The 72,089-nt window shown below is 48.6% G+C and overlaps 1 protein-coding gene and 2 long non-coding RNA genes across 3 annotated transcripts; all 3 read left to right on the top strand.

Annotated features, from left to right (window-relative positions):
- The first annotated feature begins 28,764 nt into the window (after nucleotides 1-28,764).
- LOC122368979 (skin secretory protein xP2-like) lies at nucleotides 28,765-29,721 on the top strand. Its single transcript, XM_043343324.1, has one exon. The coding sequence runs from the start codon at nucleotides 28,765-28,767 to the stop codon at nucleotides 29,719-29,721; it is 957 nt and encodes a 318-aa protein (XP_043199259.1).
- A 17,270-nt stretch (nucleotides 29,722-46,991) lies between these two features.
- On the top strand, nucleotides 46,992-54,711 carry LOC122368981. The gene is made up of 3 exons (XR_006254332.1): nucleotides 46,992-47,109; nucleotides 52,887-53,016; nucleotides 53,699-54,711. It is a non-coding gene; the product is annotated as an uncharacterized LOC122368981 (long non-coding RNA).
- A 44-nt stretch (nucleotides 54,712-54,755) lies between these two features.
- On the top strand, nucleotides 54,756-56,213 carry LOC122368983. The gene is made up of 2 exons (XR_006254333.1): nucleotides 54,756-54,795; nucleotides 55,506-56,213. It is a non-coding gene; the product is annotated as an uncharacterized LOC122368983 (long non-coding RNA).
- Nucleotides 56,214-72,089: the final 15,876 nt, after the last annotated feature.

The following is a 72,089-nucleotide window of genomic DNA, read 5'->3' on the forward strand; positions in this document are numbered from 1 at the left end:
TGGAAATGTGCTATAACGTTACATGGGTATCACTGGTTTAGTGAGTGGGCTGCAAACCGTTCAACAGTAGAGTCTGATAATGCTCGTGCTCTGGTTAATTTTGCTGCAGATAGGAGCGCTCACGTCATGGCCGTAAATTCACAGCACATGCCAGCCAGGAAGGCTCAGAAATTACAAAAATTATCGGCAAAAGAGTTTCGCGCGGTGCCTTCGGTTCTCTTTGCGTGTAGGGGTCTGCCGCTGATGCTGCTAGAAAATGTAGCACCCAGCTTCGGGCTATTTAACGGGTCTCAGGTAGAGTTTGTGGGTCCCCTATATCTAGAAGATGATTTGCTCGTGACTATTAGCCGTCGCGACTTTGCGGAAAAAGTACGAGTTGAAGGTGTGACACTTGTGGAGCCTATCGACACGCCCCATTCAGATAGGGAAAACGTTCATCAGGTGCCGGTGGGAAGCGTCATCGTTAAAGTAAATGGCAATGATGTAGAGGGTAACTGTCTGGATGAACTAGTGGCCACCGCGGACCCTGTTAAGCTAGTTTTGCGCACACCAAAGTGTGCGCCTCATTTGCCCGAGTTTATTGTCGTTCGTGTTCCTGGCTATACCGCCAACGGTGGTCAAAACGTTCTAGGCATAGAAGACGCAGATGATCTTGTTCCCATCCGTGCAGTGAAACGCGGCCGCGCATCTCGCAAAAAGGGCAGCGCTGTTTCTGAAGGTAACTGTTCTGAATTTCGCGTAGGTTTTCCGCTCGAGGGGGGCAGCGCGTTTACCGGCTTTAAAGGTCAGGGTGCCACTTTGTCTCGGGTAGAAGTTAAAGTAAAGGAATGGGTGGGCAATCCGGGCTTTTGGACTGTCGTAGTTTCGCGCGTTAAACATCCAAAGCACATGTACATTCCTGAGACAGAATGGCCTACCGCGCAGGAAATAAATGTTCAGCGTCTTAATGATGACGTCATTGAAGCAGAAATTTTTGAGCGCCAAATGCGCATTAATGCCGCCAAAACGTGGCGTCTTTACGTAGAGATAGAGGGCGGAGCTGAATGGTCACGGGAGCAAAATTTGATTGCAGATTACGTACACAGGGCGTGGAGACAGCATCATGTTCAGGACGTAGGTGAAATTGTTTTGCAATGTCTCGCTGCTTCCGGCAGACATGTAGAAATGGTGGAAGTCGTAGCGGTTATAAACAAAATGTTAGCTACAGAAGAAAGCCTGATACTCGCCAGGCCCATCTATTTGACTCAGTCCAAACACAGACAGCTAGAGATGAGTGTTCCCAAGCGTAAGCGGTCTTCAACCGGGGCTAAAAGGTCAGCGTCCACTTCAGTTAATCGCGGACGACCCGCCAAGAGGGGTCGCAAAACTGGTAGGCCTGCACAGTAATGTTATCTGTTCATCGGATAGAAGATGACCGACACTTGGTCACGCGCGTGTCAATGGGCTCCACAAGCAGGTTACGTTACGTGTTTGGAAACAGAATATCACAGACTTGGGTCGGTGTTGAATCCGCGGTCTGGGAGGCCCAGGCCAACCGGTATTTCTTTCTTCCTGCCATTAGCCCTTTCTACCCTAGGAGTTTCAGGAGTTTCTTCCCTTAACACACCCATCAGCAGTGCACAACTGCACATTTTTTACGCTGGTCCGTTGCCATTAATAACGCTCATGGTGTATGCACCAGCTGGTCAATACGCGTCACTGGTAGGAAGCTAGAAAAAAGTGGTGCTAGGTCGCTAGGCGTTCATTCTATTATACTTAGGTAGGAGGATGTGAAGAGCCTTAAAACAAGTACATAGGTGAAAAAGGCTGCACTGTCCCCGCTCATTGTTCTTCTCCCATAGCAGTCTCCAAGGTGTGAGCTTACGGAACCTTGCCCAGGCGTGGGAGATGCGTTAGGTGGCGCTACGTGCGTTAGATGTGACATGCAGCTGGCTAGCCGAGCAGCTTGGTCCGCCGAGTGTGTCAGGTGATGCTTGTGCTGGCATGTCAACGGAAATAGGTAGGCGGTTAGTGGGGAGGTGACTAAACTCTGCCTGGAGACTGCTATCCCCCACCCTGTCGCCTTAATTAACCAATGAGGGGGTTTACTGAACCTTAGGTAGGCTAAAAACGAAACGACATGAAGCAATCTATTCCAATTCCAACACTCAGAGATTGCATTTGTGCTTGCATGTCATTTTCCATTAAAAACAAAAAAAAACAAAAAAAAACTTTCCGTGCTTGCATGTCTTGCATGTGTGCTTGCGTGTACGATTGCATGTGTGCTTCCGGCAGGGCTGCGGAGTCGGAGTCGGAGTCGGTCGGAGTCGACAGATCTGCCCTGAGTCGAGTCGGAGTCTGAGTCGATTTTGGAAACCGGATCTGGAGTCGGAGTTGGAGTCACCGAAAATCAATCGACTCCGCTGTCCTGGCAGTGCTGCGGAGTCGGAGTCGGGAGTTGGAGTCGGTCGGAGTCGACAGTTCTGCGCGGAGTTGGAGTCGGGGTTGGAGTTGGTTTTTGAAAGTCGGAGTCAGAGTCGCCGAAAATCCATCGACTCCGCAGCCCTGGTGCTTCGCAGGGCTGCGGAGTCGGAGTCGGAGTCGACAGATCTGCCCGGAGTCGAGTCGGAGTCGGAATCGATTTTGGAAACCGGATCTGGAGTCGGAGTTGGAGTCACCGAAAATCAATCGACTCCGCTGTCCTGGCAGTGCTGCGGAGTCGGAGTCGGGAGTTGGAGTCGGTCGGAGTCGACAGTTCTGCGCGGAGTCGGGGTCGGAGTTGGTTTTTGAAAGTCGGAGTTGGAGTCAGGGTCGCCGAAAATCCATCGACTCCGCAGCCCTGAGTCACATGCCATTTTCCACAAAAAAAAAACTTTCCGTGCTTGCATGCCACCCTCAAAAAAAAAAAAACTTACGTGCTTGCATGACTTGCTTGTGTGCTCGCATGGTCTATTTGAGAATGCATGTACCTCATTTCTTCTTTAGTTAAATTTGTTGGTAATGGCAGGTTTTGGGACGTCAATATCTTGGACTTTGGGCAAAAATGTATAGTTAAACCAGTTCCATTTCTTTTGAAAGCTAATCCTAATTACGTCAAGAAACGTACAATGACCAGCTGCATCAGGCTGTTATCTCCGTTCGGCTTTTGATCCCCCAATATAAACGTGTCAGTAATATAATAAGTTTTATCCCAGTTCCACGAACGTATTATGCAAACTAAGTGTAATTACGTCAAGAAAGGTACAAAAGCGAGTTGCATCAGATTCCTAGCTCCGTTTGGGTTCTGATCCCCGATATAACTGTTTTTAGTGGCTGCAATGTCTAAATCTGAAACTTCAAAGAAGCGTTCTAATGACCTATCTCATTGGCATCTATTCAGCAAACTTTTCGCCAAATTTGAAGTAGTCACTATCTAATTGAGTAATATTCTTTTAAAAGTTTTTCTTGGGGTAAATGACGTCCAATTTTAAATTGAAGCTATAGACGCATTCATCAACTATTCGCAAAAAAAGCAATGTATGTTACGTAAGGCTAGGTGGTGCTGACTCGTCCTGAGTAGCTGACCCATTATTAGTTTTGATGTTGAACAATAAGGTAAACCATTCATAATGAATGGAGTGGTTTGCATTGCCACAGGCAAAATTTATGGGGGCGGACAGTGGGAATATCGGCTATGGCTGCCAATGCCATCGGCAGGGTAAATAATATTCACCTGCTACAGCAGATCTGTGTTTGCCGATATGCCACACTGTGGGATGCCTCCTCGTGGCGCCCCCGGAGAGATGGTTGCCTGACGTCGAATGAAGTTCACCTAGTTCGCTGCATAATTACTTTTTTGGTTTCTATTTTGTCTGTTTGAAAAGTGGTTATAAGATCAATGCAGAACGTCTCACACGAGCATAAATGTACGACTTGTATTGCGCTGTATAATGAGACTTCTTGACGCTTGATAATTGTTGATACCCAGCACGTTTCTAGCAGCTAACTGTTGTTAAAAATAACTTTCGCACGCAACCATCTCACTAAACGTATCCCGCTATCTCAAGCTATTCTTAGTGTTTGTTGTATTCATTACTACACGAAAATAGCATACAGGATATACCTATCTCCAAAATTATGCCAAGTGCCAGGACACATCGTTGCCGGGCAATACAATCAGACATTTTTATACGGCTAGCACATGGTATGGGTCAGATATGGGGCGATTGAAAAGCACGTGCCACGTGGAAACGTGTTTGATGGGGGAAGTTGGGAACCTCGTGGAAAATCCGAGGATGCGCTTTGATCGAGGGTGGCTGCTTAAACGGCAGAAATGAATGCACCACACTTGCCGCACGGCGCCATATTTGTCTTAATAGGTAAGTGTTTGCGTTTTGCGGACGGCGTGTTTTTTGCGGCGGTGTTTGCGTTTTTTTCGATGTTTGCGTTTGGTGGCGGGCGGGCGTTTTCCCGTTTTTATGTGGTGTTTGCGTTTCGCGGCGGGCGGCCGTTTTTGCGGCGTTTTGCGGTTGGCGGCGGGCGGGCGTTTTTTGCGGTGTTTGTGTTCGGCGGCGGGCGGCGGTTTGAGGCGGGCGGCGTTTTGCGGCTGCCGGCGGGCGGCTGTGTTTTGCGGCGTATTGCGGTTTGCGGCGGGCGGCCGTTTTTTGCAGCGTTTTGCGGTTGCCGGCGGGCGGCCGTTTTTTGCAGCGTTTTGCGGCTGCCGGCGGGCGGCCGTTTTTTGCAGCGTTTTGCGGTTGCCGGCGGGCGGCCGTTTTTTTGCGGCGTTTTGCGTTTAGCGGCGGGCGGCCGTTTTTTTTGCGGCGTTTTGCGGTTGGCAGCGGGCGTTTTTTTTGCGGCGGCGGTGTTTGCGTTTTTTTTTTGCGGCGGACGGGCGTTTTTTGGCGTGCGATGCGGGCGGTTTGATTTTTTTGCGGCGTTTTTTGAGTTTTTTCTGCGGTTTTCGGCGGGCGGGCGATTTTTTGTTTTTTTGCGGCGTTTGCGTTTTGGGCGTGCGTTTTGCGCGGTTTGCGGTGTTTGCGTTTTGCGGCGGGCGGGCGGTTTTTCACAATTAAAGTCCCAACCTTCGGATCCGCAGTGCTGTTCGATAAGCGCTGCCCGGGCCTAGGAAGAACGATGACTGATAGGATGTGGTGCGATGTGGTTGGAGTGTGTGGTTCCTGTGATTTCGCAGGGTCCTTCCTGTTCTTTGTGAGCGGGTGTCCGGTATGATTGATTTGATGTAGTTGGGAGTTTTTTTTTGTATGTGGCTATTGAGTGTATGATATAGTGTTATTTTGTGCATTTTCTTCTTGTTTTTAACTTGTTCCATCCTAGGTCTTTTAACAATTTGTTAGTTGGTGTTCTAAATAAAGTGCCAGTCACAAGCCGAGTCGCTCTGTTTTGTAAAACTTCAAGTCTCTGTGTGTCCTGGAGCGTAATATGTCCGTCATAAACAGTGTCGTAAAAGTCAAAATGTGGTCTCGTGTATGTTTTGTAAATTTGATCTAAAATTTCTCGGGGGATGTATGGAGCAATGGAGTACAATGGGCTCATGGTTCTGTTTACCTTTTTGCAAATTTCGTTAATGTGCTGATGAAACCGCAAGTCCTTTGAAAATGTCATTCCCAGATGAGCGTGGTTTTCGTGAATGGGTATTATGTCGTCCCCAAATGTAAGAGCAGGTGGTGTGTTTTGTGGGCTGCGTGAAAATGTCTGTTGTATTGTTTTGCTTATGTTAAAAGTAATCGCCCATTCTTTACCGTATTTTTGTATTTCATTGAGATCATTTTGTAATGACGTCTGTGTTGTGTTCAAATTTTGTTTGTATGGGATGCATAAAGCGATACGTCGTCTGCGAAAAATAAAATGTCGTTTTGTGTTCTATTGAGGTAAATGAGGGCTATAAGAGGACCCAAAACCGAACCCTGTGGGCATCCGGCGTTGATAATTTCTGTTTTTGAAAAGGTATCGCCGATCTGAACTCGCTGTCGTCTATCAGACAAGTAAGATTTTAGCCAGTCGTAAAGTGAGTCAGTGATGCCAAATTCATGTCTACCTTTGTACAAAAGTCCCTCGTGCCAAATTTTGTCAAAGTATTTTGAAATGTCCAGGTAAATAGCAGTAAAATCGCTTTCTGAGTCCAATGCTTTGTATAAATTATGTGTCAAGTATAATAATTGTTGTTTTGCGTTATGGCCTCGCCGATACCCACTTTGTTTATCTGCCAAGAGGTTATGGTGGGAAAGATGTGCATATATGTGTTTGTGGACTATTTTTTCAAAAACTTTGGACAACGAAGAAAGAAGACTTATGGGGCGGTAGTTTGTGGGCTCAGATGGGGAGCCTTTGTTCTTAAATATTGGTTTGATGTTGGCTTCTTTGAATTTGGAAGGGTAAATGCCTAGCGCTAGTGATTTGTTGAATAGTTTCGACAAAGGGGATGCAATTAAGATGGCAGTTAATTTTAAAAGTTTCACGGGGATGTTGTCTGGGCCGGTAGATTTGTTGGCGTCTAGGGAATTTAGAATTTGCAGAACTTCTCTTTCAGATGTGGTAATTTTGTCCAGAGTGGGTACCGGCGAAGTGTCTGTTCTTCGAATAGCTGTCTGTAAGAGTGTCCCACGTTTCGTCAGTTTTGGTTGCAATAATCTTATTAACAATGCTCAGCACAACGTTCAAATACCTGGAATTATCGATATGCTATTTTATCTTGTTTAATTATTATTGATTAATTGCGCGTTGTATGATTCACTTTTGTTTTCCCGCCTGTAACCATTGGCAACCACGCACATTACTTTTTATGTCACGAATTTTATTTGCCTTGAAAATTGAGGTTGCTTTTGTTGTTAGTTTTTGAGTTGTCTGGCTATAATAGTATATGTCCGAGAACTTGCGGTGATCATAACTCTTACAATATATAATTTCTCATCATCAACAATTATTTTACCGACCCTTGCCTGCCACAATTGGTGACCCCGACCGGTTGGCATCTCTTCCCGCGGACGTGGTAGCTAGGGTCGATCCTTCTGTGATTGCTGGTCAGAACTTTTCTAACCTAAAATGTGTCGTGGTAGAGATGTTTGAGAAAACTAAGCCCGAACTCTTCGAAAAACTCATCTCCAAAAATGTCATGACCGGACGTCCTTCAGAGTTTTTGGGAGAGCTGAGGGAGATTGCTTCGAAGGTAGGAGTCGGAGATGACCTGGTCAGGCACAAATTCATTCAGTCTCTTCCTTCTGCCATGAGCACGGTCCTGGCTACTCAACGAGACCTTACCCCGTCACAGATGGGGAAGCTAGCCGACGAGCTCGTTCCTCTCGTTCAAAAGCAGAGGAGCCGCTCACCCGGTAGAATCTCACGGCAGTTCACGTTCCCCTCAAAGAGGCATCTCAACGGCTGCTAGGGGTCAACGACCCCGATCAGCTGATCGACGCGGCCAGGGAAGGGGTCTCGAGCCATACCATGACGGACAGCCACTTAAAGTGTGCCGGGCTCACATCTTTTACGGTCCCCATGCCCGCACGTGCCGCCCCTGGTGTACGTGGCCTGGTAAAAGTGTGAGGGGCAGGACGCCAGTTAGATATAGGGACTCTACCCCAGCGGCCGAACAATCAGAACCGGGAAACTGCCACGGCAGGCTGTAAATGCTGCGCAGGGTCTGCCACTACTCAAGGTCGCAGCCAATGTCGGGTCAACTAAGTTATCATTTCTTGTTGACACTGGCGCCGGCATTTCACTTCTACCACGCGACTTGGTAACTCGTAAGCATCTTTCTCCTTCAGCCGTACATGTATCGACTGCCACAGGACAGCCCCTTCGAATTTACGGTGAAATCCTTATCGATGTTGAAATACCCTCCTTGCGTCGAACTTTCCCTTGGACGTTCGTTGTCACTGATGTGACAGATCCTATCCTTGGGAACGATTTTCTCGCGACTGTGGGTCACAAACACTGACAGATTCAGTAACTTCGATTCGCTGCTCGGTCCTGACAGCGTCCAGCACGAGCGCGACTCTGATCGCAAATGATCTATCGCATTTAGCGGCGCCGGCCCAGGCGCTCTTTCACAAGTATCCCGCCGTCCTCAATCCGCAGAAGGCTGCTGATTTGCAGCAGACGCCTATTCATACCATGCACACTATAGACACGGGTAGTGTTCCGCCGACCCTTTCCAGTCCGCGTCCACTGCCTCCTGATAAACTGAAAGCAGCCAAGAAATATTTTTCAACACTTCTACAGGCTGGCATTATCCGGCCCTCCTACTCACCGTGGTCTTCTCCCTTGCACATGGTGCCGAAGAACAGTCCCGAACACTGGCGTGTGACAGGCGATTACCGAGCTCTTAATTCTTTGACGAAACCTGACAGGTACCCGTTACCACACATTCAGACCTTCTCCTCTAACCTACACGGTAAGGGCAGATTTTCAAAGATAGATTTGCTCCGCGCGTATCATCAAATACCCATGAACCAGGACGACATTCAGAAAACCGCCGTGACAACTCCCTTCGGCAAATATGAGTGGCTCTATATGCTGATGGGTCTCCGCAATAACGGCGCGAGTTTCCAGAGATTCATGGATAGTCTGTTTAGAGATTTAGATTGTGTTTTCAACTACTTGGACGATATCCTTGTCTTCTCACCTGACGACGAAACCCACCAGCGAGATCTCGATGCAGTATTCAAGATACTCCACGAGCATCAACTGAGGGTGTCGCTGGACAAATGCTTATTTTTCCAGACGGAGATCGATTTCCTGGGTCATCGATCACCGCTCAGGGAGTCCAGCCAGCCCCACACAAGGTGTCAGCAGTCGCTGAATTCGTGCAGCCGACTGATTCGAACGGACTTCGTCGATTCCTGGACATGATCGGTTTTTATCGGCGGATGATACCTCACTTTGCCGAGCTTGTGTTCCCGCTGACGGAACTTATCAGACTTCATCCAAAAAACAAGCAACTTCCATGGGGAGATAAAGAAGCAGAGGTATTTGATAACGCAAAGACAGCGCTAGCAAATGTTAAAGCATCCGTTACCAGTCGGCCAGCCATATCATTTAGTTACCGACGCATCTCTAGTAGCGGTGGGAGCTGCTCTTCATCAGGTGGTTGATGGCCAGCCAGTACCAGTAGCATTCTTTTCCAAGAAGCTGAACAGCGCCCAACAGAAATACTCCACATACGATAGGGAATTGCTAGCAGCCTACCTGGCGACCTTACATTTCAAAAACATCATCGACGGGCGACATGTAATCTTATTCACAGATCATAAGCCACTGACCACCGCTTTTCATAGTCAGAAACCAGCAAAGTCTGACAGACAGCAGCGCCACTGGTGCGTGATCACTGAATATGTTGCTGAAGTAGAATACGTCACAGGGGTGGACAATGTGGTAGCCGATTGTTTGTCTCGTCCAGTAAACGCTATTCGAGTCGATACGCATGACCTGACCTCTCTCGCCGAACAGCAAACGGCTGACCCCGAAGCAGCTGATTTCAGGCATCGGCTTAGAGGCATTTCCGCTCGGCGATGGTCGAGAGATTTGGTGTGACTGCTCGACCGCTCATCCCAGGCCTTTTGTGCCGCGCGCGTCCCGTCGTGCCGTATTCGACAAACTGCATGGCAGGGGGCAGGGGGCGTCGAAGTCTAGTTCCTACCAACCTGGCACTCCCATGCCTACGTCACCACGAGGACGCCCGAGGGCATTTACATGTTGAAGATAGGGAAAATGGCATAGTTTAGAGCCGCCTGAAGGGTAACCTTGAGATAGATGATAATGTAAATGTGTGCTAATATGATCATCAACATGTCATTTATCCAAATCCAGGGCCAATTAATCGATAACTTGTCACGTTTTCCAGTGGTGATGCGCTAACTTTCGTGGTTCTTGCAGCCAATAAGGGTGTTTCATAGTGCTATTCAGCCGCATTATCGACTTTAATGCCATAAACCGCAACGGAACATACGATTTGCAGCTCCCTGGCGTTATAGCTGCCAGTAGGGCTCCGGAGTCGGAGTCATGAAGTCGGTCGGAGTTGACAGTTCTGACCTCAGTCGTCGAGTCGGAGTCAGAGTCGATTTTAAAAGCTGGAGTCTGAGTCAGTCACCGAAATTTGATCCCCTCCGCAGACCTTTCAGGGTTCTGTAGTCGGAGTTGTAGTCGGTCGGAGTCGACAGTTGTGACCAGAGTCAGAGTCATAGTCGATTTTGAAAGCCAGAGTCGGAGTCGGAGTCACCAAAAATTCATTGCCTCCGCAGACCTGCTATAGGGCTGTGGAGTCGGAGTCGGTCAGAGCCGACATTTGAAATCAAAGTCAGAGTTGATTTTTGAAAGTCTGAGAGTCGGAGTCATCAAGAAACCCATCGACGATCCGCAGTACCATGCAACGTAAGGGCGCTCCCGATCGATGCCCTGAATTGCTATGAATTGAATGCATAGATGACAATTAATTAGGTACCTTCTATTAATAATTCATCCCTGCCACACTTACCTACTTTCAGTAGAAAAAGACGCATTATTTGTTTGTTTATTGTTTGTTTGTTTATTTATTGACAAATATTTTTTAGCAGTTACGGATACAGACACAAAACACACGATAGCACCTCGCTGGTGCAAATCATTGCTAGATAGAGATTGAAATGGGTTGCCATTGAAGAACCTACTGATTTTCCTGGTGGCTCTCGTTTTCAAGTAACTATTGGTCTTGTAAGGTCTCTTGATTGCTCACCGTCTGACGTCTTCGGCCAAGGTTATCTGAAAGCTGATCAAACGTTTCCATGGCTGCTCTTGATTGCATGGCGCTTGCTGGTTCTGGGTTCTTAATTTGTGGTTCTTGCGTCTGATCCTGTCGCTTCATGTTCCATCACATCATATTATGGAACAGACACTTCTATCTTTCATTTCACTATCAGTCGACTTGCATTTACCCCTGTGGCCTGCTCGCCCTTTTATTTCCGCGCTAAAATCTACCAATTATTGAAAAAGCCTCGGATAAAAAAGCAAGAAAAGTATGTCAAGTTAAATAATTGAGACGGTCCTAGAAAACCAGAAAAAAATCAAAAAGCCTGTCCACCTCACGTCCCTCACTTCATAACAAGCAGCAAAACATGCGAAAGAGTCCTTAGCAACGCCCTAGCAACGCATTTGTCTGAAGTGCGCAATATGTGTCACATCTGGAAAATTTAGTAGCTATTCTCGCCGCTAGATGGCAGGCGCGCACCAATGTCGCGACTGGTAATGGCGCACGCGGGGAGTTTCCAATCCATATATAGTTATCCATGGTTTAACGATTCAAGTCGGTACTTGAGTTATTCACGATACATGAGCCGAAGATTCATTGCTCTGTCATCTTCACAGCATGCATTAATTTGCATTTGTTCATGTCTACTTTGCTCAATTGAGCTTGGTATCATGCCCATATAAGGAAAATTGGCCGCGCTGAAATGTCAGAAATATGTTGCACCAGCCTCAGCTCGGGTGGAGTGGGGGTAGCGCCCGGTGGGGCAGGGTAACCTTTGACCGGTCGCACGGCCGAGCAGCTGGGGAATTCATTCCACGATAGATCGTACCAGGCCCGTCACCCTCATCTCTCAGATTTTAATGAAAATCGGTCCTAGGGGTAATCATAGGCCTCAAAGACGCACGCCTAACAAAATATCAGACTTCTCAGATCAAAACTTTTTGAGTTATATTGCATTACATTTTTTTAACTTCGGTTTGTAACGGTGAGTTTGATGGCCTATAACTCAAAAACGGGTTAAACAACCAACAAACAGTAAACAACAATAAGCTTGCGATCAATCAAAAATTAATATTACTATTTAAAAATTCAAAAGAAAAAATTTCATTGTTGAGCAAAAACCTTAATCTTTTTTCATTTGCCTGTAATGACTTTTGGGACCAAAATTTTTCACATTTTTATTTTTCAAAATAAACTTCATGTCATTGCAAATCGACATGCAAAAAATTAGAAAGGTGTTCTTTCTATAAGTTCCTCATTTTCCCGCAAACAAAATGGGTTTCGGAGGGGTTGATACGACCCTAGCACGCCGTTTCGCTTCTAATAGAGCTAGAGCCTCGCGGAAAAAACGAGCGTGTGTGCCGTTACAAGTCACAGCAATTGGTACCCGATTTTAAGGTCTCAGGTTAGCCGGTAGCGTCTGAGGTCAGGTCAAGTGACTGAAGTTACGGGTTCGGTTTCTAGTAAATAACTTCGCAAAAATGGCCGCAGAGCCGCGATTTTGGCATCATTGTGTTCGCCTAGCTCAGGTGCATCGAATGGTATACTTTTTGCTAGGGTGAGGTCAACTTAAGTAGTTGACCTCGGGTCAAGGTCAGGTCAGAGCCCCTCAGGCCCCCGCCCGCGCCGCCTCGCGCCCTATGCTGCCATCTCGCGAGGCGACGCCCCTGCCCGCCGACCCGCCCCGCGACCCGCCCACCAGTCGAGCCGGTTTGGCGGGGCGCGCGGCGGGCCGGCGGCCCAGCCTCCCGTCATATGATGGGCGGCTAGGCACGGGTTGGCCCGGATGGGTTAGGGGCGGGGGCTTTCGCCGCACATGGCGACACATGTCTTGTTTCCGAGGGTGTGCGTATATGTGTCTGTGATGTTGTATATGTATTCTTGCATGACCGTTTATGTGTGGGCGTGCTGTGTGTGTGCATGTGTGTAAATGTTTATGATTGTGTAAGAGCGTATGTGGTCCGAGCCGCCCCGCCCCCCATCCCATGCAAACCGTCCCACTTTAAGTGCCATTTCTCATGCGAACCATTCATAATGCCGACGTATTTTTCAATCATGTAATGGCTTTTTAGGGTGTTTTCGAAGCGCCTCGCCTCTGGCTCAGTATTGTCCATTCTGGCGAACCAGATGCACTGCATTGCTAGCATTGCAATGAGGCCTATAATTTTTCTTTCATCCTGGTCTAGAAACACATTGCTAATTTGTTGCGTTGAGACCGAAAAAGAATAGTTTTGTCTCAGAAGGGCTTGCACGGCTAAATGAAACGAATGCACCTTCTCGCAACTCCTGAACAAATGATCCAACGTTTCCTCAGCAGAGTCACAGAATGTGCACTTACTCGACACTACCAAACCAGCTCTCAACAAGAAAGTATTAGTTGGCAAAATACGATTGACAATCCTATAGTAAAAGGACTGTAGCCAAGAGGACTGACTAACCTGCTTGATTGCGATCAATGTCCCTCTCCGATACAGCTGGTTTTCACGCAGCCATTTCTCTTTTATTTTATCCCGGATGTCATCATTTTTTCTATTTAACTTTTCCAATAATCGTTGGCTTACCACTTGACTAAGCTTTTCTGAATGTAAAACTAAGTACGTCCTTGGCGGTATCGCTGGCAGGGGATTTTCATCTTAAGCATTTTCGATCATGTCAAGTACCGTCCTCATTTTTACCCTGATTGAGTTATACTCTATGAAATTTACGCGGACCTCAAACTTTCTCTCAATCTCCGTTTTTGACAGCAGGCTGTTGCCTTTAAGCAAATCACTCACAAAAAATAGTCCTCTTGACTTCCAGTTCCTATTAGTTGAGCACTTAAACCTCAATATATCACCAGTATAGCGCCTTTTGGGGCGACTAACGGAGCGAGCGAGAGGGTGAGCCTTGCACGTGCGAAATTTCGAGGGGGTACCTCCAGCTGACTTGTGCACGGCACCCTACTAACCGGTCTCTAGCGATGTGCCAAATTTGAGCACAATCGGCCCAGCCGTTCTCGAGATCTGGAAGCGGCACCCTGCACGTGCGCACGTGCAAAATGGGTCCCAACTGACTTTTGCACGGCACCCTACTAACCGGTCCCTAACCATGTACCAAATTTGAGCGCCATCGGTCCAGCCGTTCTCGAGATCTGGAAACGACCCCTGCACGTGCGCACGTGCAGCAGCACCCCAACTCTGGCACATGGATATGCAGTGCCTAGTGGGTGCCTACCTACATGCCAACTTTCAGCGCAATCGGCCAAGTAGTTACCGAGATATTGCAACAATTACAAAAGTGACACCTCTTCGTTTTGCACGTGGCACGTGCATAAGGGGTCACCCACATGCATCGGGAATAGTCCAATACTTGGTAGAAGGAATGAAGCTACCCCACAAAAATTACCGCATGTAAATCGGTCAAGTGGTTGCTGAGATATAAGCCTTGCAAAAGCGTGACCACGGCCGGCCGGCCGGCCGGCCGGCCGGCCGCTCATACTCAGAAATTTCCGTTAATCTAAGGAAAGACTACGCTCGCTTCGCTCGCTCCGTAATTACACCAGATCATTTCACTTGCTACACTCTCCGGTTTGTGTTCATCTATATTACTATTTGAGGAGGGTGCGTCTGTCCGTTACCGAGGTCCCGACTTTGTGGTGCTTTGCGTGGACTACAGGCCAGACCGTTGCACCTAGCCCGGTGAAATTTGCACAACTCATAGATCAAGGATGCGCGACGTGCCTTTGAGGGGTCTGGGCTCGATCGGGTCGATAGGGAGCGCGTGGCGCGTGCCCAAAAAGTGCAAATTCGCGTCATAGACTTTACATGTATTAATCGGCGTGCGAAATCGGGCGAAAACGGCCAATTTTGGCCGACACGGGTCCGGTCCCGGTGCTATATCTTGGTGGCCAGGGGTCCGACCGGCACGGGAAAAACAGCATCGTGTAGAGAATCGAACGGGCTATTGAATGGTGTGCGGTGCAGGGGATGGCACGCGCCACGTACACCGGGAGGGCACTTTTATGTGGAAAATTGACGTTTTGGACGGATTTTGGAATTAATTTTATTTTTGGGTGACCGTTAAATGGAGCGAGTTGAAACAACGCCTATTTGCAAAAGAAATGTACCGCCTCTCATACAGGGTTGTATACCAATCAAGTCGATTGAATTGATTGATTTGATTCAACGCGTATTTTGAGTTGATTGGATTGAGTCGATTGACTTTTCGAGATGACTGGTTGACTGACTCGTTTGACTTTAGCGACTGGTTGACTGATTTGATTCCCGAAAATTAGAGTGACTCGTATGATTGAGTCGATTGAATGGAAAGTTCAAATAAGTTTTAGTTGACGAAAAATAATGACACCAATTGATGACATCAAAGATCACAAAACTACACTGAAAACTGCTTGTCATCACAACTGCAATATGGGGTAGATGGCCAAATAAAGAACAGGGCCTAAACATGAACAGCCAACTTTGACTTTCAACTGCAATAACTGCTCCAATCCTGTGATAGAACCTGGCGATGCACCTACCTACCTTTCTGCACTCAGCTGAGTCAGCAGGAAACTTTTTTTAATCCAGATGATAAAGTGCAAGGCCCTATATACTACACCTTTTTGCACTCAAAATAGGCATCTTTTCATTCAATTTCGGCGAATTGCATTCAATTTTAGCGATCTCTCTATTCGAAGCAAATGAGAGATCGCTAAAATTGAATGCAATTCGCCGAAATTGAATGAAAAGATGCCTATTTTGAGTGCAAAAAGGTGTATAATAAAGTGTGATTAATTAATAATTCACATCTCCATATCTCATCAGAAACAACCCACTGAGCTCTATAAATATCTGAAACCCCTACAAAAATAACTGAAACAAAAGCGCCGTTTTCGTCTCGCTAATTACGTTAACGTCTAATTAATAGCTAATTTGCTGCATTATTTAATTTGCAGCAGAACGTTTGTTGATCCTTTTCTTCTGAGAGCCTAAGCATAACATATTTAACATATTTCATTTTCTAATGATTGAATGGTGTGAAACGTTTTTTTTTAGCATGATTATGATTATAATGGAAATCAGATGGATTAGTAACCTTTTGCTCATAACTAATGTAAGCCAAAAACAAATCCAAAATATATTTTCGGTGCTGGACCTTCTTCAGTGGAATGACAAAAACACGAAAGAGTGACACATTTTAAATCATGATAAGTAAGTACGCACTCGCAACGCTAATAAAGCTACTTCCGAGAAAACGCATCACATTCATATGAAACATCCAGATTTTTGAAGGCATCAAACATAAGACATTAGATACTGGAAAACTTTGGACAGCATAATATCAAGTCGCTATGATATATGGTACATACATATGTATCACGTACAGGTCTAAATGAGCGATATCAGTATGTAGCAGACACACGGTACCTAACAAGTAAAGATCATTCACATACGTTAGCATCAAACACTTCGTAAATGGTGTGTAGTGCATACAAAATACAGACACGTACTCTTCAATGGGCCTAACATAAAGAGTGGGCCCTGTGTGTGTGTGTGTTCAAGTGTAAATAAATATGTTCAAGTTCATGCCTGTTTGCGCAACTGAATGTGTTTGTGTGTGTGGGGGGGGGGGGTGCAAGTGTATAGGTGGGTGTGGGGGTGGGTGTGTATGTGTGTGAAGGTGGCATTTACTATGTACTCATAGTTCAGAGTAGGGCACAGGTTTGATCAGCGTCCAAGATGATGTCATAATGTTGAGCGCCGGTTTGCGATTGCGAATTTCTAAGGATTCAGTGATTTTTAGCTCTGCCATGTCTTTGCAGGCCTGGAGAATCGAAATGGAAAGGTTTCATATGAATGTGATGCGTTTTCTCGGAAGTAGCTTTATTAGCGTTGCGAGTGCGTACTTACTTATCATGATTTAAAATGTGTCACTCTTTCGTGTTTTTGTCATTCCACTGAAGAAGGTCCAGCACCGAAAATATATTTTGGATTTGTTTTTGGCTTACATTAGTTATGAGCAAAAGGTTACTAATCCATCTGATTTCCATATTTCATTTTCCTCAAAATATTTTACCGAATATTATTAAGTGGTTTTATTTCAAATGAAATAATAATTAAAACGAAATTGGTGCTGTACAACCGATTTATTTTATGATGATCTACCATACTACATGATAATCAATGACGTCATCTTACCAAAAAATCAAAAGACGTAGAATAAGGATTTATAAAAGCTTAGCATACTTATTGGCAAAACGTTTTCTTTGTTTTTTTTTCGCAGTCGCACCGTGCCGTTTTCGCGTTTTAATTTGAATTTTCCTTGTTCCTACTTCCTTTGTCCTTAACTTATTCTGTGGTTCCAGAGTCCCTGTCCTTTCCATTTCCTTTTAAATATATTTTTAATGCTCATCCCTATCCCCCAGTCCTAACAGTTTCAAATTGTATTGCAATAAAATGTTTTGAATTCTTCACATATAACCTATCTACCTTCGTTGGTACTGTTGGTAGCCAGTGACACATCTAGACACATCTAGGCAGGTAAGTAGGTACCTACCTGCTTTCCTGCTGTCTTCATAAAGCATACCTAATGAAGTTGTCAAATTTGTAGCACATTTTCAACACTTTCATATGGTGTCAGTGTGGCATGAAACCTAGCTAGGTTCATTATGTTCAGGGTTCAATTCAGAAGAGCTCCGCATAACTCGCATAAGATACAGACGGGGGCTTTACATGGGGTAGATGGCCTGATGACTTAGCTGGAATATGGCCAAAATTAAATTGACAACTTTTAGGTGAAAGGTGGTGATTTGGGTTAACCCTCGCCGGACCTATTGGTTTTCTACATACGCGCCGGCCGAGGGGGGGGGGGCGGGTACGACCCCCCTCGCCGTTTCGCCCCTGGTGGAGCTAGCGCGTCGCGGAAAAAACGAGCGTGTGCGCCGTTACGAGACGCAGAGATTGGTACCCGATTTTAAGGTCCTAGGTCAACCGGTGACCTCTGAGGTCAGGTCAAGTGCCCCAAGGTACGGTTCAGTTTTTGGTGAATAACTTCGCAAAAAACGGCCGCAGAGCGTCGATTTTGGCAGCATCGTGTTTGTCTCGCTCAGGCGCGTCGAATGATATACTTTTTGTCCGGGTCAGGTCAACTTGGGGTGTTGACCTCAGGTCAAGGTCAGGTCAGCACCCCCAGGTCACGAAGTTGGTCGAAAGAGGTCATGTCGCATATCATTCGATTCGGCAGGTCTTCCTGAGTCCATTGGTGGCTTTCCCGACTCGCTAGCTCAATTTGATCAAGAGTTATTGACGAAAAACTAATATGACCTTGATGACGTCATAAATGACGTCACGCAAGGTCAACATTGCAAAAGTGACGCATCTAACCTTGCAAGGAGTGCATCAAATCACGATTCTGTGTGCTTGAGATAGTTGGAGATCGTTCCCGGCGCCAGAATAGCAGTTTTCATTTTTCCCCATTGACTTATAATGGTGAGGTCACGAAAATGACCTGACCTCATATGACCTTGAGGAAAAATCCGAGATATACAAGTTGTGGGACTCATAATGGATACTAGATCCTGCAAGTTTCATTTCCCTGTGACATCTCCTCTGGCAGTGAGGGCGTTGCGAAGTTGCGACATCTGAAGACCGTGCAGAGGTTCACTTATGACGTCATAGGTCAGTGACCTGACCTGACCAAAAAATGCGGTTGGTGTCAAAAGATCCGGCTTGGATCAAAGGTCAGGTATGCCAAGTTTCAGCTCTCTATCGCCAGCGTGTTCGGAGCTATCGCGAAAAAACCCTATGGGGGGGGCGGCACCCGCCCCCCCCCTCGGCCGGCGAGGGTTAAGGGGCGTTTGTTGAAGTCAACTACTGGGTTATTTTGCACCCATTAAATGAAACTTCTGCTCCAATTCTACCCATTGAACCTCAATATCATGATCCACCTGTCCATCACTAGATATCCTTCCCTATTACATAGAAACTTTGAATGGCATGGCAATTTATAATTTTAAATGACAATATTTTTATGTTTCTTCTGTAGGTAGGTAGGTAGGTAGGTAGGTAGGTAGGTAGGTACACCAGACTGCTATGGACACTTTTCCAAGTTGGTGGGGCAAAAAACCTAATGTATATCTTGGTTTGAGTCGTTTGATTGAGTTGATTGATTCCTTTCATTGTCGCGTTTGAGTCGATTGAATCAATTCCCGAAAACTGCTCTGACTTGATTGATTTGATTGGTTTCCCAAATTTGTCGTGATTGAATTGATTGCTATTGATTGAGTCGTATACAACCCTGCTCTCATATAAAAATTGTGAAAAGCTAATTGATCCAAATCAAGGTGGTGCAAATCACAGGAGAAAATGGTGTTTGTCAATTTTGTGCCACTTTATTAATCACACGGGGTTTGCTGCATAACCTGATACCTTTGGCAATTGAATATGGTACCATTGGATAGAGCATTCAATTCTGTCCAATATTCACTCTTCATTTTTGCATGATTAGCAACAGTATCCTTAAAAATGTAAATGTTCCAAACCATTACATTGTCATTTTTAGCGAAATTCATCGATGGCTCTCAAAAGACTTCGCGCCAGTTTTCGAATCATTCTAAAGCAGAACGCATGATAATACGACACGGGCACCTCGATGCGATGTATCTTTTTGTTTTCTTACAAAATGCTTGGCCGTCAAAAAGCAATCGAACGAAATGGATATCTATCAACCAAATCGACACAGACCAACCCAATACCCACGGGTCAAAAAATCCCCCCTTCGCGTTGCGGAGCACGCGGGTAACCCTAGTAGTTTTCTACAAATCTCGCCCATGCTTGTAAAACATCAACCCAAAATTTATTTTCGATTTTGTTTGCCAGACTTTTAAGCATTGATGCACCATACCAAGGATTCCAGGACAAAAAGTCAAAAGACAAAATGTCAAAAGACAAAAAGTCAAATGCAAAAAGTCAAAATGGATAAAAGTCAAATGGAAAAAAGTCAAATGGATAAAAGTCAAAACGGATAAAAGTCAAAAGACAAAAAGTCAAATGGCAAAAAGTCAAAACGTCCAAAAGTCAAAAATGCAAAAAGTCAAATGGCAAAAAGTCAAAATGGCAAAAAGTCAAAAACGCAAAAAGTCAAAAGCAAAAGGTCAAATGGCGAAAAGTCAAAATGGCAAAAAGTCAAAAACGCAAAAAGTCAAAAGCAAAAAGTCAAATGGCAAAAAGTCAAAATGGCGAAAAGTCAAAAACGAAAAAAGTCAAAAGCAAAAAAGTCAAATGGCAAAAAGTCAAAATGGCGAAAAGTCAAAAACGCAAAAAGTCAAAAGCAAAAAGTCAAATGGCAAAAAGTCAAAAAACACGAAAAGTCAAAAGACAAAAAGTGAAAAACGGCAAAAAAGTAAAAATGATAAAAATCAAATGGAAAAAGTCAAAAAAGAAAAAGTCAAAAGTAAAAAGTCATATATCTAAACAACCTTAAGACAAAAAGTCAAATGATCAATGTCAAAATTCCTAAAAGTCAAAAACCATAAGCCAAAAGCAAAAAGTCAAAACCGCAAAAGGTCAAATTAATAAAAGTCAAATGGAAACAAGTCAAAAATCAAATATGTAGAAAGTCAAAAGAAAAAAGTCAAATATTTATAATTTGTATTGTCTTATTGTAAAACGAAACTAAAAAAAAAAAACTTAGTCAAAGCCACTTGAAGTGAAAACGGTTAAATTTAAATGGAAATAAGATAAACAAGACATAGTCAAAAGTCAAGAGTCGTTCATTTTATCATTGTAAAACATATGTATCAACCCTCGCATGACCAGAGGGTCGATGCGACCCGTGACGTTTTCTCGCGATAGCTTCCGAACGACGCGGCGGATCGTGATAAGAATTTGCAAAGCTGATGGGGCAGCCCTTGCGCATATTTTAGTACTAGATGCCGGCATCACTACCGTGTTGCCTTGGAGCAGAAGCGGTGGATTCGAATATGATTCTCTCTCTCTCTCCCTCTCTCTCTCTCTCTCTCTCTCTCTCTCTCTCTCTCTCTCTCTCTCTCTCTCTCTCTCTGTCTCTGTCTCTGTCTCTGTCTCTGTCTCTGTCTCTGTCTCTGTCTCTGTCTCTGTCTCTGTCTCTGTCTCTGTCTCTGTCTCTGTCTCTGTCTCTGTCTCTGTCTCTGTCTCTGTCTCTGTCTCTGTCTCTGTCTCTGTCTCTGTCTGTCTGTCTGTCTGTCTGTCTGTCTGTCTGTCTGTCTGTCTCTCTCTCTCTCTCTCTCTCTCTCTCTCTCTCTCTCTCTCTCTCTCTCTCTCTCGCAGACCGGTTGTCGATGCGGCATGCGGTTCTTGAGTTATAAGGGTTTGAAGAGCGTGATGGGGTCGTGTCGGGTCGGGCCGTGTCGGGCCGGGTCGCGCATACTCAGATTTTTGCCTTAAACACGAAAGAACTCGCTCGCTCGCTGCGCTCGCTCGCTCGTAATTAACCCTATGGCGTTGCATGGAAAGAAATGAGTTCAAACTGCCTCGAGCCCCTCCAACATTGAGAAAGTTCCAGCGCCAGTGCTCCCACATGTAATAATAACCTGTGAATCATTTTCATTTTATTACTTAATGGATTCGTTCATTAAAATATGTTCATTTTTTTTAACCAAATTTCTATAAACCCAGCGCGTTGGATGCTGGACCAGTCAGCGATGACCGTACAGAGACCAGAGAGCGTGAGTGGACGGAGGGGACCGCGTCCAGTCTATCGGACACGTTTAAACTTTCAGATAAAACTTTGCCATAGCACTGGAATTGCACGATGGGGCAGTGGTGACCCGGGAACGTTTAAAAGTTGATGGGGTAGGTTGAAAGTTGAGGGGACAAAAATTGCAACTCAAAATTTTGAAATTATCTCGTCTTTTGTATTTTTACTTTAAGTACATTGACGTCATTTAAGCGTTAATCACATGGTATTTTTTTATTTTGAGGTTTTGGCTTTTCACCAGGGCCTCCTCTCAGGGGCGACACTTTCCGAAAATTATTGGTAGGGCTCTAATGTAAATTTTTGCCAATTCAAAGCGATTCTTTCCACGCAACGCCATAGGCATAATGTTAAATTTCCAAAATTATTGGTAGGGCTCGGGCCCTACCATGCCTATACCAGGGGCGGATCCAGAAAATCTCCAAGGGAGGGGCCATTAGAAACCAGGAGGCCCCCATAATCCCACCTGTTGGAGGCCCCATCTTCCCACTTGTTGGGCCCCCCCCCCCAAAAAAAAAAACTGCGTCTATTGAGCTTATCTAGCTGTTCAGGCAACATCTCAAGATGAATAAACGAATTATGAAATAAATGAACGAACGAGAAATAACTAAGTGGGTAGGTTAAAAAAAAACTCATCGGATTTCGGCCACTTTATTTTCAGGAGGCCCCCTTTTCAGCTTTTTAACTTTTTATTTTATTTTTTTATTTTTGAAAAAAAATCGGCCAAGGGGGGGGCCATGGCCCCCATGGCCCCCCCCCTTGTATCCGCGCCTGGCCTATACAAAACGACACCTATGCCTCCTCCAACATGTTAACCCGCGCCCCACTGGGGTCTGTGTATAACACGCCCTACTGGGGGGGGGGGGGCTATTCATAGCCCCCCTCCTAACTCCGAAACTACTGGGCTGATCGTCAAAATTCAAACGGCGTCTGATAGCCCCGGAAAAACTGTCGAGCGAAACCTAATTTCATTGACCTCGAGGTCACCGATGACGTCACAGGTCAGGTCAAAGTAAAAATTATTAGCACTTTGGCTTATTCACATTTTGGGCTCTGGCCGCCGTCTTACAAGTCACCCCCTCCTAACTCCGAAACTACTGGGCTGATCGTCAAAATTCAAACGGCGTCTGATAGCCCCGGACAAACTGTCGAGCGAAACCTAATTTCATTGACCTCGAGGTCACCGATGACGTCACAGGTCAGGTCAAAGTAAAAATTATTAGCACTTTGGCTTGTTCACATTTTGGGCTCTGGCCGCCGTCTTACAAGTCAGATCAGGCTCATTTTTGGTTTCCACACTCGTGAACAGATGTTCTAGATACCTTGAGGGTACCAAACTTGTACTTTGATTTTCAGGTCAGGGTCAGGTCATCACAGGTCACGAAAATATTATATCATGCGTCGGTCACGTGACACATGTTTTATGGTCCATTTAGGCCATATATTTCGAATTTGATGTCGTCTGTGTCATTCAAGGTCATTTTGAGTCGAATTTAGCTTAGGTCAGGTCACTTTCAGGTCAAAAAAGGTCAAATTTTGAAGTTGAAATTTTTCAACAAAAAAGGTGTCTATTGGATGCAGTTTGAGCTCAGGAACACGATGGTGCCATTTATATTGGTATACGATGTCAAATACGTACTGAAAAATTGATTTGAAAAATTAATAATAGTGAATTTTTTGCAATAATTCGTATAACTTGGCCATTTTTGAAGATATTTAGCTAAAAGTTGCTAGAGTTAGTCATAATCATGCGTTCTGTCACATATATGCCGTTTTTTCGAAAAGTCAAAAACTTTTTGAAAAAAATATAAAAATATAAATTTTGAATATTATTATAAAATTTTCGAAATTTTCAAAATTTTGAAAATCCGAGATAGCAGTTTGATAGCGCGGTCAATTCTGAGTCCTTCCATCCAAAGAAATTGGATCTAGCTTTAACCCGCGCCCCACTGGGGGGGCTATTTATAGTCCCCCCCCCCGTTTTTCTGCAATAACTTCCAAACCGCTTGACGTATCGACGCCAAACTTTCAGTACCTTAGGCTGCATCAATTTGACACCTTGTGTCAAAATTTGAACTTCGTACCTACTATAGGTCGGCCGGAAATGACGTCAGAGTGACGTCATGTTCGGCCGATTTCGACGCAAAACATTGAACCACGGCAATCGCTCCCAAGAGCTCAGTTTTTAAGCTAGATCCAATTTCTTTGCATGAGAGGACTCAGAATAGACTGCGCTATCAAACTGCTATCTCGGATTTTCGAAATTTTGAAAATTTCGAAAATTTTATATTAAGCACCGCCCAACCGCAGGCTCATGTTTAGAGGGCGTTGGTCCGCATCAAAGCCAGTGTGCTGGAGAATCCAGTGGCTGAAATGCTCCAGAACGTTCGCCACTGTGTTTTTATGAAAGGTGGCCTCATGCTCAGTTAACCCGGCAGTTGCTGGGGTATTTCGCCACCCACCGTTTGCTGGGGGGGGGAGGGGGCGTTAAACGCCCCCAGCCGATAACTCGAGAACCAATAGGCGCAGCGAAACGCACGAGGCGGCAATCGAAAGAACGCGACGAGACGCTTCAGATGAGTACTTTAAAGTTGAACTTTGAGGTCACAGGTCGGGTCAAGGTCAGGTCAAACACCTGAAATCGAGCTTTCAGTAGCATGGACTTCAGGACTTCGCAATGAGCGCCTCTCGTCATAAACTTTGTCAAAACGGTGCACAATCCATCATATAAGGCCTACAAGAGTGTCAGCCCCATGTAGGGGTCAGTCAAGCATAGGTCAGGGTCAAGGTCAGGTCAACCGGGTAGGCACATATCCCCGAAAATCAAAACTGATATTCGCAGCCTGTGACACATGTTTTATGGGTAATTTGGGGCGTAGAACACGATGGTGACATTCATTTTATCATATGTGTACGTGTTTGGCTCAAAAAGTTCAATTTAAGAAATGTATGTATCATGGTCGTTAAGTGGTCACGAGAAATTGCCAAGATTCAGATCAAGATTTTGGCAAATGCGAAACGATAATCAATAATCGAAGATAGCCATTTGATTGTTCATGGTATTGGCAGTCTAATGCCGTTTACGGCATGTCTGTATGTCTATTCTGTGATTTTATATGATTTTTGAACATATGCCGTTTTTGGTCGAAAACTCAGAAATCATGACGTCACTAAAACCTCGATATCTTAAAAATGTTCCGACCGATTTTTTTGAAATTTTGTCACAATAGACTTCAATCAATTCCCTACAGGTACCCAAAATTTGGCGCGCCTGCGGCGCGCCGTTTTTATGCTATGGCCCGGCGAAAAAAGTGGGGGCGTTTAACGCCCCCCCCCCAGCAACTCGCGGGTTAAAAGAAAAAGTACCAGAATGTTTTGCTTTTTAATTACAGCGGGATGAAAGGTGTCCGGATAATTTCGTTACACCCCTGTAATGTTCAAATGGTTGCTAAATTCGAAATCAGCTCGAAAAACTAGCCTAGAAACATGTAAAACTCGAAGAAGTGAACCGAGGTCATCAAAGGTCATTGAGCTGACCTGACCTTCAGGTGACCTTGACACCCAACCTAATGCATGGGACCAGCATCATATCACATGTTTCAACGCTTGAAACCACGTAAAGACTGCAAACGCGCGGCTAATGCGAGCCGACATACGCCGAATCGCGATTCGGGCCAAACATGGTCTCGAGAAATAGGTCACAGGTCAAAGGTCATTTGGGTCAGGGTCATGAAATTTTCAGGGTAGGTGTAAAATTGATAAAAATCAGGGGTATTGAAAGTTTCGTCGCGATCGGACGGTTTTTACGCGAGTTACTCACGAAAAACCGATGGGGTCCGTTCAACGCCTCCCCCTATACGAGCGAGGGAAAAGCGCCACCAAAAAGCAAAAGTATGCACATGCGATAACCTATACTGCGAAAAAAGGTGCATCGTTTTTTAACGGCGCCGACAAATTGTAATTACCCCTTAGTATATGACTGAAGATCGTTTTTCCATTGGAGCACGTGTTGAGGATGAAAGCGTTTCTAACAGGTTTGTTAGTGCACTCCGTGCACTAACAAACAGTTAGTGAACGGGTCAATGACCCATACAAGACAGACAGGTCAATGTCCTATGACCTACAGTCAACGCCGTGCAATTTCATTTTTCATCTATTTTATTGTCTATTGGCTCTTTTTGCCTATTCTATGGCTTGTTTATTTATGTATGTATGTATATTCAAATGTGTTTTTCTCTCTATCTCTGGTGTTCGGACAAAATCAATATCAGTTTCAGAGCCACCCAATTAAATACCAGCAGTGAACAATCAACATGTATTGCAGACTTAGCAATGACACAAAACAGTCATCAATACATGTACATATTACATATTACATGTATTATGTAATAACGTATGCATATTACATGTGCTAAATAACGTATACATATTACATGTGCTCGTTGCGCCCTCGTAGTCCAAACAGCATCGTGAAATACCAAAAAAGGACCCTAAGGAGCGCCATAGGATGGTGAAAGCCGAAGGCCTTTGACTCCCAGAATTTCCTCTCGTCTTCTTCGGATACTGGCATGGCTCTATTTGGCCTGTTGCCCTTGCCGGACGACTTTGACACCGCCATCTTTGCTTTGAGGACATCTTGCTCAAGAGAAAATGAGGACGATGTCGATATCTTAAAGTCAGGGTAGCTCTGCTCTTTTAGGTGCCTTTCGATTGAGTATATGATCCCCTTCAGAGTCTGTGGTTCATATTCCTCGCCATCGCTTCTCTTCAGTTGTTGGATATACCTACATAATAGGTAGGCACTTAACAACGGCGCATCCAGCTTATGTGGATCCTTGCTCTGTCCTTCATGCAGAAGAAAGTGTTTAAATTTACGTACGTCTTGTTCAGTGATTTCCTTTGTCCTGGATGACTTGGTGCTAGCAATGATGCTTCCTCTCTCGCTGTTTCTATCGTAGTTTCATTTTTATCTTCATCATCATCAAGTAAATTGCCAATTAAATCAAAACACGGTCTATCACTCATTACTGTTAATTCGAATAACGTGTAACTGCCAAGGCCTAAATTTGCTGACAATGCAAACCGAAATTGTTTCCAGACTTGATTTTTCACTTTAATTTTGAATTCGCGTGGCGCAGTCATATACTAAATCGCTTAGTACACTCGCGTTTCTAAATTTTCATTTTGTGACCTCGACTGCGTCTCGGTCACAAAATGAAAATTTAGGCCGCGTTCGATGTCTCCTCGGACGAAGAACATTCTACGCAGAATATTCTATTTTGCGTTCGATGAAGCACACAGGCGGACGGCGAGACCGGCCATTTTGTGCGCCACTTACACAATGTGCGTCAGTTTCGAAAAAGGCCCAAGTTTACGTTTCCATAGAGACCGCACACAAATATCAACAACTTCTGCAAACAGCTGCTGCGCCGCTTTTGAAATACGCGCCATCATTGCCTCTCTGCCCGCCGTAGTACGCTCAAAAGATTCTGCGCGGACGGCAAAGATTCTACGTGACGTCACGTAGAATCTTTGCCGTCCGTGCGACATCGAACGCCATTTCGGGCCCGGACGGCATAGAATCTTTGCCGTCCGGGAGACATCGAACGCGGGGTTAGAAACGCTCGTGTACTAAGCTATAAAGCTCAGGCAGATGTAGGGGAGAGCGGGGAGAGTTGTATCATGTCCAAGTTGTATCAGGGCGAATTGTGCCAAACTTATCCAATAGATAGCGCTCGTGACGCGACCAGCCGACGAGGTTTTCCGGGCGCCATCTTTCCCTGTTCTGTCGTGTGGCTGGGTGGACGCGTCTCGAGGTGAGAGCCGATTTTATGTTTTTAAATGTCATTCTAAAAAATTGAGTTGCAAGAAAATGTGTGTTTTGGGCATTTAGATGTGCACGAATTTGAAAGATCTCCGTAGCGGTGGTGAGGGTAGGTTCTAAGGCTGCGTTAGTGAAAATGGATTTCTCCAGCTGTCCGCTGTTTTTGAGCACGAGGATGTTTTTTTCCAAGATGGCGGCGAGGTACATGTTGTATCAGAGCCGGGTGGGGTATGTTGTAACATGTATGTATGTATGGGTATGTTGCTTTTGATCGCGAAAGCTAAGCCCTGTCTCGCGTTTGTAGGTAGCTAGTCAATACTCGTTCCATTTCGGCACAATGTGTTGGCTTCTTTGCTCTTAACGGGCCACTTTTGCATCTAGTCTGTTGATGTTTCGTTCGTTTCGATGTTTCGTTCGGATTGCATTGACCTAAGTTTGGTCTCATAAAAGTGAAGCCTTTGAGCATATACATTGTATTAACCCCATTTAATGTTGTTGTTATGTTCAAAACCAGTAGCAAGCACACTCCCTGAAACGTGAAATACCTAGTGATACAAATTACCCCACCATGTGATACAACTCACCCAAGCCATGGGGCAAGTTGTATCAAAAACATTGTTCTATTCGGCAGACCGTAGAAGAAAAACTGGTAGAGGTAGCGGAAAAGTTACTTTGCACAAAAAAGCAGAAGAATCAAGGAAGGAGATAGCATGGAAATAATGAGTTTATCACGGATAGTTACGAGGTTATGGGTCTCGGAGTAAAAACTGATACAACCCACCCCACTCTCCCCTATGGTAGAAAATACCCCAAGTGAAATACACTACGGCGGAAATAAAATACCCTACGGCGGAGCTCGGTTGCAATTTGTAAATACGCCGCCGGCGGAGACAGGTGTCGCGCCGCTGGCGCCATCTGTCGTGCGTGTGGCGAACCAGGACATTTTGAGGTGGTGTGCCACCAGAGGGCCAGCCCCACGGCCGATCGTCCAGTGGCGACATCTGCAGTGACGAGAGTACGAGACTCTCCGGGGGTGGCGCTAGTAGCGGTAGCCGCCGGCACCGCCGTGTCACAGCCGCCGGCGGACACGGGCCAAGCCGGGCACACTGCGCTGCAGCCCACGGAGCTGAGTGACGCTGCTGACGTCCACGGAGCCTCGCCGCCGCCGGCGGGGGGCTGGCCAACGCAGACCACGGACAGTAATGAAGCCCCGGACAACGCCGTGTCACCGCCGCCGGCGGACACGGGCCGAATCGGATGTGCTGCGGCGCAGCCCACAGAGCCGGACGGAGCTACGGACGCCTACGGAGCCTCGCCGCCGCCGGCGGGAGGCATTCCAACGTGCAGCACGGACCGAGTGTACGGAGCCTCGCCGCCGCCGGCGGGAGGCCCATCGGTAGCCACCGGCGCCGCCGTGTCGGTGCCGCCGGGAGACACGGGCCGAGGAGCCGACCGTACCGCGGCGCAGCCCACCGAGCCGGCTGGCGCGCGCGGAGCCTGCTCGCCGCCGGCGGGAGGCTGGCCGGCGCAGACCATGGAGGCAGCCCCCGGCGTGTCACCGCCGCAGGCGGACACGGACCGGGCTGGGTGTACCGCGGCGCAGCCTACAGAGCTGGCTGACGCCCACGGAGCTTCGCCGTCGCCGACGGGAAGCCTTCCAACGCGGACCAGCCATGGAAACGAAGCCGCTGGTGACGCCGTGTTGCCGCCGCCGGCGGACACGGGCCAGCCCGGGGCCACTGCGGTGCAGCCTACAGAGCCGAATAGAGCTGCTGAAGCCTACGGAGCCTCGCCGCCGCCGGCGGGAGGCCTACAAGCGCTGAGCACGGGCCGAGGTGCAGCTGCCGGCCCCGCCGTGTCACCGCCGCCGGCGGACACTGGCCAGATTGGGTGCACCGCAGCGCAGTCTACCAGGCCGGCTGCCGCCTACGGAGCCTCGCCGCCGCCGGCGGGAGGCCTGCCAGTACGGAGTGGGGACGGAGACCCGCCTGAACAAACGGTAGCGGCTCACGCCGCCGCGCTCCTCCGTACGCCGCAGGGATGCGTGTCCGCCGGTGACAAGTCCGACCGGCGCGGTGACACGAACCTCGGTGACACCACCCTCCACTCGGTCGAGGTGGTGGATGACCTGCTCGGTCCGACCGTCGATGACGAGGTGTGGGAGGACGCTGAGGACCCGCTTCACGCAGCTGCCGTCGCAGCTATGCTCGCTGAGCGGGATACGGAGTGCGACGCGCGTCTGCCGCCGCTCGTGGACCCGAGTCTAGGGGTGACCAGAGCCGCTGCTGACCACGACCCGTGGCCGCCACCGACACCGGAGCGACGCCTGCCGCGGACCTCCCCGTGCGACGGCGGGCGCGTCCGCTGCAAGAAGCGCCCGAGACGCCGCGGAAGAGAGCGCAGGCGCCGCCGTCTGCACCGCGCTGCGGTGGCCTTGTGCGCCCGGACCCCGGAGGGTCCGCTGTGGCGCCTTGGAATGAAGACGATGTGATCGTCTTGGGGGGGAGGTGTTGTATTATGGTCCAGCCCCCGCACGGCTGCTGGCTGCGCCTGCGCGCGCCCCTGCCGCCGCCACCGCTGGCCGCCCCGGCTCCGTGCCTGTGAGCGCCTCTGCCGCCGCCAGCTGACGGTGCGCGCCGAGCGGCATGACTGGCGCGGGCGACTAGGCGCGGCGCTCGCCATACTTGTTTACTTTTGGACACTCTTTCGGCCTGAACGTATCGCAGTAAATAAATCGCGTTTTTCATTGATTGTGTGCTCTTTCACTCAAACGAACCAAAACATAACAGGAGCCAAACCTAAGGTACCCCCAAATCATGTTTTCTCACCGGATTTAGACCACTTATTTTTCATCACAGCCCTGACACCATACTTTTTTTGGAAAACTATAAAAAATAGGCCATCCGACCCATGCTTTTATATTAGCTTGTAGCCTCCTCACGTTGCCCCATCAGACAGTAATAATCACACTTCTCGGTGTTGACATAGGCGGCGGAACGGGGAGGGCACCGGGGCACCGTGCCCCCCTTTGATTTTGGCATTTAAGCATTAGCCGTATGGGCGTTGCATGGAAAGAATGGGACCAAAAGTCGGCAGTGCCCCCCCCCCCCCCTAATTGAAGGTGTTCCGCCGCTACTGGGTGTTGAGCGTTTGTCTGAGTGGCAGTGCCTCGTCTGAGGAATTTGCATGCCTAGCCTTATGTCGCAAGGGCCCACACGCATAGATGTTTTGCGAACCACATCGGTTTCTAAATGCCCAGCCGACTTCTGAGCGCTCGATGCCGAGCTCTGAGAGCTAATGCCAGCTTCTGGACCCACGTCGGCCTCTATGGTAGCCCACACTGGATTTATATGATCCATACCTGATACCAGTCTTTAAGGGTCAATCTGAATGGAGACCATAATTTCCCACGTAGGGTCCCTCAGACCAGTGTAATGCCTGTGTATCAACGAGACTGAGGGCTTTTCAGGTGGATTCTCCGTAATCGCCGTAGATCTCCGACACAACCTTAACCCTCCCCGGCACATGGGGGAGAGTTTGATGCAACCCCCCTAAGGTTTTTCGCGAATAACTCGCGTAAAAAGCGGCCGATCGCGACGAAACTTTCAGTAGCCTCGCATTGATCAATTTTACACCTACCCTGAAAATTTCATGACCCTGACCCAAATGACCTTTGACCTGCGACCTCTTTTCCGAGACCATGTTTGGCCGGAATCGCGATTCCGGCCAAACTAGTGCGGTCGGACCGCAGTCCGCACACAGCCTCCAAGCTCCGCCCACTGCGTCCCTTCCGTCACCGCACACAGCGACCGCTGTGGCCGGTCGGGACCGGCCACAGGAAGCCGTCCACCGCACGCAGCCGTGACGTCAGAACCGCCTACCCATCCCCTACCCCCACGCCTGCTGGACTCACCGCACACACCGCACGCAGCAGTGTGCGGTGCCCGTGAACGGCCATCCGGAATGGAAACTAACAGCTGATTCAGCTGATGCCTTCCCTTCGGTAAGTGCCCGAGGGCACGCGCGGCGTGGGTAGCGAGGGGAATGGAGGCAGCGGGAGCCGCGTCTGCCGCGCATTCACTGGCGCCGCATAAGAAAAAAAAAACACTGCCCCGCTGTGCAAGTCACTAGTCAGTGAGTGTCACCAAAATAAAACTAAACCTAATGATATTTTTCACCCAAGAATATTCGGAAACAGGTTCCTCGCCCTTTCTGTACCGTTTTCCGACTACTCTTCGGTAAAGGTATGTTTCCGTGAGAATATTCGGAAACAGGTTCCTCGCCCTTTCTGTACTGTTTTCCGACTATTCTTCGGTTAAAGGGACCCTCCCACCTTAACATTAGTTTTGAGTTGAGATAGCCAAGTTTGCGGCCAGGCTCAGAAACCACCATTTATCCTGGTCGCAACCCCCGCAGCTTTATTGTGTTCAAGAAATTTCTTCCCTTTACTTGCAGGGTGGGACCAGCGTGGTCCCTATCTCTTAACCATTACGGGAATCTGATGACGTCATCAGGCTTTCGAACGTCCGTTAAATGTTTGACTAAAACGTTTTGTAGCACGCGGTGGTATATGCTGCTTTGCGCGCAACAAATGCCGCACTTTCAAATAAAGTCGCTAAGAACAGCGGAGATCCCAAAAAGTAAACAAAAGTAAAAGTCTAATATCTTGAAAACCGGTGAATATTTTTTGATGAAATTTGGTAGATATTCGTTTTTGCTCTTTCTGAACCGAGCGACATCACTTTCATGCCAATTCATTAACTTTTTTGAAGGTGGGAGGGTCCCTTTAAGGAATGTTTCCGTGAGAATATTCGGAAACAGGCTCCTCGCTCTTTCGACTTTCTGTACCGTTTTCCGATTATTCTTCGGTAAAGGTATGTTTTCGCGAGGATTATAAGGGCGACCGAGATGTGACCATGAAGGGCATTCCACTAAATACACCTTAGACGTCAATGTTGTGTGCTACTAGGGAACGATCGTCCGAATTTGTTTCATTCAAATGCTACGGTCTCGACAAGATTAGTAAAAAAAGTCTCCTGATTATGATAGCAACCTCACGAGACAAGCCGGGAATCGTCTATTATTTAAACCCCTTTAAAAGCAAAGCATTTAGGTAAATCATGGAATCCTGGAATACCGCTACCGCCCACCGGCATGTCAGCACGACCGCCTGGCACAACAGCTGACAGCCACGCGACAGCAGCCCCAACCTTATCTTGAAGAATATTGGCGGCGACTGCCGGCCGTCTAATCGGCCGTATCCGTGTTCGTGCTGCATTCGTGTGATAATATTGCCACCGGCCTATTTCAATTACTGTGGAACACTTGAACACTTGCTGCTTGAACACTTTCCCTAAATGCTCCTTTTCTTTCGCTTCCGCTTCTTTGGTGCTAGATATTTTCTCTGCTCTCCTGGCGAGGTTTCTGATGACTCCAACCTTCACTGCTGACGCGTGATTTGAGTTGTTTCTTATGTAAGTGTCACTTGCCGTTGGTTTCCTGTAAACAGCGGTTCGAAGACCCTGTGCACTGTCCCTGCTGACGCATACATCGAGAAACGACAGTTGGCCGTCCATTTCCTTCTCGGCGGTGAATTGAATACTTGGATATAACGGCAAGTGACACTCAAATCACGCGTCAGCAGTGAAGGTTGGAGTCATCAGAAACCTCGCCAGGAGAGCAGAGAAAATATCTAGCACCAAAGAATCGGAAGCGAAAGAAAAGGAGCATTTAGGGAAAGTGTTCAAGCAGCACGGATACCCAAATCATGTGATTAAAAAGGGATTAGCGCAGAAGAAAGCAAATAGGACAGATGCACATGAAGAAACAAGCCGAACAACGTACATTTCTTTACCTTACGTGCAAGGACTGAGCGAGCCCATAGCAAGACTTTTACGTCAACACAACATCAAAACAGGGCACAAATCTAGAACGCTTCGAGATCATCTAGTTCAAGTAAAAGACAAGACGGATCCAGAAATGCAAAAGGGTGTCATCTATCAGATTAAATGTGATTGCGGGGAGTCTTATGTCGGAGAAAGTGGACGTCCCAAGCTTACGAGGCTGAAAGAACATGTGGCTGATATAAGACATGGTCGCACGGACACATCGGCTACAGCACAACACGCCTTCTCATGTGCTAGAGATTTGGACCCGCGAAAAGCTACAACCTTGGCCATTGAACGGAACTGGAAAAGAAGAACGATTCGGGAAGCTCTAGAGATAAAGATACACAAGTCAGCAATGAATAGGGGGGTGGGCAAAGCTACCATTAGCCCGATTTGGGACGTTGCTTTGTGTTGACATGTGTTAGTTTTATAGAGAAAATGGGGAACCATAGTTGTTTTTTTTTTGCATCTCAAAAGTATCTAGGTACTCTTTCTTGTCTTTGCATGATAGCCAAAGTACAGGTTTTAATGCATTTTTATAAGAGACCGTCTGGCGCTTATACGATTCCGACTTTCGACGATGATACGAATCAGACGATGTTTAATATCTTACCAGTATAACGCCTTTTGGGGCGACTAACGGAGCGAGCGAGAGGGTGAGCCTTGCACGTGCGAAATTGCGAGGGGGTACCTCCAACTGACTTGTGCATGGCATCCTACTAACCGGTCTCTAGCGATGTGCCAAATTTGGGCACAATCGGCCCAGCCGTTCTCGAGATCTGGAAGTGGCACCCTGCACGTGCGCACGTGCAAAATGGGTCCCAACTGACTTGTGCACGGCACCCTACTAAGCGGTCCCTATCTGTGTACCAAATTTGAGGGTAATTGGTCGAGCCGTTCTCGAGATCTGGAAACGACCCCTGCACGTGCGCACGTGCAGCAACGCCCCAACTCTGGCACATGGATATGCAGTGCCTAGTGCGTGCCTACCTACATGCCAACTTTCAGCGCAATCGGCCAAGTAGTTACCGAGATATTGCAACAATTACAAAACGGACACCTCTTCGTTTTGCACGTGGCACGTGCATAAGGGGTCACCCACATGCATCAGGAATAGTCCAATACTTGGTAGAAGGAATGAAGCTACCCTACAAAAATTACCGCGTGTAAATCGGTCAAGTGGTTGCTGAGATATAAGCCTCGCAAAAGCGTGACCACGGCCGGCCGCTCATACTCAGAAATTTCCGTTAATCTAAGGAAAGACTACGCTCGCTTCGCTCGCTCCGTAATTACGACTGTCATAACGATGTGTGATGATTTGAACTGTATGGTTGTTTCAGCGTATGCACAGTGTAAAAAAAAGGAAGTCACAGATCATTGATAGCACGAACCTGTTTCGCATGTCATCACATTTGTATCGTCTTTTTGCATTTCATATTTCAAACCAGTGAACAAGGCTACTCAATAAAGCCGAAATATTTGGTTTTTAACAATTTTTTACCTCAGTGTAGCCCGAAACGAATACGAATTACTATCATTTACTTGAGGAAGATTAGAAATGACACTTCGTCAATACCTACTGTGACTTACTTATGTTACGTTAAGACGTGTCCGTGCCCCATGCCAGCCTTTCCCAGCGCCCGTATAGGCACGAGCCACCGCCCGCAGTGACACCTCGTCGCTGAGGTGGCGAATGCTAGTACTAACCTCGCTCCCCAGATGACACTACCCGTCCGTACCAGGGGTGATACTGCACCGCAAGACACATTTAAGAACGGAGAGGCAGCTGCGGCCAGGTGGGTGACAGCACGTAATCGCCTGAGGCGGTCGGGGTAAACATATTTTACCCTTGAATGCTGGATGCATGCACTGCGACTTTTTATTTTAAGAACGAAAAGCGTGTAATTGACGTGTAAAGCGTGTAAAGGCGTGTAATCGACCGTATCCGTATTGGCACTCGTGCCGCATTTGTGTGACGTTAGCCGTTTTCACGACGGGCTATCCGGCGAGTGCACCTAATGTGACCAAATCTGCACCTAATCTCTTTTACAGCAAATATCTTTATTTTATGAATTTATTTCAGTGCTTTAACCCTCGCCCATGTAGGGGGGGGTTGGTGCAACCCCCCCCTGAGGTTTTTCGGAAATAGTGCAAAAACGGCGGCGCGCAGCGCCGCCAAATTTTGGGTACCTTATGGGGCAAACCTTGCGCATCTTTTGATGAAAAAAATTTGACCGGGTCATGTCAGGTCACGGAGTTATGACGTCACAAAGGGAACAGCCTCCGGCCGGATTTTCACAAACTGAGTGCCAACGCCCGAGGTTTCCTGCCGGTGGTACGGAGATCGGTTGATGGATCGTGATGAAACTTCCCATGCATGTTGGGGCAAGTATTGGCTATCATATGGTATAAGAAACTTGACCGGGTCAGGTCAGGTCACGGAGCTATGACGTCACAAGAGGAACAGCGTCCGGTACTATTTTTGAAAAGCGCCCGAACCACTATTTTGCTAATTTTTGTCACCTCAATGGGAATATGCAGCAATATTAGCTTCTATAGGGAGCAAATGGACCTCCCAAATCCAAAAATACAATCAGATTTCAAAAATTTAAATTTTGATTTTTCTAATTTCTGCCGCCGACTGTGACCTTGCCGACTTCCGGCACTCCCAACGCGCCATTTTTAGAGCTAGGGAAACGAAATACATACCAAACGATAGAGAATTGATCAAGGAACACGATAGTGAAGGTTTCAAGTCGATATCTCCCACCGTTTTGCCGCAATCGCCGCCGAAAGTTGAAAAAAGTCTATTTTTCCGAAAATTTGACCTTTGACCGGTCAAAAGTAGGTCAAATGTTGACCTAGGACCAAAATATATACCACCAATCGCGAGATCTCGGCGAGAGCAATCCGTTGGCCTTTTCCGCTAAGCTCTACGACGCTCCGTTTTCAAACGCCAAGGGGGGGGTCGCACCAACCCCCCCCCTGCATGGGCGAAGGTGGCAGATCGCCGTTTACGGGCGAGGGTTAATCGACGATACTCTCTGATAATATGACGAAGTAGGGGCATAAGCAATTAGTGCAGCCCTAGCTGATAGCTACTAAGAGACACACGGAACCTAGTTTGACCAAATGTGCACCTAATGTGTACCAAATATGCACCAAACATGTACCAGATGGCCCTCGTGAAAACAGCTAATATTGTTACGGGCCTATTAAAAAAAAAAACGGTGGATTACTTGTATAACGGTGTGACGTGTCTCTGACCAATGCCGGCCTTCCCCAGTGCCCGTACAGGCACGGGCCAGCTCCCGCAGTGACACCTCGTCGTTCAGGTGGTGCATGCTAGTTCAAACCTCGCTTACTAGATATGCAATATCTTATAGTCTTCCTTGCTAAGCTGAAACCCACCAAAATATTGTTTTTATAAGTATTGATGGCGTAATACTTATGTCCTACTCATTGATAAGGTGTCTTGTCAGCGGTAAGGGAACGATGCAGACGCCCCGAGCTAGCGCGGTGGCTCGGGACAGGCGTTAGAGATAAAAGGGGAAGGGATACTGATAAGACATCTTATCAGCTAGTAGGCGACGCGGCGCGCGGCGAACACGTGGCGGCTTGAGATGAAAGGGAGAGGGAGAAGGGAGTAGGTAGGTAGAGAGAGAGAGAGAGAGAGAGAGAGAGAGAGAGAGAGGGAGAGAAAGAGAAAGAGAGAGAGAGAGAAAGAGAGAAAGTGAGGGAGAGAGAGTGAGCGAGAGAGAGAAAGGGAGAAAAAGACAGGGTCGTGCAGGTGTTGTTTTGACGAACTGACGCTAAGGAAGGGGGAGGCGGGGGAAGGATATGGTTGGGACAGAGCACAGTCAAGCGAGAGCGCTTGAGCGTGGCGAGTGTATACTAAGTTTTCCACGTGCATACAGGAATATATCCCTCGCTGAACCTATTTTTTTCAAAATACGCGCTGGCCGAGGGGCGGGGGAGGGTGGGGGCGGGTACGGCCCACCCCTCGCCGTCTCGCCCCTGGTGGAGCTAGCGCGTCGCGGAAAAAAGCGAGCGTGTGCACCGTTATGAGACGCGAAGCTGATGCCCGTTTTTAGGTTCCTAGCTCAACCGATGACCTCTGAGGTCATGTCAGGTGCTCCAAGGTACGGTTCTGTTTTTGGTGAATAGCTTTGCCAAAAACGGCAACAGGTCAGCGATCCCGAGCTGACCTGCGGATTTATTTTTATTTTTATTTTTGCAGATTCCTTCATTTGTGGACCAGGAGTCTGTAAATAAAGTCTCTCTCTCTCTCTCTCTCTCTCTCTCTCTCTCTCTCTCTCTCTCTCTCTCTCTCTCTCTCTCTCTCTCTCTCTCTCTCTCTCTCTCTCTCTCTCTCTCTCTCTCTCTCTCTCTCTCTCTCTCTCTCTCTCTCTCTCTCTCTCTCTCTCTCTCTCTCTCTCTCTCTCTCTCTCTCTCTCTCTCTCTCTCTCTCTCTCTCTCTCTCTCTCTCTCTCTCTCTCTCTCTCTCTCTCTCTCTCTCTCTCTCTCTCTCTCTCTCTCTCTCTCTCTCTCTCTCTCTCTCTCTCTCTCTCTCTCTCTCTCTCTCTCTCTCTCTCTCTTCAGCAAAAAAGGTCCTAGACCTAAAGCAGTGTACCAACGCATTAGACATGTCTAGACGCGTCGAATGACATATAGGTTGTTTGAAAAGGTAAAGTTTTATGTTGTCATGTGACCTCGAATGGCCTTTGGTTGACTTTCACACATGATCAGTCTCATTTGCTTGAAGTCACTGGCCACGATTTTATCATTCATTTTATCTAACCATTCATTTAGAGTCTCAGTAAGTCAAAAGTGACAGAATTATTATGGCTGACCTATCAATGAAATAGCCTGTAGAAGGATACCAAATTAGCTGGACACTTCCCTTACCGTTGTAATTAAGAAACAAGGCAGAGGTGAATAAAACTCAAAAGCTGTCACCTACGCGATGTCTAGCTGTCGGCAATTTTTCACAAGTCATCTTGAAACAGAAGGTACCATTTTTTGCCGTTTTCTCATCACCTTTGAGGCCAAAAAAGTAAATTTGAAAATGAGGCTAGAATGTTAGAAATAAACTTATCTTTCAAATTTCAGACTCTGGGCATCACAACGCATCACCATATTTCAATACCTAGTTACACAACAAAAAATAAATCACTATCACTAAACTTACCTATAGGTCTGATCGACTTCCTATAGCTCGTCCTGGCTTCCTGATCCAGTTCAATCAGAACTCACGAAAGGATTGTCAGTTGTCACTGATTCACTTGTCTTTGCTTCAGTAGTCAAGACCAATTATCAACGCTCCTACCAAGTTTCTAGGACCGATGGTCATGGACCTCGCACCAGTTGTGGCCCAGATGTGACGTCCCCCGTCCCCAGTCGCCCGGTCCCTCCCTACTCCGTCGGCGGCCAAGGCCGCGTCGGTCCCCGCCTCCGCTCAACCGGCGACGAGCGGGGACGAGCTGTCGCGCTGTCGCCGTTTTTCCTGCGTTGTCTATGGCGCTTCACAACGCACCGGCTGTCGCACCGGCGGGATTTTTCAGCCCCAGCTGTCTACAAAGAGACGACGCTGTTAAATTTTTGTGCCGTGGTTCATAGTGGTCTTCTATGGGAAGACAGCTCTGATTGTAGCGGAAACGGCCTAGTTATCTACTTTAAATGCATCAACTGAGATGCTCGAATCTGTCTGTTTATTCCTATGGCTGTCGCCTACGCACGCAGGCGAGTAGCAGGGTTTTTTCACCTCTGAAACAAGGCATTATGAGTTTTTTCCTTTTGATGATTATATAGCCACCTTTCATAAGATCATATTTAGAAATGCCTAGAACATCCCAGCTACTGGGTTTTTAACCCGCGCCCCACTGGGGTCTGCGTATAACACGCCCCACCCTCTAACTCCGAAACTAATGGGCCGATCGTCAAAATTCAAACGGCGTCTGATAGCCCCGGAAAAACTGTCGAGCGAAACGTAATTTCATTGACCTTGAGGTCACCGATGACGTCACAGGTCAGGTCAAAGTAAAAATTATTAGCATTTTGGCTTGTTCACGTTTTGGGTTCTGGCCGCCGTCTTACACGTCATATCAGGCTCATTTGTGGTCCACACACTCGTTAACAGATGCTCTAGATACCCTGAGGGTACCAAACTTGTACTTTGATTTTCAGGTCAAGGTCAGGTCATCACAGGTCACGAAAATATTATATCATGCGTCGGTCACGTAACACGTGTTTTATGGTCCAATTAGGCCAAAAATTTCGAATTTGATGTCGTCTGTGTCATTCGAGGTCATTTTGAGTCAAATTTAGCTTAGGTCAGGTCACTTTCAGCCGTTTCAGGTCAAAAAAGGTCAAATTTTGAAGTTAAAATTTTTTCAACAAAAAAGGTGTCTATTGGATGCAGTTTGGGCTCAGGAACACGATGGTACTATTTATATTGGCGTACGATGTCAAATACGTGCTGAAAAATTGATTTGAAAAATTAAAAATTGTGAATTTTTTTGCAATAATGCGTATAACTTGGCCATTTTTGAAGATATTTAGCTTAAACTTGCTAGAGTTAGTCATAATTATGCGTTCTATCACATATATTCCGTTTTTCTCGAAAATACAAAAACTTTTTGAAAAATGTAAAAAGATAAATTTTGAATTTAATTACATTACATTTTCAAAATTTTCGAACTTTCGAAAATTCGAGATAACTGTTTGATAGCGCAGTCTATTCTGAGTCCTCTCATGCAAAGAAATTGGATCTAGCTTAAAAACTGAGCTCTTGGGAGCGATTGCCGTGGTTCAATGTTTTGCGTCGAAATCGGCCGAACATGATGTCACTCTGACGTCATTTTCGGTCGACCTATGGTAGGTACGAAGCTCACATTTTGACACAAGGTGTCAAATTGATGCAGCCGAAGGTACTGAAAGTTTGGCGTCGATACGTCAAGCGGTTTGGAAGTTATTGCAGAAAAACGGGAGGGGGGCTATGAATAGCCCCCCCAGTGGGGCGCGGGTTAAGCACAGTGGGTTTGATGTGGACCGACGCCGTATTAGCATGTGCCTACATGCAGTTGCTCTGTCCTGGTGCCGGGTGTCCCCTTATTCACCTCTTGCTGGACAAAAGTCCATAAGATCTCGATGGAATTAGGATGAAAACTATTTCTAAGCCGTAGTCCGTTAGGCGTTAGTCCAGAAGGATAAGAGCTTCTCACGGCGTCACTTCTCATTCTCCTAAGGACTTATAAGTAGCGCTCCAGGCTGCACGAAGGCAACGTGGTTTGAATCAAACATAAGCGCTTTCAGGAACTGAGTCCTCCCGTGCCGTCCAGTTGAGCTGCTCCAACTATTTGTCCAGGGCCTCCTCTAAGGATCTTTCACTGGGTGGGCAAAATTTTTCGCCGCTCCCATGCCCAAGGGCAGATCCAGTCACTTGTTTTGGGGTGCAACCATTTTCACCTGCGACTGGGGGGGGGCGGGTTAAAGCCTATGTCACTTTCACAGTCAACCAACTGTGCCATTCATAGTTTAACGTTTGTCGTGTGTGATATGGTATTTCGTGTGTATTTCACCTTATAGGTATGCCTATTGTCTACAGGGTGTTTCACTAAAAGTGTCAAAAAGTAAATGCCTATTAAAGATATATAGAATAAGCAAATCACGTGGCTGCGCACGTGGCTTTGTTGCAAATTTTTGGACATTTATTATTTATCCATTTAAGATATATTTTACACTCATACGGAGCGAGGGCAGGAGGCCAAAGTTACTAGTCATTTTTTCCTTATGCAGAACAAGAACAGGTTATTTACACCGCAACAGGAGGGATGAATTACACTTATGTACATTTGGTGCCATCAGAAACATTGAAACCGTATGCCGACTTTTCAGGAAACTTTTTACTCTCTCACCTCGCTACGTTCCAGATTATAAAAGTTTCAAAGGGCTTGTTGAGAGGTTTAAAAGGGTTCCTTCGATGCCGGTTCCAGTCCAAAAAAGGCGGGGTTGCCCCCACCTCTCGGCGGAAACCGTTGAGAAGGTCAGGGTCTTTTTGAGGGCCTTTGAAGATAACAAGAAGCTAATTCCAACATCAGAAATAGCCAGGGCCTTATAAGTTATTAAAATCAACCACTGTAACGGCTGTAGCCACCAGGTACTGACTGGACCAGAAGCTCCTGGGCCGAATAATCAGCTGCCTCGCCGCCCGCCCCTGGCCAGCGCGAAGCCCCGATCTGTCACCGCTATGCCTCTGGTTTGGTCAGTGACTCAGTAGCTCTCGCAGAGCTGAGGAAGACTCAAGTCGCATCACTTCGGGAGCTGAAGAGCACAATTTAAGGCTTTGCCGACAGTCTGGACGCTGAAGATGAAAACGGGCTGTGAGGCACCTCCGGACACGTGCCGAAACGGTGCATCAAAAGAAGGGGCAGATGTGTGGAATAGGTTTGAGTGACGGTGATATCGTTTTTATATATTCAAATGTCCAACAATTGCGGATGAAATGATATGCAAATTTCCTTAGAAAACATTGTTATTATGTGCATTATGACCTTTTACTTTTTGACACTTTTAGTGAAAGACCCTGTACATTAGTGATGTCAATAACGGAAAATCAGGATACCGATACCAAACCAAATTCCAACCAAAACCATGAAAAATACCGAAACCAAACCAACTTGGGAACATGAGGGAAATACCAACTTATTACCGAATTCGTATCCTCTTATACATTAGCCGGATTCGTAATACCAACAAAATACCAACAACATTAGGATCAAAATACCAAATACCAAGTTGGTATCGGTTTGGTATCGGTATACCAAAAAGTTGGTATCCGATTGACATCTCTAGTCTACAGACTCTACATACATTTAAAATTTTAAGAAGACTGCAAATGTGCAGAGTTAAACTTACTATGATTGCTCCTTGTACCAGAAATCGAATAGGTAGGTGATGCTCGCTGCCTCTTTTTAGGAGGCATGGTCAGCTTACTCTTGGCGCGTCCTCTTGATCTAAATCCGGCTTTTATTGACCTTAATCTACTTGTAATACATACTTGGCCTTGTAGCGCGCTACCCTGCTGGCCCATGCCGGTCTTTGAGGGTCCCACACTGACCTCTGAGGCCCCATGCTGGCCTGTAAAGGCCCATATTAGCCTCTGAGGGCCCCGCACTGGATTCTGAAGACCCGATGCCGGCCTTTAACCATCCCCTGTATTGGTGTTTTTCCAGCCGCGAACGTATAGGGGGGGGGGGGCGTTGGACCTCCCTTGCCGTTTCGCCCCTGATCGAGCTAGAGCTTCACGGAAAAAAACAAGCGTGTTGCCCGTGACGAGAGGAAGCCGATGATACCGAATTTTAAGGTCCTAGGTCATCGGGTGACCTTCCAGGTCAGGTCAATGACCCGAAAACCGGTAAAATCGGGACCTGTTAGAAAGTCGTAAAGTGTGCGCACTTCTGCGCACGTGTCGTGACCGGGAAAAGGCGATGTGATCACATCTCGGGTGCCATATCAAGCCTCGGCTGGCTCACGGCCGAACAGTTGGTGGCTTACCATACCTTGTCGAGCGGACGATGAAGTCAGGTCATCCGGACTTTCTTCTTAACACCTTCGGACAGCGAGCCCACCAGCGGCATGATCATAACACCAGGCGAGCGGACTCGTTTACCCTTCCGGCCATCCGTGTGGAGGCCGGCAGGCGGCGACTCTGTTACCGCGGTGTGTCGCTGCTGAACGACAGCGGCATTGAGCCTGGCACTTTGTCTTTCCGGGCAGATGCCAGGCTGTTCGCTGGATCTCTCTGATTTAAGATATTGTTTCTGGTGCGAGTGTATGCATGGTATGCGAATGGTTGTAGTCATTTCCGTGTGTCTGTTCCAACTTCCCATTGTATTACCATTCAGACGCGAGTAAGTGAAAAGCCATGTAATCGTGGATCTTATTCAAATAAATCTGTTCCTTTCTGTTCTGTTCTGTGGCTGCTATGTGGTTTTCCGGGGTGCTGATCACGAATATCGTGTTAGTTTTGATCAGAGATGGTGTTTTAAGCATTTAGACCAGGTCGGGTCAGGTCAGGTCAGGTCAACCGGTAGGGGTTGTTACGGGTATTCGTATTACGTGTCAACCGCCTCTGACAGCTTCGTAACATGTTACGAAGGCACCAAAACTACTTCGTAAATGTTCAAATGGTTTATAAATTCGAATTCAGCTAAAAAACTAGCCTAGAACATGAAAAACTCGAAAAAGTGAACCGAGGTCACCCGAGGTCACCAAAGGTCAATGACCTGACCTGACCTTCAGGTGACCTTGACATCCACCCTTATGTATGGGAGCAACATCAAATCACATATGTGAACGTTTGAAACCACGAAAAGCTTGCAAACGCGCGGCTAATGCGAGCCGACATACGCCGAATTGCGATTTCGGCCAAACATGGTCACGGAAAAGAGGTCACAGGTCAAAGGTCATGGGGTCAGGGTGATGAAATTTTCAGGGTAGGTGTAAAATTGATCAATGCTAGGGTACTGAAAGTTTCGTCGCGATCGGCCGCTTTTTACGCGAGTTATTCGCGAAAAACCTTAGGGGGGTTGCATCAACCCCCCTGTGCCGGCGAGGGTTAAGGTCCTAGGTCATCGGCTGACCTTCCAGGTCAGGTCATGGACCCAAAAGTCGGGAAAATCGGGACGTTGGCTGTTAGAACGTCGTAAAGGGTGGCTATGGTTTTTCGGGGTGCTGATCACGAATATCATGTTAGTTATGATCATGGATGATGTCTTCATGCATTTAGATCATGTCGGGTCAGGTCAGGTCAGGTCAACCAGTAAGGGTTTTGCCGGGTATTCGTAGTAGGTGGCAACCTCCTCTGACAGCTTCGTAACATTTTACGAAGGCACCAAAACTACTTCGTAAATGTTCAAATGGTTGCTAAATTCGAATTCAGCTAAAAAAAAAACTAGCCTAAAAACGTGTAAAACTCGAAAAAGTGAACCGAGGTCATCAAAGGTACAGCCCTCTGCAAACTGCGTGGTAGGTATTCTTTTTTCGACAAAACCGAGAATAACGCGAATACTATGCCATCGGTCACTCGGAAATCGTAACAGTATGACGCGCGATACTTCGCACGTTAGATTGGCATTATCATCGTGTTCATTTTCTATCCAGTTTGGTAACAAAATCCAAAAGTTTATATTTGCCCCCAAAACAGACTTTTGCATTTTGTTGCCACACAAGGCGTATACTTTGTCTAGTGATGGACCTAATCGAAGAAGTGGAGCATGGCGCATCTATTTGCAGTGAGTTCCGACCGACTGACATAGCCTTTGAGTTATCACCGGTTTTGTCGAAAAAAGAATAGGGGAGACCCGGGAGGTATGGGCCGGTTTTGTGAAAACGCCATTTTCTTCCAGTGGGCAGTGGCTAGACCCGGTTTTTCACTCTGTGCACGTGAAATTGCCTTTCGCCTGCAAAGTGTACCTGATATTAGGCATCTGGGATCAACTATTTTGTCTCGAGATAACTTTCAATAAATAATGTGCTTTTTCGATCCATCAAAATATACCGGGAGGTATGGGCCATGGCCCGGGAGGTATGGGCCGGTGCCATGTTTCATATTCTTTTCTCGACAATGAGAACAATACTCGTAGCTGGTATCTACCTTGATCTCTCTTAGAGCCCAGGAACCGCATTAGCGGCCAACAGCTTACTTCATGGAGGTTACTTGGGCACATATGTATTTTGGTAAACTGTATCATTCACCATGAAATAAAATAAATGATATTTTTTCTGTTCGAATGATATTTGAAGCTAAATTTTCAACCTTGCGCGACAAAAATAAAACTTATTAAAGATGACACTCAATGAAAGCATCTTTTTATTGATTTAGGATCAACGGGAGTGGATGGCCCGAACCTCCCGGTTAGGACGCCAGAATTTGCGTAGCATCTCAGCCCATAATCTTACAAGAAAGCTTCAAATTGTCTATCCAGTCTTAATTTGCATGCTTTAAACTTTATGTTAGCATTGGTCTGACATCATAAAACGAGCCTGGTTCAAATTTATCACGAATTTTCTGTATGCACAGTATTTTACTCGAAGAGGGCAAAAACGCTTTATCACCGCTCATCGCCAAAGAAGACTGAGGAGGATTTTGAAAATCACGTGGGTTGTATAACGGAATAGCTGCTGCCAGTTTACGCGGTCAAATGTGTAAAAATACGCAACACTTCTTCAAAACTGCGATGGCCCATACCTCCAGGGGGCCCATACCCCCCGGGTCTCCCCTACCTACCACGCAGTCTGCTGAGGGCTGTACACTGGGTCTATTTAAGATCTCCAGAGCCATCACGTGGCGCTACGGTCGGGGTGGAGCGAGTCCAAATCGCGAGGGGAGTGAGGTCACCGGTCATTGTGGGGAAAGGAGGGAGGGGAGTGACGCGCTATCGCAAGGCGGAGCGTGCGTGCGCCGGGAGTGGGCCGCCCGCCACCTGCGCCGCGGCTGAGGGGAAGGGATGATGGTTGCGGGTGCCTTCACTCCGGTATGGTGGTATCCTTTTCATGTGCAGCCAGAAAAAAATGCACCTGAAGGGAATAATCGTCTCAAACAAACGGGCAAGCGAAAAACGCCATTCACTTCAGCAAAATCTTAAACAAATGATAATTGAAATCTAGGACCTAAACTTTTAGTCGACATTTGCATGCTGTCTTAGGCTTTTCTAAATTGTTCTTTGAGTTCCATGTTTATTCATTGTTTGGCACGCTCAGCATTGGTGGGTTTTATCGGGTCCAAAAGAATAAAAAAATAAGAGAGAAGAAAAGAAAAAGGGTTAATATGTGGTCAGAAAATGACCAAAAATATTTTCCTAAAGATTAACTTAGCAAAACCTTTAGGTTCGACAATTTTAACGTTGTTGAGAGGATACTGGGAAAAGCTAAATCACCGTGCTTGTCAGTGTTGCAGTAGAAGGAAATGTTTTGGTTCGTGTCTAGATAAAGCCAGAGCCGGGAGTGAGACTCGAACTCACTACATCGATTTCCGCTCACAGGTCACCCACCCTCTACGCTACGGGCATCTATCGCCCTGCGCAGCTTGCTGGACAGTGTTTCGGCCAAAGTTGTTGGTTGGATGTCTGACGTCTGTCAATGTTACGAGGCTAAGCCCGAAGGTAAATGAGGGAGCCGAACCAGATTGGACCGGGTTAAACCAGGTTGCACCGGGGTCCTACACGCAATCATGGTCAGACAAAACATAATTTCGGGTCAAATATTTTTATTAAATGATCTTATTGTTTTTAACTTATTAATTCAAGACTTAATGCAGAAAAATAGGATATTCGCCCACGCTTCCCCATCTTCTTTTTAACGACTAAATTTGACCGAGGCCCGTCATAAAAAAGGGCCTGCCGTTATAATTATTTACCCAAGAGCGCTCTACACAAGAAACGCCAGCCAGTCAAAAACCGGCCAACGATACGATCTTTCTAGTGCTTGAAATGTTGTAAACCCATGGACAATTTGCGGTTTTTAGGGTATTAACATGGACGGCTGGGATTGCATGGACGTCTCGCTGTCCATGAATTCCTAATAGCAGTTTCGGGCATTATCATGGACGATGAAGCGATATACCAATCATCCGAAATGCATGGACGCGCCCGTTCGTCCTTGAGAATACTCCTATGTAAAATGCTATCCTAGATTAGTGTGTTTTTTCACCACCACGTGGCGATAGCATCGCCCTTTTAGAGCGACATTTTGATTGGTTGGCATTTTTGTAAGACCGGTTCTGATTGGTCGTCCATGAAAAGAAGTCAGTTCTCACTAATCGTCAGCTGTTGCAAGGCTTGAAGCCGTTGGTAAGCAACATCGGCGGCGCCGAGAAAGTTCTCGCGGCAATTTCCATGTGCGTTTTTCTGTGTTGGAAGAGTCGTGTCGCGTTTGGTTGACGTTTGGATTGTGCTCTAGGAGAGTGGATAACGATGGGTGGAAATAGAAAGGTAAGCATTCGGCTGTATGGCATACTGCTATGTATTTTTGTATTTTGTATTGTTGCCCCACTTTTCTAAGCCCAAGAGCATGGCCACAGCATTAGATTTAGGCATGCCATGTTTGTCAAGCTTGATTTTCCTGTGCTTGAATGAATGAGATGACCTTTTCCTAATAATAAATAGACTACCACTGTCAATATATTGACATGCTGTTCTATATTTGTACACAAATAGGGGCTGTTGAGCTGAGCCTGCTCAAGACAGTCACAGTTATGAATCCTTAAAATCTAGTTTTGTTGCAAGAACAGCATTATCTTGCTCATGCTCCAAAGTCAGTTTGGAATATTTGGGGAAAATCAATCAATTTACCAACCTCTTACGCAGAGTCACAAAGTTAAACACTGTAGACAGCACAGGTCGGCAGCGTTGCCAGCTACTGAGTGTTCCTTTACTTTTATATATAGATGTTATATTGCCTATCAGTGGTGCTGCTCTATCTGATTACAAAAGAAAATGTTATTAGCCATTTTATTGTCAAGAAATAATAAACTGTAGCCATGTGTAGTACCTACACATAATTCCGACATAATTCCTACATAATTCCGAATGCCATTTCCGAAGTCCTGGTTGGTAGGGTTCTAAACCATCTTGGCTCAATTTTTTAAAGGTAATATCCAGAGTAGATTAGAGCAATGAAAATGTGATTTTTTCCCCAGAGGTATATATAGTTAAATTTCATCACTGTCCAATTGTGTTGTTGTGCATGGTCATTGGCTGGCCTGTGGTCTTTATGATAAAGGGGAAAAATCATACATTGTTTTATAAATTATAAAATCCTAAAATTTTGCCTGTGGTGTCAATTGATAGTTTTAAGGCTTTTGGGGTCTCCGGCACCTAATTTTGATAGGTACCTATGCTGTGGATTTTTGCTGGACATTGTATGGAAATGTTAATTTGGAGATTGCATAAGCATGTATCAATGTGATCATTTATGGGTGTATCCATTTTTAAATCTGAATTAATAGAGTATTTTTGGTATGTGGCAGCTGTGCTGTTTGACAACCTTGCTTTGACTTCTGTCAATTTTCTATATTCATACACATGGTTGATCACCATGGTTGATAATATTTACCTTTTTATAAAATTATTTGCATTTAACTTGGCAGATTTCTTTTATTCTGCCTCATAGGTATGTATTATGTATGTAATCCAACATTGCAGCTACTGTTTTACCTCATAACAATTACAGACATTGCATAACTATTAGTGCTTCCACCCATGAAGACTCAGCTGAGACAGACTCAGATGAATAGATAGGCTTTGTCACCAACCATTAGTCACACTTCATTTCCCTGCTTGCCCCAGTTGCAGGGGCACAGTTGGTGGATGAGTTTGCTGACCTGCTGCTGTTACTGAAAAGGCACAATAGCCTTGTATGAAATACAAGCTTGTATCTTAGGTGAATGTCCATGGCCATGCTCTGGTCAAAGTGTTTCCTCTCTTTTGTGAATTTACTCATCTTCACCCAGCATCTGTGTCATAAAAGGCAGAAACACTTAATGCTGTAAAATCTGCAGGTTGACATTGCAATGAGAACCACAAATATTAATCTATACCTACCACATCTACCTACCTAATTTTGAGCTAAAATTCCGCAAATTTGAAAATTAAAATGAAGTGGAACCTTTGGAATGAAATTTGGGATTATTAACCGTCTTAAAGTCTTCCTTGAGTTTAAAAATTGAAATCAACTTGACTGTGGCAACTGTCAAGTAGCTTCTAAACTGCGCCAGTTAGTTTTACAGAAGAGCGGCTTTCAAGGGCCACTTCCTTGGACATTTCAAAGCAATTCATCCAGTTGAAACATCAAGTGACTATAATTTTTCCGTTCCTGTTGCCAGACTGGAAAACAATACACGTGATGCCGAATATGTCCGGCGTGGTGGCGGGGATTGCGCCGAAAATTTCAGCTCCGGCGTAACTTCGCATGCGTCGAATTCAGCGCATGGCGGCCGCTAAGTTTTCGGAGCAGGGCGGCCGCAGAATTTTTCGGCGAATGGCGGTCACCGAATTTTTCGCCACGCTTGTCAGTCTAGCAGCAGATTCACCTGCGGGCGGCTCTGGAGAGGGTTTGGGATGGGACGTCCCCCGTCGTCGTGTGCTTCGACTTGCGAGCCGCCCTGAGTCTATTCAGGGGAGGAGCTTCCGCCCAGGTGAGGCCTCCACCCTCGGCGCGGAGATAGGCATGGAAGACCTTGTTAAACATGGCCGAGCGTCGTGAAGTAATCCTGCAGTGGGTTCCAGGCTCCTGCCCACTGCAGGATCGAGGGGAATGAGAGCACGAACGACGTGGCGAAACAAGCGGTCGCCCCGCCCTCGGACGCCCGCTCGCTACCCGGGCGGTTCATGGTGCGGCCTTGTTGTTGTTGTTGTTGTTGTTGTTGTTGTTGTTGTTGTTGTTGTTGTTGTTCCCTGCAGCCGCGTTACCGCGGTGTAGCCGTGCGGCTCTGGAGGTCCCTCACGAGTCACGGCGGCCGCCAGGGCCGCCACCTCTCCGTCGTCGCGGACGTCTTCCGGGCTCGGGAAAATCGTCCCGTACGTACCTCCGGAGACGCCAGCCCATGAGGGCCGGGCACCGGAAGAAGAGGTGCCGGGGCGTGTCGGCCTCCTCCCGGCACACGGTGCACCGGCCCGCCGCACAGTCAGGGCACAGTAGGGCACTGGCGGCAATCTTCGGAAGAGTTCCGTCCAATCCGGTGAAGGTATTGGCGGGATCGTGACTAGAGGTGGCAAAATGTGGACCCGAGGACCCGGTCCAAAGAACCAGTCTGGACCCATATGGGTCCAGACCGGTTCCTGGAAATTTTCTGACGGGTCCAACCGGGCCCTACCATAAACTATGCGACTGCGTCTTGCACGCTACACATTATTGCAAAATATGAATTGAATGAAGTGAATGTTTCTTTGCACACAGTAGCTCATGAGTTTTCCCAGTGGGAAATAGGCTGTTTTACATGATGCAACTAATGACACCTATAAGTAGTTTGTATTAATTGACTTTTGGGGTACGGGTCCAACTGGTTCCGGTTCCAACTAAGACCGAGTCCGACTGGTTCCAGAAATGTCCAGCCGGGTCTGGTTTGAGTCTGGTTCCCAAAATTTTCATCTTTTGCCACCTCTAATCGTGACCAGTGGCCCGCGCGGAGTTGATGGACGTCGACGGCCGACGATCTGTCCCCCGTCGCGACCGGTAGCGGCAGCCGGTTCCCCATCAGGGTCCGGTACCAGCCCTCCGGCCAGACGGCGGTGGTGCGGTCGCGGGCCATTCTGACGGCCGCACGGTGGGCGGTAGCGACGTCCACCGGGACCGCCGCCTGGGGGAGCGCGGCCGCCTCCTTGGCGATCTGGGTCGGCGCGCTCGTTACCGTCGACGCCGCAATGGGACGGCACCCACTGCAGGTGGATCCGGCGGGACGGACCGGCCAGGGCCGCTAGTTCGGTCCAGATGGCGGCTCCTAGCAGGGTCTTCTGGGACGCCGGGAGGCCTCGTGTCAATGGTGCAGCAACTGGCCCGAGTCACTATTCAAGCCACTCTTCGGGAGCACGCAGCAGTCCCCATCCTCTGAGAGGACCGGGGGGACGCCGTTTCGGTGCACCACATGAGGGCAGGCCACTGGGGCCGCTCGCTCCAGTACGTTCACCAAATCGGCCGTCTCCCCTCCGCGGCAGGCCAACAGTGCCTGAACAAGCGGTGCCCCGCGGCGCTCTGCGCCGTGTGCCGAGAAGAGTTTTATGTCCTGGAGCACGTGCTGCTCCGCTTCCCGGCCCTCGCTGGCACCCGCCAGTCTCGAACACACCGCTCCACCTATTTTTGTGACCCCGCAACTTCCGGCCCGGCCCTTGCCGTGCCACGTGGAAAGTCATGGGTGTCAATGTTGATCCGCTCAAGTGATGTATTTTTAGGCTTGTTTAGAGCCTGGAGGCTTATTTTTAGAGATCTCCGCAGCCGCTAGGTCGATCAATTCACGGTCATTTATGTCATTATGTCAGGTAGTTGCATCCCTTCTACCAAAACCCTATCGGAATACTCTCGATGCATCTAATTGCTCTCCTCGGTCCTCCGACGGCTAAGCCCTCAGAAACCATCAGAGGCCATCTCGAGGACCTCGCCAGCCGTTTTAAGCCCTTATGCAGAACTGGGCCCTCGGAGAAGACCCTTAGAGGCCGGCACGAGGCCTTCAAAGGCCGGTATAGGCTTCTAGATGTTCCCTGGGTTCCATGAGGTCAGCAGGGGCCTCTTAAGGCCATCGTTCGTAGGGCCCTGAGGCCAGCGTGGGTTCATTTGTTCGTATGGGGCCTTCAAAGGCAGCATGAGACCTCAGAGGTCGGAGTGAGGCCTCTGAGGACGACATGGAGCCATCAGGGGCCAGAGCAGGTGTCATAACTCGAGTTGGGACCTCTTAAAGCTTAGGGCATCAGCTCTCAACCAGCAAAGGGCCCCTAAGAGATCGATATTGGCTCCGTTAGGGCGACCTGAGGCTCTTAGACCTATGCTGACTGCTGAGGCTTAAAATGGACCAGCTTAGTCCTTAATGACCTAAGAACCAGGGGGCCGACGTGAAGCCTCCAAAGACTGCGTGGGATCCTCAGAGATCGACCACTTGGAGCTTTTAGAGACCGGCGTAAGGGCACTGACAAGCGTGGCTCCTCAGTGACCAGCATGGCCCCTAGCAGTGTGTGCAGAAGCCTGTAGACTGTAGATCCTAGAGATCACCAGAAATCTCTCCAATGCTCACCATAAGTTTTTGACAGTAACTTTTGATGGAGACATGATGATGACAGTGTGATGAAAGCATCTGCAGTTTTCAATGCGTTCGGCTCAGCAAAGCAGATTTTATTTTTATTTTATTTGCAGCAAAGCATGGGTTTTTCGGTCCTCTGGCCACTGTTGTCTAATCTTTTCTTTCACTGCTATCATACGCCTCGCCTCGTATTCAACGTAATACTGCCAACAGACCTCTCTTTTGTTGCTTCTGATATGGTTTCCTACATTGAGTGAAGGAAATTTGCGCTCATTAACTTTAACGCTGTAGATACAAAAAGGAAATCTTCATCGAATTTCGAAGGGAAGCCGAACCTGAAGAATCGTCAAGTTTTGGTGTTCACTGTTCAGGGTGCCGAGTGGTATAAACAGGCGCAAAAGTTCATCAAAAAAATGGGGGGAGTTAACATTGCTGCCCCCCCCACCTCCGAAAGTGGGGGGGGGGGGCATGGCCCTCCGGTCGCCCCCTTTCCCCCTGTCCCCACGCCTATGTAAAACTCAGCTCCGGTTTGTGAGAACAGAAAGGTAAATGATCCAAAAAAGTGAAATATCAATGGAACTGCATGTTGTTTTCCATCAAAATTTTCAATTTATAGCATATTGAGTTGAAGAGACCGCTGACCGGTTCAGTCAGAGACTTGCTCATGTGATAAGCTTTTGTCAAAGAGCCCAGCCGAGCCCAAGAGGCTGAAGCCCAGTTTCAGAGTATTCAGGCTAAGCAGAAACTCAGCTCATGCCCGGTACAAAGATGCCTACTCAGACTCAAGGTCAATGGTCATGTTTGAATTTTGATGGCATTTTCATGACAACATAGTGATGCAGGCCACATAAGCCATATTTCCATTTTTGACAGTTAAATGTTGATGGCATTTTCATAACTGTATGGTGATGCCCGCCATATAGGTAAGTAATGCACCATCCCTTGGGATTTTGCTATTCTTTAACATTTTTTTCCTCGTTGCAGGATGCGACCTCCAGAAAAATGAACCTTCAGTGCACAAGGGATTCCAGAGAAAAACTGTTCGCGCGCGCTCATACAGGCGACGCCGTCGCCATCACCAACAGTCTCGCGCTCGGACGCCCATCGGATACAGGTGTGTCGGGTCTGGGGGGGGGGGCTTGCTGCGGACGAGGGAACCCGCACACAAGAACTAAAGAGAGGACGGCAGGAAGGTACAGGCCTGTGTGTGTGTGGGGGGGGGGGGGGTAGTTACAGGGAAAACGTTAGTGCACAGCAACCGCCGCTTCTTATGGTGCATCAAAGTAAATGCGTGGGAAACTGGTAAAATGTTATTAATTTACTCAAAATACTGATAATTGACCTGACCTGTGTGTTCTGGTGTTCAGATTAAGCTATAGAATGTCAAGGGTGACCTGGAGCTGGCCGAGCTGGCTACGGCCGTGGTCCCGAAGGTGGGCGCCGACGGGGAGGGCGACGCGCAGGTCCACCGCCAGTGACAGAAACGTCTAAACTTTGACCCAGTCCAATCCCCGTGTCAGGTCGGTATTTGACCTAACTACTCCCACGTGCCAGCTCGGTGTTCGATCTAACCTCTCTTCTGTGTCAGCCTGATGTCTTACCCAGACCCCTCCCCGTGTCAGATCGGTATTTGACCCAGTCCCCACCCCTTGTCAGCTCGGTGTTCGACCCAGCCGTTCCTCCTGTGTCAGCTCAGTGTTTGACCCATTACCCTCTCTCTTGCCAGATCGGTATTAAACCTAACTACTCCCCGTGTCAGCCTTTATTAACCCAGCCCCACCCCTGTGTGATGCCAGACGGAGGAGAGTGAGGCGCTGGACGAGCCTGTCTCTTGCCGTGCCGAAGACGCTGCGTCGGAAGACCGTCAGTTCCGGTTGGTGAATCTGGCTGCTCTGACTCCGTCCAGCTGGCCGACGGGCGAGTGCCTACACAGCAGCTCGCTGGCGCCGCCGTTGCGCGCGCGCGTCCAGACGGCAGTGGGCCCGCGGGCCAGCCTCGCAGCATCTGTAGTGGCCGTGCTGCGCGGAGGAATGCATCCGGGAGCTGCCGGATGAGGCCGTCTGGATCTGTTCGGACGGGCCGGCGGAGGATGGTTTGGCGGCGGTGGCTCCCTGCTCCGCTTACCAGATGGAGACGACTGGGTTATACGGGTTCCGGCGGGCCGCTTCTGCTCCAGTGCGCGCGCGGAGCTCACCGCGCCCCCGCCCCGGTCCAAGCCGCTACCAGATGGAGACGACTGGGACATATGGGTCCCGGCGGGCCGCTTCTGCTCCAGTGCGCGCGCGGAGCTCACGGCGCCCCCCGCCCCGGTCCGAGCTGCTACCAGGGAGAAGGCTGTTACACTTATCAGCGCTGGTCGGGCCACTGTATGTATGTATGTATGTATGTATTTACCGAATAAGGTCGCTCCACTGGTGCAGGGCTATTCTGCGACCTTCGTCATATACATACAATGCAATATGAGCACACAATGAACACTTCATAAAAGACACACTGGGGATGATCGGGGCAGCATCTCCACCGGATTGAAAGAAGGCCAACGTCCGAGTGCGCCCAGTGCAGTCAGCAGTGACACCGAATGTCCAACAGGCCGCTGCCTGGTCTGCGGCGAAGCAGCAGACAATTAGGCGCACGTGTTGCTGGAGTATCCGTGCTTTTACGGCCTCCGGCTCCGTGCGCGGGGAAACATCGTCGGCGCGGCCCACGATGTCGAACGCGACGACATGGTGGCGATCTTGGTCGCCGGCTACGAGGCCCACAAGAGCCTTGTTTTGGCTACGGCGGCAGCTAGTTTGGGGACACCACAACAGCTGATGGCGGCCGCGGCCCCAGAGATGCGCACCTGCGGGCAGGGCGGCCGCTGATCTACATCTCAGCTGATTATACTGAACAGGTGGGTACTAGGTGGGGGGGGGGGGGGTACCGATGGAAGCTATGTACGTCATGGTCGCTCTGATATGGCTGTTGAACTGGCTTGGCTGATAGTGCATCTGCAGGGTTAGCGGGGCATTGGTCTCCCGAGCCTCGTATAGCAGTTGTGCGGCAATTATGTGCCGTACCATGAACCGCCAGCGACGTGTTCTTGGTTAATTTGTGATACTTTATAGTGTCTCGTACTACTAGCTTGGCCTTTTTCCGTGTCCGTGCTGTCAGTAATTATCTTTCCTAATATCAGCTACCTTTTGCATTAGCTCCTGTGGTGACTTACACTCTGACATTCCCTTTTCGGCCTGTCGAGTAACCGCCTATGCGTTGAAAGCTCGGTGTTCGCCCAGCCCTCTCCCCGTGTTTGCTCGGTGTTTGACCCGGCCCCCTCCATCGTGTCAGGTCGGTATTAGACCTAACTACTCCCACGTGCCAGCTCGGTGTTCGATCTAACCTCTCTTCTGTGTCAGCCTGATGTCTTACCCAGACCCCTCTCCGTGTCAGATCGGTATTTGACCCAGCCCCCACCCCTTGTCAGCTCGGTGTTCGACCCAGCCGTTCCTCCTGTGTCAGCTCAGTGTTTGACCCATTACCCTCTCTCTTGCCAGATCGGTATTAAACCTAACTACTCCCCGTGTCAGCCTTTATTAACCCAGCCCCACCCCTGTGTGATGCCAGACGGAGGAGAGTGAGGCGCTGGACGAGCCTGTCTCTTGCCGTGCCGAAGACGCTGCGTCGGAAGACCGTCAGTTCCGGTTGGTGAATCTGGCTGCTCTGACTCCGTCCAGCTGGCCGACGAGTGCGTGCCAAGACAGCCGCCGCCGCCGCCGCCGCGCGCGCGCCAAGACGGCCGTCTACCGGCGCCGATGCCGCCACGCGCACGCTAGACGCCCGTCCACTGGTGTCACCGCCCCACGCGCGCGCACAGTCGGCAGCCGCCGCGTGTGCGTGCCCGCCCAGAATATGCGTTCTGCCGCCGTTGACTGCGGCTCGAGATTCATGTTCAAGGTTTAGGCATACACTCATTGTTAATTGTCTACGTTCATGAAGGTGCGTGGTGACAAAGATGCCTCGTCTGTGGCAGCGGATTTGCTTGTTCCGCCTCAACATGTGCAAAGTTGTTATGTAAACTGATGCGCTCGGCATTCGCCGTCCGCTCGCGCTGGTGGCGCGCGAACGAATGCCTGGCCCTGTTCATGCGGACCTGACGAGCGGCGGTATGACGCAATCACATAGGCGGATTACTTTTCACCGCGAAGAAAATCATTATCAGCTGGCTTAAAATTATACAATTGTTTGCCCTCAGTTCGCCAGGTAATATCATTCTTTGATCATTCATGCTGACTTGCGTGGCTGATATTTGATAATATATAGTGTGAAGCGTTCCATTTTTTTTCTTATTTCAAAACTCATCTGTGTATCTCGCTACAATAATCAACCGAATCTTTTCTGTTCTGCAGAATTTGGAAGCTGAGCGAGACTTAAGCAATACGTTTGAATAATTCGAACAGTCGATAGTAAGTGTATTCATGCCCATGTGATATGACCTCATTTAACTCTTTAGCAGCTACTTTCTTGCTCTTTGACGGGGTGATCTGTGCCGACAATTCACGCTTCACTCGAGTTCATCATTCCGAACAATCATCAGATCTCCACACATTTTTTATATAAAATTTGCACACACATTTTAGTGTTTATATGTTTGTGTATAGTGTGTAGGGAGGGGGAGGGGCTCTAAATAGCCCTCCTCCCTGTCAGGCGCGGTTTAACTAACGCTCGCCGGCCGAATGGTAGGGAGGGGGGGGGAGCGCCGCGCCTTTTATATTTGTTTTTTTTTTTACGATAGCTCGGGACACGCTGAAGATAGAGAGCTAGACCTTAGCATACCTGACATTTGATTCAACCCGAATCTTGTGACATCATCCGCATTTTCAGGTCAGGTCAAGTCAATGACCTACGACATAAGTGAGCATCTGCACGGTCCTAAAATGTCGCAACTTCGCAACGCTCTCAGTGCCAGAGGAGCTTTCAAAGGGAGATGAAACTTACAGTGCCTAATGGCTAATATCATCTAGAGGCCTCACACCTTGTACATCTCGGATTTTTCCTAAAGGTCACATGAGTTCAGGTTATTTATTAGGGCCGAAAAGGTGAGGGGGTCTTACCAACGGTATGTAGAAAAACAATAGGTCTGGCGAGGGTTTAATTACGCGCATGACATACAATCTAATGGCGATAAAACACGATTAAAGGTGATATTAGGACGGGTTCATGCTTTCGAATCGAGTAAGCGAATAAAACCGTGCTTACATGGACTGTGTTAAGCTCCGCCCACAAGTCCATGGATATATGAAAATAACTCATAGAGAAATTAGGCTCCGCCCACTGTCCATGCAAACACCCTTATCACATCTTTTTTTGGTCCATGTATGTCGGTCGAATTCTCTACCCTTAAACACGTCTATTTCGGCACAGAATCGGGCTAGTAACAAGCGGGCAACTTCGCTGGTTGTCATGTCAAGAGGGCATCGTCGAAAATTCAACGGCAACGGCGTGACACCGAAAAACGTGGACGTCCCTCTAAACACGGACTTTACTTCCGTCCATGCATATACGAATTTCGAGAATGGGTGTGCTTTAATTATATCAATTGAAAATTTCAGGAGATACGAATAACCTTAATCCTTAGAGCTACTGGACGCTCGCAGCATTCGCTAGCATTCCATTGTCAGCTGCATTGCCAACATCACATATGCATTTATTTGAGTGCATCATAGTTAGTTGTAGTTGACAATAGATAAACCGGCCTTAGTAAACCCACGCCTCATCATCCTTCCCAGTTCCCTTCCAAGCGGCCACGCTACCGGCCGCCGCGCCGGGCCCACCACCGCGATATGGAACAGGCCGGCTGGAGTGCGTCATTTGCCTGCGGCAGTGCCCAACCGCGCCGGGGCTGTTTGACAGGTCACCCGCACCGTGACCTCGCCACCCCCCCCCCCCCCCCCTAGCCCACCTTCCAACCGGCCAGCTCGGTAGTGACCTCTCCTTGAATTTGACATGGACTCGACTAAGGCTCAACGCCATCTAGTTACGTCTGGAGATCCTTACTAGATCCACTGTACATGACCTGACCTAAAATTCAAGTGACCTTGACACCCACCCTAATGCATGGGAGCAACATCATATCCCATGTTTGAACGTTTGAAACCACGAAAAGACTGCATACGCGTGGCTAATGCGAGCCGACACACCGAATCGCGATTCCGGCCAAACATGGTCTCAAAAAGTAGGTCACAGGTCAAAGGTCATTAAGGTCAGGGTCATGAAATTTGCAGGGTAGGTGTATAATTGATCAACGCGAGGGTACTGAATGTTTCGTCGCGATCGGCCGCTTTTTACGCGAGTTATTCGCAAAAAATCGAGGGGGGTCCGTTCGACTCCCCCCCTATACGGGCGAGGGTTACCCCCCGAGTTGCTGGGGGGGGGGCGTTAAACGCCCCCACTTTTTTCGCTGGGCCATAGCAAAAAAAAAAAAAACGGCGCGCCGCAGGCGCGCCAAATTTTGGATACCTGTATGGAATTGATTGACGGTTATTGTGACAAAATTTCAAAAAAAAAATCGGCCGGAAATTTTTTGAGATATCGAGGTTTCAGTGACGTCATGATTTCTTGGTTTTCGACCAAAAACTTTATATGTTCAAAAAATCATATAAAATCACAGAATAGACATACAGACATGCCGTAAACGCCATTAGACTGCTAATACCATGAACAATCAAATGGTTATCTTCGATTATTGATTATCGTTCCGCATTTTCCAAAATCTTGAACTGAATCTTGGCAATTTCTCGTGACTACTTCACGACCATGATACATGCATTTCTTAAATTGAACTTTTTTAGTCAAACACGTACACATATGATCAAATGAATGTCACCATCGTGTTCTACGCCCCAAATTACCCATAAAACATGCGTCACAGGCTGCGAATATCAGTTTTGATTTTCGGGGATATGTGCCCACCCGGTTGACCTGATCTTGACCCTGACCTATTCTTGACTGACCCCTACATGGAGCTGTCACTCTTGTAGACCTTATATGATGGATTGTGCACCGTTTTGACAGAGTTTATGACGAGAGGCGCCCATTGTGAAGTCCTGAAGTCCATGCTACTGAAAGTCCGATTTCAGGTGTTTGACCTGACCTTGACCCGACCTGTGACCTCAAAATTCAACTTAAAGTACTCATCTGAAGCGTCTCGTCGCGTTCTTTCGTTTGCCGCCTCGTGCGTTTCGCTGCGCCTATTGGTTCTCGAGTTATCGGCTGGGGGCGTTTAACGCCCCCCCCCCCAGCAAACGGTTTGTGGCGAAATACCCCAGCAACTGCCGGGTTAAGGACCTGCATCGGCTCTGAGGGCTCAACTTGGCCTTTTCTGGACTCTGGAGTCCAACACCAGCCCAAGCCTGTCTTTTAGGGTGCCACACTGACCCCTGAGGGTCCCATCCTTGCCTCAAGGACCCGCATTAGCCTTTGAGAGCCTAAGTCGGCCTCTGATGGCCTCAAACTGCCATTTTCAGGCCCTGTACTGGTCTCTGAGGGCCTTAAACTGGCCTTTGAGGGCACAAACCGACCTCTAAAGGTCCCACACCGGTTTCTGATGGCCCATTTTCTGCCTCTGAGATCCAAGACTGACCCTTTTGTGCCTCTGAGGGCCCCGTACTGGCTTCTGAAGGATCGATGCCGGTGTCTGAGGCCCAATGCCAGTCTTATAAGGGCCTCACACTGACATCTGAGGCCCACATTAACCTCTGATGGCTCCAAATTGAGGCCCTATTTAGTCCCCAATCAGCCTATAAGGTCTCTGATGGCCCTATTTTGTTGTGTGGCTGGGGACCCATGGCTTACACCTTTAGGCGTCACGCACTGGCCTCTGAGAGCCCACATCGGCCTCTGGGGTTCCATACGGGCCTTTGAGGCCGCTATGGCCATGGGCCCCTGTAAGCTAGCACCGCCCCCCCCCCTCCGAGGGTTGGCAAAGTTGCCAAGTTGCCCCCACCCCCAAACGCCAAGTCTGCTACCGCCCATGCATTCAGATGCATCCATTGTAAAAAAAAAATAACTTGCACTGCAGTGATTGGGGGTTGGGGCACTGGCTGCTAGCAAGTTTTTTTCCCGGGAAACCGAAGTGGTAGTTCCTACCGGACGTCTGGCCGGACCTTTATTTTTGCATTTGCTTCTGGGTGGGCAAATCGACGCCACTGGGTGGGCAATTGTGGTGATTGGGTAGGCATTTGCCCACCCAGTGGGTATGTTAGAGGAGGCCCTGTATTTGTCTGACAGGATGTTGCTCCGGTAATACTCATTACTCGTCACTGATTGCGGTCTTCTGTGAGACAATGCACACCTGGAACATCGCATAGCAGCTGAATATGCTCCAGATCTGGATCTTGGCCGGATGTTTGACGCTGGTGACGGCCGGGACCGCCGGGACGTTTGAGTTACTGGCAGCAGCCCAAGGCCACTTTGACGGTCCAAAGGACAATACAGCGCGAATAGCTACCCATTTCACCACACCACCTTGCTCATATCTTTCTTCGACCAGTGGATGCGTCTTGGCGTGAGGCCAAAGGTGGTGCACTGGCTATTTTCCCGTCAATTTCGTTGTCTTTTTTCAGTTTGATGGGCAGAAGCATAGGCGGCGGAACGGGGAGGGCACTGGGGCACCGTGCCCCCTTTGATTTTGGCATTTCAACATTAGCCCTATGGGCGTTGCATGAAAAGAATGAGACCAAAAGTCGGCAGTGCCCCTCCCCCTTAATTGAAGGTGTTCCACCGCTACTGGTTAGAAGAACAAAGGTAAGGGCGGATAGCGGTGAGTCATGATGTGGGCCCTTTTATCGGTCTTGAATTCAAGTTAATCTGCGTTGGTAAAGGGTGGCTTTTGCGCTCGCAGCCGGGCTGAGTTCACCAATCAAGTCCCAGCTTATTACGCCTTAGGCAGATGTGCAGTTGGCTGCTGCTGATGTCCAGCTGCTGGCAGACCAGCTTCAGGCTCATTGCCGCCATGCACAAGCATGCTTCTTTAATACAAAAGGAGAGAGTGTGCTCCTTTTTCTCCATTGCCTTAGACGAAAACTATCAAATGAACCTGTCGGTGACTCGACTAATTACTCAGAGCAAGAACATCTGGCAAAGGTAGGTCTTTGCTGAGTTGAGAGCCGATACCGGAGGCACTCATACACTATACAGCCAGACGCCAGTATTCCCGCTTCTAACATCAGAAAAGAAACTGTGCGAACAGATATGGCGAAGTTGTCCGGATAATTTCGTTACACCCTAAATAGTAAATACTCTTGCGTGACATTGACTTTCGGGCTGCCTTGGAATTGGATCGTATCTTTACCCACGAATAGGGGACTGATAAGCTTTAAGCTACTTCAAAACATGTGGCAAGACTGCTTTGCAGTCGTCGAAACTTGTACGGACATTCCGTACAAGTTTTCGGGCCTTCTAAAACTTGTACGGACACTGTCCGTGTCCGTAGTGTCCGTAGTGGTGGTGCCCATGCCTGGAGCTGGCTATATTCTCAGCGCTCCAATGGGGCCGCTTCATCACGTGATTACAGCGCCGTCAGCCGTCAGCGACGCGCTGATCCTTGCAATCGTCTCCCGGAGGGAGGATTGCAGGAGGATAATCAGGAGGAGGAGGAGGATAATCAGCTAAACGGTTCAAGATAATTACGTGCGCGGTGCGGCATCAAAATATCATAGATAATTGAAATGACTAGAGGTGCAGTTAACTATAGTTCAGTCGATGACAGATAAGACCACAACTAGCTCTATGATTGGACCCTATTGTTGATGCCTGGCGACGTGCGCTCGAGTACCTATAGAGTGAAGTGTAGGTATGAATCCCTAGCAGCCTACGACGGAAGGGTGCAGTATCGAAAATCTCATAGCCATTTGTCTTGGCTGAAGGTCCTGTGGACATAAAGCATTTCTGATTAGGATAAAGATACTTAACAGCAGAACATTAGACTGGTGATCTGTCTCAGCCAGCCCGCACGCCACTAAGCGCTAAGTTATTACGCCGAAACAGTGTTGTACTGAAACTTCTCTCTATGCTAGACAGTGCAACATAATAACGTGTAGTTTTCAAAATATTATAGCAAATTTATGTATCAAGACGTGCTGTAACCTACATTGCATTCACTGAACGATAAGGCTAGAGCGAGCCCTTTGTTTTTACACTATTTTTTGTGTCTGGCGCATAGGTATAAAGTGCAGGGTAAAACTCAGTAGCAGCTTTTTTTGGCCCTGCTGCCAAAAACTTTTTCTTCTTCTTCTGTTGGCCCTGCTCGGGCCGTGTATTTGTGACCACACCTGAGTCGAGACTAAACCGACAACCAAGCACAAAGTGAACAGTCGCATATCACGCCACATGGCGCTGCATCCGATTGGTCACCCCTTTGGCGCGAATGCCTCTCATTGGCGGACAGCGATCGGCTGATCGCGCTAGGTCACAGGCCGAGGTCACGTGACGGCGCATCGGCGGGGTTACTACTGGAAGCGATATAACGAACTGAAAAATTACGCCTAGAGAACAAAAGTAATAAAATAGGAAGCCACGGCCTAGGACACCTTCCTTTGTCTAAATTATATCGAACACCTAAATTATCCGTATGCACTGTAAACGGAGCAGTGCCCGCGCACATTAAATAAACCGCCACCAAAGCCGCTACATATTCCGCAACATAAATCGGAAGGGCGAACCGAAATCTCGCCGAAATTGGGGCGCAGCCCGGGCGCACGATACCAATACAAAACGGAGTGGCGTCGACAAAACCCGAACGGTCATGCGCCTCGGACCACGCACATCGATCTTGCCACCGCCAAACCACATCATCGGCCAAATACGGCACAATGGCAGCGCACGCGGCACAGTCTCCGTCCCTGACCGCCGCCACAACCTCGAGAGGCAGCTTAAATAGAGGCCTTACAAAATTAACATAACCCGCCAGACGATGTCGCACCGTCGACGGCCAAGACGGACAGCACTCAGCTACCGCCGTACGAAGGGGTAGCAAAACATCACGTCGCACACGCGCCGAACTCTCGCGCAAATTCAGCTCAACCCCCAAAAATACAATGCTCGACACCGGTGACAATATAGATTTCTCAAAATTAATGCATAAGCCCACATCCGTCAAAAACCGAACAATACCACCGAGGGATGCAAAGTCCCGAGCAAGAAACAGAAAATCATCTAAATACACAACGCCGCGAACACCAGGAAAACGCTCCTCCACCACCACCAGGAGGAGGTCAGAGGTCTCCTGATCATCGGGGAAGGCGGCGGCCCGCCCCCGGACCATTCCCACTGGTTCTGGGGCCGTGTGCGGCTCTTCCTGATTGTCGCCCACGAAGGCTGGGGAGCGGCCGTGCGCGACGCTCGGTCGTCCGACATGGAGCGGCTGGGTATTCACCTGAGCCGAGTTGTCGTCCAGCCACCGGCCGCCGCGCGGCCTCAGCCGCCCCCGCCGCCGCCGCCGGCCTCTGCACCGGCCTCCAGGTGGCGTGGGCGCCCGTCCCGTCCGTCCGGCCTGCGAGTGCCGCCCAGGGGCGCCGCGCCGCCGGCCGCGTCGCGACGTTAGAATTCGGACGGCGCTGCGGGCGGTGAGGACGACGGTCTCGGCTCCCCTCTCCGGTCTCCTGCCGCCCGCAGACTCTCCAGCTCTGCCCACTGCTGGAGAGAGTACCTCGGCTGCCCTGCTGGAGTGTGGCGCCGCGGCCACAGATGGCGCTGCTGGTGGAGGTTCGTGCGGCGTCGACCTGGGGCTGCTGCCGCCGTCGTCGCCGTTGTTGCTGGTGCCGCCGCTGCCGCCGCCGTCGCCGCCGCTGCTGCCGCCGCCGTCGCTGCCGCCGCCGCCGCCGCTGCCGCCGCCGCCGCCGCTGCCGGCGGAGCAGTTTCTGGCGGCGGGGGGCGCTGGCTGTGCCCTCGGGGCGCTGCTGGGGCTCCTTGAGCGGGCGGCTCCTCAGAGTGGTGGTGGGTCGGCTCCGTCTGCGCGGGCCGACCGGGGTGCGGCGTGGGCGGCGTCGCCGTTTACCGGCGACGGGCGGCGCCGCGTGTCGAGTGAGGCCAGAGTGCGGCCGCCGGTGTCGGTGCAAGTGAGGCCAGACTATTACGTGCGCCATCATCGGGTACACAGTGTTCTGGCTCGAGGCCTCAAGTTACGAGTGCCTTCTGTGGTGCCGCCGATCTGGCGGGCGACTCCTCGGTCTGCGCTGATGGACGCGGCGGTGCATTCGTTTGTGTCGGCGGGGGTTTTGCGGCCGGGGAACCCGCTGGCTTGCTACCGTCTTTTCCCGGTTGCGAAATCTGAGTCGGTTGCGCGTTTGGTTTACGATCTGTCTGATTTGACTCCACTATTGTCGGCCCGTCCATGCAATTTGCCTTCTATTGACAGAGCGTTAGATTTATCGTCTCAGGGTTTTGTATGGGCGATTAAGATTGATTTGCGCGATGGCTTTTACCATATTCCTTTATGTCCGAGCACGCAACGTAACTTTGGGGTATTATATGATAATCATACATATTTGTTTACGAGATTGCCGATGGGTTATAAACATGCGCCTGCTGAGATGCAAAAAAAAGCAGGGTCAACACGTTCATTTACCATCGGCAAAGTCGGCAAAGCCCATTGGCGGTGATCGGCAAATTTCAGTTCCGAAACAAATTGTGTTTGAATAGTTTGACTGAAAAATCTCTCAGCCCATCTCTCAGCTGATGGGAGTGTCGGCTGCCTTATTCTCAATTTTGCTCTCACCAACTCACCAAACTAACTGGGTGTCACAGCTCAAGCTATTATTGCGATTATTGGTGACCTGCCACATGCGTACATTAAAAGGCTTCGTTACCCTGTCAACTTTGACTGATTTTTGTAGAATAAGGAAGTAATCCAGCAACTCTGACTGACGCGGTTTCCGTACATGATAGAGTGTCCTACACGCTGATTATTTCATATTAGGCGTCGAACAACTTATGGCAAAGCCTGAGACCAAAAACCGAACACGTTTTCATCATCGGCAAATTCGGCAAATGCCATTCACGGTGATCGACGAAGCTCAGTTCTGAAACAAACCATGCTTTCGATTGGTTTGATTGAAAAATCACTCGGCCCATCTGCTAATTGGAATGTCAGCTGCCTTATTCTCAATTTTCCTCTCACCCAACTCACCAAATCAACAAGGTACCATCGGCAAATTCGGCGAATCATATTGACTGTGAGACTGTGAGTGGAACACAACAAGAGGAAACTCACAGTGTGAGTTTCCTCTCACCACTGTGAATGGTGAGAGGAAAATTACGAATAAGGCAGCCGACACTTCTTATCATGTTTTTATCGCAGTATATGTTTTATCGTGTGTAATGTGGCATTATGTGTATGTACAACTTGTCGATATTTTAGCGTCACTTTGCTTTTACAACATGTATGACGGGAGACTTGAATAGCCACGGTGTGGATGGTCTCAACAATACACGAAACGAAACGACACAATAACCTTTGGTGAACTCGGTTCACTTTTTCGAGTTCTACATGTTTCGAGGCTAGTTTTTGGAGCTGGATTCGAATTTAGCAACTATTTGAACATTTACGAAGCAGTTTTGGTAATTTTATAACACGTTACAAAGCTGTAAGAGGCTGTAAGAGCTGTAAGACACGTACTACGAATACTCGTCACAACCCCTACTGGTTGACCTGACTTGACCTAAACCGACCTGGTCTAAATGCTTCAAGACATCATCTGTGATAAAAACTAACACGATATTCGTGATCCGAAAACCCCCCGACAAAACCCTACAGCAGGCACACTTCACGACTTTTTAACAGTTCCTGATTTTCCCGACTTTTGGGTCATTGACCTGACCTGGAAGGTCAACCGATGACCTAGGACCTTAAAATGGGGTATCATCGGCTTCGTCTCGTTACGGGTTGCACGCTCGTCTTTCCGCAAAGCTCTAGCTCGATCAGGGACCAAACGCGGGGGGCGGGGGGCGTACCAACCCTCCCTGTGCAGTCGAAGGACGTAACATGGCCTGTACCGGCGAGAGGTTAAGGTTAAGGTTAAGTGGTTAAGTGGCTATGTATCTAATGCATAATCACTTAAACTGAATATATTTGATTTACTTTTGCCTGCAATCTATATATTCCTGCGAGTAACTATTTCCTCATCGCTGTTGGGGAGACGGTTAGGTTAGGATGGGTTAGGTTAGGTTAGGTTAGGCTAGGTTAGGTTAGGTTAGGCTGGGTTAGGTTAGGTTAGGTTAGGTTAGGCTAGGTTAGGTTAGGTTAGGTTAGGTTAGGTTAGGTTAGGTTAGGTGAGGTTAGGTTAGGTTCGGTTAGGCTAGGTTGGGTTGGGTTAGGTTATGTTAGGTTAGGTTAGGTTAGGTTAGGTTAGGTTAGATTAGGCTAGGCTAGGCTAGGCTAGGCTAGGATAGGCTGGGTTGGGTTGGGTTGGGTTGGGTTGGGTTGGGTTGGGTTGGGTTGGGTTCGGTTCGGTTCGGTTCGGTTCGGTTCGGTTCGGTTCGGTTCGGTTCGGTTAGGCTAGGCTAGGCTAGGCTAGGCTAGGTTCGGTTCGGTTCGGTTCGGTTCGGTTCGGTTCGGTTCGGTTCGGTTCGGTTAGGCTAGGTTCGGTTAGGTTCGGTTAGGTTCGGTTAGGTTAGGTTAGGTTAGGTTAGGTTAGGTTAGGTTAGGTTAGGTTAGGTTAGGTTAGGTTAGGTTAGGTTAGGTTAAGTTAGGTTAGGTTAGGTTCGGTTAGGTGATGTTAAGTTAGGTGAGGTTAGGTTAGGTTAGGTTAGGCTAGGTTAGGTTAGGTTAGGTTAGGCTAGGTAAGGTAAGGTTAGGTTAGGTTAGGTTAGGTTAGGTTAGGTTAGGTTAGGTTAGGTTAGGTTAGGTTAGATTAACCTAACCTAACCATAACAAGCCAAACCTAGCCTAACCTAACCTAACCTAACCTAACTTAACCTAACCTAACCTAACCTAACCTTACCTAGCCTAACCTAACCTAATCTAACCTAACCTAACCTAACCTAACCTAACCTGACCTGACCTGACCTGACCTGACCTGACCTGACCTAACCTAACCTAACCTAACCTAACCTAACCTAACCTAACCTAACCTAACCTAACCTGACCTAACCCAACCCAACCCAACCCAACCCAACCCAACCCAACCCAACCTAACCTAACCTAACCTAACCTAACCTAACCTAACCTAACCGAACCGAACCGAACCTAACCTAACCTAACCTGACCTGACCTGACCTGACCTGACCTGACTTGAACTAACCTAACCTAACCTAACCTAACCTAACCTAACCTAACCTAACCTAACCTAACCTGACCTAACCCAACCCAACCCAACCCAACCCAACCCAACCCAACCCAACCTAACCTAACCTAACCTAACCTAACCTAACCTAACCTAACCGAACCGAACCGAACCTAACCTAACCTAACCTAACCTAACATAAACTAACCTTACCTAACCTAACCTAACCTAACCTAACCTAACCTAACCTAACCTAACCTAACCTAACCTAACCTAACCCAATATAACCCAACCCAACCCAACCCAACCTAACCCAACCCAATCCACTCCAACCCAACCCAACCTAACCTAACCTAACCTAACCAAGCCTAACCTAACCTAACCTAGCCTAACCTAACCTAGCCTAACCTAACCTAACCTTACCTAACCTAACCTAACCTAACCTACCCAACCCAACCCAACCCAACCCGACCCAACCCAACCCAAACCAACCCAACCCAACCCAACCCAACCCAACCCAACCCAACCTAACCTAACCTAACCTAACCTAACCTAACCTAACCTAACCTAACCTAACCTAACCTAACCTAACCTAACCTAACCTAACCTAACCTAACCTAACCTAACCTAACCTAACCTAACCTAACCTAACCTAACCTAACCTAACCTAACCTAACCTAACCTAACCTAACCTAACCTAACCTAACCTAACCTAAGATGCGATCGACTTGTTGGGTAATAAGCCGGCCATGATCGTGTAAAATGGCTTCATCGTAGATCGATTAGTTTCTGAGATATAACCGGAAATGTAAAAGTGCAAAACCTACCGCTTAATCTCGCGAGACCTGTACCTGAGCCCTGAGCGCGCCCATATGTCGCCCCCAGGGCGTGTCGCCGGACGGTTCTGTGTGTCGGACTGAAACCTGAACCTGCCTGAGTGTTATGCTATGACTCCCCAGGGTGTGTCGCCGGATGGGGCGGCCTGCTACCGGGACGGGCTGCGGCGGGCCACCAACGGCCACCCGCTCTCCGCCGAGGAGGTACAGAAGGTCGTCAGCCGGGTGAACCAGCTCTCCACCTAGCGGCGATGAGGTCAGTCACCGCACCTGGCGTATTGCACGGGGACCCTAACAGACGCCTCACTCCTTTCCCTCATCTCAGTTGTTCTTTCATTTTTTATTATTATAAATAATGGAGATAGACCAGAGCATTTTCGGTGCATTTATTAGGGTCATGTTACTCCAACGGGGTTGCGTTGTCGGCACAGTCCTGTCTGGTCTGTGTGCTGCGGCGATGCTCTGCCATCCGGTGACCCAACGCCACTGTCCGCTGACCGAGTGTCGTCTCTTTGCTCACCGTGTAACGTCTGTCCGTCAGGGTGGTGGCCGTGAACGCCTGTCGGACGGCGCCGGAGGGCAGCGCCGGCCGGCTGCTGTCACTGCTGGACCAGCTGCGGCTGCCGGACGCCGGAGCGCTGCCCGACTGGGGTCTACATCCTGGTATGTTACTGGGAGCGGCACGGTGTGTGTTGGGTGCTTCTGACGGTCAGTTGTAGTAACTGTTAGTTCCTCTACTGGCCACCAGGTGAAAAGCGTATTAGCTGTACAGCAATGTAGAGTTGCTTCAGCTTTGGCGTAAACTTTCTCCTCTTCCGCTCACCATTCACCACCAGTCAGCAGCGTTTCGGCTGGCGGTCCAGTCAGTCAGTGCGAGTGTCTTCACTCGCGACAGCGGGCCGGACCCATTACAGGGCAGCAGAGTTATCAGTTACCAAGCCTTGGCCTATAAAGAAAACCAGGAAATAGTAGCAATTGCATATATAAAATGATTCTACTCTATTACGTTTGAGCTAAGACAGCTGAGCTGTGCACGCCGTCGGCTCGGCCGTCAGTCGCCACAGCCGCTGACGCCAGTGTCCAAACAGCTCCAAACAATATCCGGCCCTGTATAGCAGTATAAGCCATCAGAGGCGGGAGTGATCACCGGAACGGGCTGCATGGTACAGGACGGGCTGGGAACACGTCAACTCCAGCATGACGTGTTCCCAGTGTACCTGCATGTAGTTTCTTTATTCCTCGGCAGTTGTCATCCCCTTGGCGTTAGTGTTTCGCGTCCCTCCATTGATCACTCCCGCCTCTGATGGCTTATCCTGCTATACAGGGCCGGATATTGTTTGGAGCTGTTTGGACACTGGCGTCAGCGGCTGTGGCGACTGACGGCCGAGCCGACGGCGTGCACAGCTCAGCTGTCTGAGCCCTGATATCAGGGCTGCGACACAGCTCAGCTATCTCAGGTCAGGACCGTGACCTATGAAAGGACCCAGAGAGGGATCTAACATCGGTGACTCCCTGCTCAATCCTAACAATCCCCACTTTTTTGTCCGCGATATAAAAAACACATGCGGTTAGGCTACCTGTGTCGAATAAATGAAAGTTTATTATGTCAAAGTTTCAAAACATCAATCCGGTCTCCCTCCCCTGACCTTATCAGGTGCCAGCTGAGACGCTGGTCGGCCTACAGAACCTGCTCGTTCACCTGCGGGACGTCTCGGCAGAGAACGCGCACCTCTACCAGTACCGACTCTGGGACGCTAAGAGGATCAAGGTGGAGACCGCCCAGAACAGGGTATGTAACACAGACCGTAACACAAGCCGTAACGCAGGTCGTTACACAGGGCGTAAAATAGATTGAACACAGACCGTAACATAGATCGAACACAGACCGTAACACTGGCTGCGTACGTGCGGGCACTCGGCTGGCCGGAACTGGGCTGGATCCATTGGGCAATGAACAGGTGATTTCTGTGACAGCGTCACCGCTGCAGGTCAGTCAGGGACACACAGACACCCGGCGCCCTTGTGCATGGTACAGGGCTCGCGGGTTTTAGCGGTAGGCTTTGCACCTAGAAAATTTAGTGTACTTCAGGCTATATCTTCGTCGTCTTAAGCTTTTAAGTGTTGAAGATGCGATCGACTTGTTGGGTAACAAGCCGGCCATGATCGTGTAAAATGGCTTCATCGTAGATCGATTAGTTTCTGAGATATAACCGGAAATGTAAAAGTGCAAAACCTACCGCTTAATCTCGCGAGACCTGTACCTGAGCCCTGAGCGCGCCCATGTGTCGCCCCCAGGGCGTGTCGGCGGACGGTTCTGTGTGTCGGACTGAAACCTGAACCTGCCTGAGTGTTATGCTATGACTCCCCAGGGCGTGTCGCCGGATGGGGCGGCCGGCTACCGGGACGGGCTGCGGCGGGCCTCCAACGGCCACCCGCTCTCCGCCGAGGAGGTACAGAAGGCCGTCAGCCGGGTGAACCAGCTCTCCAGCTAGCGGCGCAGAGGTCAGTCACCGAACCGGGCGTATTGCACGGGGACCCTAACAGACGCCTCACTCCTTTCCCTCATCTCAGTTGTTCTTTCATTTTTTTATTATTATAAATAATGGAGATAGACCAGAGCATTTTCGGTGCATTTATTAGGGTCATGTTACTCCAACGGGGTTGCGTTGTCGGCACAGTCCTGTCTGGTCTGTGTGCTGCGGCGATGCTCTGCTATCCGGTGACCCAACGCCACTGTCCGCTGACCGAGTGTCGGCTCTATGCTGACCGTGTAACGTCTGTCCGTCAGGGTGGTGGCCGTGAACGCCTGTCGGACGGCGCCGGAGGGCAGCGCCGGCCGGCTGCTGTCACTGCTGGACCAGCTGCGGCCGCCGGACGCCGGAGCGCTGCCCGACTGGGGTCAATAGATTGAACACAGACAGTAACATAGATCGAACACAGACCGTAACACTGGCTGCGTACGTGCGGGCACTCGGCTGGCCGGAACTGGGCTGGATCCATTGGGCAATGAACAGGTGATTTCTGTGACAGCGTCACCGCTGCAGGTCAGTCAGGGACACACAGACACCCGGCGCCCTTGTGCATGGTACAGGGCTCGCGGGTTTTAGCGGTAGGCTTTGCACCTAGAAAATTTAGTGTACTTCAGGCTATATCTTCGTCGTCTTAAGCTTTTAAGTGTTGAAGATGCGATCGACTTGTTGGGTAACAAGCCGGCCATGATCGTGTAAAATGGCTTCATCGTAGATCGATTAGTTTCTGAGATATAACCGGAAATGTAAAAGTGCAAAACCTACCGCTTAATCTCGCGAGACCTGTACCTGAGCCCTGAGCGCGCCCATGTGTCGCCCCCAGGGCGTGTCGCCGGACGGTTCTGTGTGTCGGACTGAAACCTGAACCTGCCTGAGTGTTATGCTATGACTCCCCAGGGCGTGTCGCCGGATGGGGCGGCCGGCTACCGGGACGGGCTGCGGCGGGCCTCCAACGGCCACCCGCTCTCCGCCGAGGAGGTACAGAAGGCCGTCAGCCGGGTGAACCAGCTCTCCAGCTAGCGGCGCAGAGGTCAGTCACCGAACCGGGCGTATTGCACGGGGACCCTAACAGACGCCTCACTCCTTTCCCTCATCTCAGTTGTTCTTTCATTTTTTTATTATTATAAATAATGGAGATAGACCAGAGCATTTTCGGTGCATTTATTAGGGTCATGTTACTCCAACGGGGTTGCGTTGTCGGCACAGTCCTGTCTGGTCTGTGTGCTGCGGCGATGCTCTGCTATCCGGTGACCCAACGCCACTGTCCGCTGACCGAGTGTCGGCTCTATGCTGACCGTGTAACGTCTGTCCGTCAGGGTGGTGGCCGTGAACGCCTGTCGGACGGCGCCGGAGGGCAGCGCCGGCCGGCTGCTGTCACTGCTGGACCAGCTGCGGCCGCCGGACGCCGGAGCGCTGCCCGACTGGGGTCTACATCCTGGTACGTTACTGGGAGCGGCACGGTGTGTGTTGGGTGCTTCTGACGGTCAGTTGTAGTAACTGTTAGTTCCTCTACTAGCTTTGTCCTCTTCCGCTCACCATTCACCACAAGAGTCAGCAGCGTCTCGG

Source organism: Amphibalanus amphitrite, unplaced genomic scaffold, assembly GCF_019059575.1.
Source record: "Amphibalanus amphitrite isolate SeventyFive unplaced genomic scaffold, NRLGWU_Aamphi_draft 000995F_arrow, whole genome shotgun sequence".
Taxonomy (NCBI): domain Eukaryota; kingdom Metazoa; phylum Arthropoda; class Thecostraca; order Balanomorpha; family Balanidae; genus Amphibalanus; species Amphibalanus amphitrite.

Bases quoted from the DNA above. Each gene is read 5' to 3' on its own strand.
- LOC122368979 (XM_043343324.1), top strand. From the start codon at position 28,765: ATGGAGGCAGCCCCCGGCGTGTCACCGCCGCAGGCGGACACGGACCGG.